Raw genomic sequence first — 72,089 nt, forward strand, 5'->3', positions numbered from 1 at the left:
ATCAGTCTTCTGGTTCCTGACTATCCAGGCAGGGTCAGACATGATTAGTTGTGGTTTTCTCTCATGGTCTGTGTGACCTGAATGAGGATGGCCCACACAGGCCCACATGTTCAAATGATTGGTGACCAGTAGGTGGTACTGTTTGAGAAAGATTAGGGGGTGTGGCCTTGTTGGAGTATGTGTGGCCTTATTAGAATGGGTATGTCACTTGAGGTAGGCTTTGAGCTTTAAAAAAAAAAAACCCAAGCAAGTCCCAGTCTCTCTATCTACCTCCATTTTCTCAAGCAAATGTACTTCTCAGTTACTGCTCCAGTACCATGCCTTGTTTGCCTTCTACCATGATTCTCTCTATGATGATCATGTACTATGTCTCTGAAACTGTAAGCAAGCCCTCAACCAAATGCTTTATTTTATAAGGTGCCTTGGCCATGATGTCTCCTTGTAGCAATAGAATAGTAAATAAGACAATTAGTTCTATTTTTAATTAGTATATCAATCTCCATTCTGTTTTTCACAATAGCTACACCAATATATATTCCCAACAATGGTGTGAAAAAGATTTCTTGGACATCCTGGATCCTCAAGGCCTGGGTTGGTGGGAAGACATCCACAGACCTGCCTCAGGCCACTTAGCTCAGGTGTGTGGAAGCCATCCACAGGCCAGCCTGGGTCCTCAAGGCCAGGGCTGGCTGAAGATACAGGGTTCCATGTAGACAGATTTTTCTTTGGGCTACCAGCTTAAAAAACAATACAGAGACCTATTATTAGTGATGCATGCTTGCCCAATAGCTTAGGCTTGTTTCTGACTAGCTGTTATAACTTAACCCATTTTTACCCATCTACATTTTGTCTGATGGCTTTTTCACCCTTACTCTGTATTGCCCATGCTCTGAGTTCTGGGGTCTTCTCATAACTCTGCCCTTCTTCCCAACATTCTCTTTGGTCAAATATACTGCTTAGCTATTGGCCATTCAACTTTTTGTTAAACAAATGTGAGTGTCAAATCTTCACAGTTTACAAAAAAGATTATTCTACAACAGTCCTACCCAGCGCTGTGGTCTGGAGGGTGTCATTATGATGAGCAAATTTGCGATGGAGAAATGGTAGAGAAAAATAATTGGAATGGTTCATGTACTGTGGAAAGACATGGAGTCCATGTTGGTGTCTGAAGGCCATGCTAACACTGGGGCCATGCTGATATATATAGCCTTTGCTGGACCTGGAGGCCACAGTAACATCTGGACCTGAACTACAGCTAAAGACCATATCTGGGTCTTTGCCCCAGGTAAAGCCAAGGCCTATGTTGATGTTCTTGGCTTGTTAGCATCAAAGGCCATGCAGATTCTTGGTATCTGGGTCACCACCTGGGGTCATGTTGGTGTCTGAGAGCCATGATGCTCCTGGGGCCATGGTAATATGAATGGCCCATGCTGCTACCTGGGGCAATCGTGACATCTAGGCCTGGCTGCTTCCAAGGACCATGTCAGAGTCTGTGTTCCTACTGCAGTCAGGGTTTCTGTTGAAGTTTGAGGCCATGTTGCCACAAAAGGTCATATGGATGCCAAGGGTCTAGGCTACAACCTGTGTTTAAGGGCCATGCTTTCACTGGAGCCAAGCTGATCTAAGTGTTGTCCAAGACCAAGCTGCTGCTGAGGGCCATGTCTGGGTCCATGTCCCTATAGCATCCAGGGTCTCAGTTGACATCTGTGGTTCCTGAAATAAGCAAGTGTAGCTAGAAAGTTTTCTCTCTGGGTCCTGCCAAGCCCTGGCAGTCCAACAGCCCACATATAAAATAAACACACAGATGATTATATTATTTAAACTGTTTGCCTAATGGCTCAGGCTTCTTGTTAATTGTTCTTATCTCTTAAATTAACCCATTTCTATAAATCTATACCTTGCCACGTGGCTTGTGGCTTACTGGCATCTTCACATGCTTCTTGTCATGGCGCCGGCTGGCAGTGTCTCTCTAACTCAGACTTCCACTTCCCAGAATTCTTCTCCTCCTTATCCCGCCTATACTTCCTCCTGTCTGGCTACTGGCCAATCAGTGTTTTTTTTTTTTTTATTAACCAATCAGAGCAACACATTTGACATACAGAACCTCCCATAGCAAGCAAGGACTGTGAGGATGCCTGGGGTCTAGTTAGCCACCTGAGAACATGTTGATGTCCAAGAGTCATGCTGCTGCAGGGGCCATACTGATCTGGATGACCTGTACTGCCAAAGGGGTTATGATGACATCTGGGGCAGAGCTGCTGCCAAGGGCCATATCTGGGTCCATGGTCCTGCTGCAGATGTGGTCTGTGTTGGTATCTGTGGCGTGTGTTACTACATGGGTCCATAAGAACAATACGTGATGAAATCTGAGGTCCAGACTGAGCTGGCCCCATCCTTCTCTGGCCCTGGGATAACTGGCCCTGCCAAACCCAACACTGGACACTGCAACAGGAGAGCAGGCCTGGACCCTCACAAAACAGCTGGCTCCAATGACTTGGGCATGGGAGAGCTGGCACCCTGCACTCAAGAGTGATGATCCCTCCTCTATGACAAGCATGGGAAAACTGGCCCCATTGATATGGGCTCAGGAGAGCTGCCTTGGCCTGTGCATTAGGGGGCAGCCCCAGAAGCCAGATTTGACCAGCTCATCTACCACCCAGGCTCACATCGAGAGCCTTGGATTGGCTTACCCTAATATCTGCCCCATCTATGAACTACTGGTGCATGTGAAGTGATTGATCCTGCAGAACGATGCCTGCAGGATTTCAGTGACGCAGGGCAACAATGGGATATCTGAGATGTGTTTCAGTGAGGATCCAGTGATGATGATGTACTAGAAACCAGAGGATTTGAACAAGACCAATTACTCATTGCAATGAACATTTGCTAGTAAATCTGATTGGAAAAAAAAGGTATATTATACGACACACAGCAGCTCCCAATGTTACCAGGATGAATAAAGAGGTGTTAGAGAGGAAGGAAAGATGGAGGAGGGAAGAGTTGTTTGTTTGGTTTGGTTTGGTTTGGTTTTAATTTTTTTAATTTTCTGTTGGGGGAATACTGCAAGAGTTAAAAGGTGGATATAGAGGGACTGAGAAGTGGACAGAATTGGGGTGTATGGCGTGAAATTCCCAAAGTATCACTAAAGAAATTATGGATAAAAAAGTTTTACTTCCTTCTCATTGGTATCGGTATTTTTTTTTTTGATCCTCAACTTATTAACAAATATAACAGGATTTCACATTATTGTTTTAACGAACCTTTCTCTAAGAATAAGAAATGTTACATACCTTTTCAGATCCCTGGTGTCCATTTGTATGTGTCTTTTTGAGAAATATCTATCCAGGTTCTTTTTACATTGTATAGTCACATTATTTTTCTGCTAATAAGTCACTTGAGGAACTTATATATTTTTATAGTGACTATATTCTCCCTATTGTAAAAATAAGACTGATTACATCAGAACAATGACTTTTAAAGTTCAATATACCTCAAGATCCTTAGATTATGCTTTAATTTTCTCTTTTTATTTTATATGTATATGTGTGTCTGTATTTGAATGTGTGCAACAAATGCATGCCAGTGCCCATGAAAGTAAAAATATGGTATCAGATGCACAGAAAACTTGAGGTTAAAGGAAATATGAGCCACTATGTAGATGTGGGGAATCAAACTTAGATTGTCTGTGAGAATAATGATTGCTTTTAAACATTGAACCATCTCTCTAGCCTCAATTTTATCCTAACAAGTGGATTTTGCATCTCTTGTGTTTTAACATAGAAATCACACATGCTAAATAGCATTTTCAAAAATATTTCTCCTTATGGAAAAGTAGTACATACTCTAGATGCCAAGGAGCTGTATTGCCTGCTGTTGACCCAGATGTAAACTCCATACCTTGACTTCATTTTACATTGAGGGACTAAGGACTGATGAATATGAAGCTACATTTCATAAAATATGCTAAGCATAATGAGGAAGATGCCCTTTCACATTGCCATGAAAAGTCAAGGTTTGGCTCATTAATTAATTGTTTATTCATTAATTTTATTATGACCCTACTATAAACTGCTATTGTTATGGGCCTTTGGAAAGCAAAGACATATGAGACAATGTATGTACCCTCAATTATCTTGGTATAATGAAGAAGTCAGAACTTAAAATGATTGTTTTTTACTGTGATAAAGTCTAGCATTGACATAAATACTAAAATGAGTGAGATTAATACAGAGAAGGCTTTTCCTAGAAAAGATAATAGCAAATTTGAAAGAAGATATATTTTGGAAGATGTTGAGAAAGAATGATATAAGTACAATGAATGTGAATAAAGGAACAGTGAATTGGGGGAAATGTGTTCAATAAGGGTTTTCTCAGTGTTTTGTCAGGACTTGATAATCAATATGTTTATGGGTGTGGGTGCTGCATAACTTAAAATTATGAGTCGGATAATTCAGGAAAGACTGAACCTGACGAATGTTCATGAATTTCCCCTTCTGTCTCCCATTCCTATCATTTCTATCCCTTTCCTTTTCCTGATTAACCAATTATCTTGGCCCTCGCAATGCATGACTTCATCACTAACAACATTACCCATATTTACTAAAGTCACTATCATCTTTCATAACTTCTCACCATATGTTCTAAAATAATGGTACAAGCTCTCAATCCAAAGGATATCTATGTCCTTACTTTTCAAAACTGTCTATAGATAAATGTGTAATAATAAGAAATTCCTATTTCTGACCACTTCTCATAATTCCATAATGGATTCCTTTCCTAAACACACTTAGCTTTATTTATTCTTCCAAATAAATCTTCAGTTCCTCTAAAAAGAGAGCCCTTCCTAGATTCTTTGTTATCTTCTTTCTATTTTATGTTTTCTACACCAGCAATGACCTCCTCTCTGGACAATTCACTTATTGTCTTTGTTAGAGCTTATAGTTTGGTAATAAAGCACCACAACCACAAGAAACTTAGGGAGGAAAGAAAAGTAAGGGCAAGAGCTTAAGGCAAAAACCTGGAGGCAGGAACTGGAACAGAGGCTACAGAGGAAAGAAATGTTGCTTGCTGGATTGCTCTCCATGACTTACTCAGCCTCTTTTCTTATAATACCCAATACTACCATCCCAGAGGTAGCACTGACTACAGTGAGCTGGGACCTCCAGCATCAATCAAGAAAGTGCACTATACTATTGCCTTGTCCATAGGTCAACCTAGTGGAGATATTTTATTAATTAAGGGTCTCTTTTTCCAAATTACTCCAACTTGTATCAAGGTCATGTACAACTAGTCAACACACTTACTTATGTTAACAAAATCACAGGATAGAGAAATATGAGCTCCTCTATATAATAGTCCTGTCAACTATTTTGAACTATGAACATCTCTCATTTTTGAGAATCCCATTTTATTTTAACATTTAATTTTTAATTGCATTTGTTTTTATTTTAATTTTTAGGTCTGCTACAAATAGTTTATCTCACAACTGGATCATTAAAAACCTACATTGACTTCCTTCCTTGATTCTAGTCTCTCATTTTTACTTTATCTACTCAACAGATTATGATTTCTTTAGAACAAATACACATCATACATTAATTTTGAAAACCCTCCCTTGAATAACAACTTCCCAACCAATGTTTAACTATCACTCACTGTTATCAGCCTAAGGTCTTAGCTGCAAGCAATAGATGTGATTCTTTTTGCTTAAGAAGAAAAGTAACTCAGTTCAAATATCTCAACCCTCACCAGCAAGATGACTTTCGCATGGATATCTTCTTTCACTTCCTAATTTAAAATCAAAATCTCACATATGTGATCAACTAACAGGACTTTAAAATATCTCCAGAGAAGCCTAAGAAAATTTGTCCATCATGAAGTTATACTTTGGGGAAGCATATATAGTAAGACTCTCAAAATAATTTGAATGGCCACATACATTAAAATCCACAGTAATAATCCTCCATAGTTGCCAATGTTACTTGAAAAAAATTATACCTATAATTGCAGCCTTTAGAACTAAAGATACGTATGTAACATTCCTGAAGGTATGAAACATACCTTTCCTTCAAGGGGTATAGGAAGGCCTTGATATTTTAAAAAGCTAAAGTAACCACACCTCATTAAAAATTTTAATACCAATACAATCTCTGGACCAATAATAGTCATCTTCCTATGAAAAGGAAAGATCAAGAGCCAATGAGAGGATTCCTAATTAATTGACACTGATGGCACTATATGTAGGTGTGATCTTTTTGGAGTAGATATGGTCTTGTTGAAAGAAGTATGTCACTGGGAGTGGGTTTCGAGGTTTCAGATGCTCAAACCAGGCCCAGTGTCACTCTTTCTTCCTGCTTCCTTCAGATCCAGATGTAGAATTCTCAGCTACCTCTCCAGCACCATATCTATCTGCATGCTGCGATGTTTGCCACCATGATGATAATGAACTAAATCTCTGAAACTCTAAGCCAGCACCAATTAAATGTTTTCCATTATAAGAGTTGTGGTGGTTATGTTGTCTCTTCATAGCAATAGAAAACTAACTAAAGTGTCCTTATAAAAGATGACACAGAGCCCCTTGTCCTTCTGTCATATGGCAATAAGATGCATTTTGTGAAAAGGAGTATCCCCATTGGTTTTATTGCTGTCTTAGTTTTTTGATTCTTTGTCTCCAGGATTGTAACTAGCAAATTCCTAATCATTACAAATATACCCATCTCAGGTGTTTTATGATAGAAACCCAAAAAGTTGAAAACATGTCACTTGCTGAAAAAGGCGGCAATAGATTATATCACAATTGTTACCAATAGCTCTTTACATTTGCTATTGACAGTACTGGGATACTATGAGTGAATGAAAACTGTGAGCAAGAGTGCAAGTCTCTGTGTTATTTAGCTGGAGTCAGTGCTCAGTGAAAATATTAAAAGTACCCATTTATTAATTCAGTTCTATTAATTCTATAGTATAAGAGGAAATAGAGTTAAGTCAGAAAATCTAATTTTAATCTAATGAAGTGCTGAATTCTCATTAACTAAATGGTTATATTTCACCGAAATGTTTAAAGATGGAATAATAAGCTTGTCTTCTGTTTTATTACTGTTCAACTGAAATGGGGGAAAGATAATCAAGGTTACATTAAATGACATCATTTCAGATGTACTATCAATAAAACAAATTACTGGGTGTATTTTCTCTATTCCATTAATCATACTTTTCAATAAAATTTTGTGTTCTTTTTGGGAGAATGTATGTTAAGTAATACTGAACAAAATAGAATTATAAATTTTGGTAGTTAAACCACAAAAATAATGACTCTCAGTGAATTATCGCTTCAAGTGATATTAGCCATTTTACATTTTATTTGCACCAAAGGAGTATGGCTATGTATGTGTTCATGTGCATGTCTATGTTTCTGTGCAGGTGTACATTAGTTCAGAAGTATGAGCATGCTTATAAAAACCAGAGATCATCATTGTTTATCTTCCTCAGCCACTCTACATCTTATTTGTTTGAGGCAGGATCTCTCACTGAACCTGGAGCTCATTGATTCAGCTATGCTGGCTGACTAATGAGCTTCAGGGAACCTTCTGTCTCTGCATCCCCAGGATTATGTTTACAAGTGCATGGCACAACGTACAGTTTTTTACACGAGTTTGGGGGATTAAAAATCGGATTGTTGTATTTTTATGACATGTTACCAACGGAACTATATCCTCAGTCCTGTGATAAGCTATTAGAAAGATGACATATTTGTTACATGTGATAGCTTTTGACTGAACCAAAACATATTTGAAGTGGGCTGGGAGAGCTGGCTCAGTGTTAAAAAAGCATGTGTTATTCCTACAGAGAACCTTGGTTCAATTCCAGTCACCTACATAGTACCTCACAACTGCCTGTAGCTCCTGTCCTAGGTTATCCAACACCATCCTATGACCTCTGCATGTACCAAGCATGCATGTTAGTGCACATACATACATTCAGGAAAATCACCCATACATGTAAAATAACAAAATAATTATTAAATTATATTTGACAGACAGCAGAGTTTGGCCAAATGGAAGCTTAAAGTGTTTTGTGACCAATTTCCTCTTCTCCACAACATTAAGTAATAGTTTATACAGTGTCATTTCTAATAGACTGAGTTTAGAAGTATCATCATGTGATAGCAGACCATTATGCAAGGCTGTGGAGATATTAATGAGGGTGAGGTATACACTTTGTTGCTTAAAGTCACTAACATTTGCGAGAACTTTTCTTCCAGGAGTATGGCTTACTATAATCTAATGCAAATTGTTTCCTGATATTTCTTGATTTCAAATTATTTGAAGCTTTGTGTCAAGAGTCTAAAATATTTGAAACTGATAAAAGTGTGACAATCTGCACCTTTTAAATGAGCAATCTCTCAATTCTAAGTTCTTGAAAGTAAGCTCAATTATCAAAATACTTTCCTAACTTTCCTAACCTAACATCATTCATAGAAAGACTCAAAATACTTGTAGCTCAAATTTTCTTTTTCAGTTCCTTCTTTTGAGTGAGATGATAGAAAAAAAGTGGATTTCTTTCTTCAAAACGTATCCAAGCTTTGAATTTAAAGGATTACATAGTGTCTGGGTTAAACTGTCAGTTTGTACAAACTTGATGAATGAAAAGGAAAAGAGTTGTTCAGTGTCACAAATATTATTGAAATTTGGAGAGAGATACAGGGGAAAGAAACAATAATCTTAAATTTCAACAAAGAAAAAAATACACTCAAGAATTTTTGTAGTGTTTAACAGAAGAATTAGCAAATAGCCTATATTACCATTCGCCAAACCCATATTTTGTGTGTGAGAAGAATGTGAAATGGCAGCAAAATCATTTTCAACAATTTTGGGGCACTAAAGAATGGTAAGGAATATATGATAAGGTACTTTATGTATTTAATAGAGAACAGAATATAACTGTCTGAGGACAATATCACTACACTCATATTAAAAAAGAGTAAAGTAACATATCCATGAACTGTTCTGCAAATACCCTTTTGAGACTTGTTAATAGGTGTTCCACAGGATCTATTATATATAACACTCTTATTGTTATGACTTAAAAATATATCAAAATGCAGGAATATTCTGCAAAACCTATGAAAAGAAAGCTTATGTAGCTTCATGAAACCTAACATTTCCCAAACATTGTTGAAGAATCTGGTACTCTTTTTGAAGAAACCTAAATCAAACAGTCTTTTCTTACTTAGACTGACAATGTTGGGAGTTAGGAAAGGAAAGATGGTGGCCATGGAACTCTTTCTTATCATTTATTAGTCACCTGATGTGTCTTCAAGTGGTGGCTCAAATACCTCTGTTGTGTGTGGTATTTATATATACTAACTAAATTTCTTTGTTGAGGTATTGCAAATTTTGTTCTGGACTCTTCTATTGGGAAGACTACTTCAACAAGAGCAGTTGTATATCCCTACATCTTTTATCTTTCATACTGAAATACTTGTAATACTTTTCCAAAGTTCATGAAGTAAAGATATAGGGAATTTTTCTGTAGTCTTCCAATATGTGTCTTAAAAACCTCTTTTAGCTGTTTTGGTACAGACAACCCTAACAGTACCCTTATACTTAAAAATGTCTAGACCAGTAAGGGATAATGAGGTCTATGTCTTATATTTCAAGAAGTATAGCAAGGACCCTCAAACATGTATCCATCATCCATTTATTTATGGCACAAAATAGGTACAGTAAGACTTCAGGTCTGCACTAGAGCAACAGATACAGAAGAATTTGGGGTATTTTCATTTCTTCTTTTTTATTATTTAAAATTTTATATTATTCTTTGACACTTCCATACATGTATATATGAATTTTAGTCCTTTCACCCCTGCCTTATTTTTCTATTTCTCCTATTGAAAGGTTTTAATTTTCATAACAACTCTCAATCATACTCTAATGTGTGTTTGAGAGAGAGAGAGTGTGTGAGTGTGTGTGCGTGCATGCGTGCATGCGTGTGTGTGTGTGTGTGTGTGTGTGTGTGTGTGTGTGCTCCACTAAGTTTATGTAAGGTTGATTGCATGAATATGGGTCGAAGGTTCTTTATCAGAGCATAGGCAACTTTTCAGTGGCTCCACTACTGTCAAAAGTGATACCCCTTTGCTATTCACTATTAACTGCTAGTAGTCCACCAGGGAGATGCAGCCTTGGTACCCCTTCTGCCTTCCATGATAAAATGTTGACAGGTTCAATTTTGTACATGTTTTGTGCATATAAACATATGAGTTTATTGTCTGGGTCATACCAAAAAAAATACAGTTTCCAAGCACTCTTTCCCAACCTCTAGCTCTTACATGTTTACATTTCTTAGAATCACCTCATCACTGGTGAAAATTGTTATTTTATCTTGAAGCCTTTCTATAACAAATGAGAATATTATTCTAGATCCTCTTTTATTAATAATGTCTCTATGTCTGCATAAGTATGTTTGATCTCATTTTCATTTTTTCATTGTGATCATCAAAACATTAGGATGCCAACTATTCTATTCTAAGAATATGGTAAAATGTACATCATTTCATGAATCAGAAAGATTTAAATTCAAACTTCTCTTTGGCATTCAATAGATGACAGACTTTCCTAATTTATAAAATACAATCTAAATTCAATAACTTTGCAAGTATTAAACTGGTCACCTGTGATATGCACAGTATGTTGGTGGTGACACAGCAGTAACTTAAAAGATTTACCTTCTTTTTCTCTCTTCTCTGCATTTTTAGTTTACATTGCTAATTTATTTGCACTGAAATTCAGAATTCCTTTGACAGGAAAGTTAATAAAGCTTACTCTTCAACACTCATCACTTTTTTGAGTCCTTAAAATTATTCCTTTTCATTATTCACTTTGCATTTTGACATCTTAGCTGTATCAATAGACCCACTGTTGTTGGTTCTTCAGCTAGGGCCCCACTGTCTCTGATCCCAGGGTCAGGAAGTGGGCAGATGCAGAATCAATGGCACAGATTCTGTGAGGTATGCAAGCAATCTCATTAGTTAAACAAAGGGCTGAGGTATTTATGTATGTGGTATTTGGCAGGCTTTGCTTCAGCTGCTGTGGTGTTTCTTGATTTGGCCCTGGGTCTAAATTTGGCAGTAGTCATCTTGGAAATCCAGTTTCAGGTTCCTCTGGGTCAGGATGCTACTGCACATGTCACAATTCTTTGTTTGCTTAAGGTGTGGCCCAGTGCTTTAAGTCTTACCCTCCTCAACCCACAAAATATGATTGTGATTATAATGATATTTAAAGACATTTCTTTAGTCAAGGCTTGACAATCAGGAAAACTAGAAAATATTTCATAATGATATGAAGAAGAAGAAGTAAACAATCACTGTTCATTACACTTGTAATATGTATTGCTCATTGAATCTTTAGTACTAGTGCCTGTTAAAATCTTACAAACACAGTTTTAAAATAAAAACAGATATGTTGGTGAATGTAGTCTAATATTACAACAGAAAAAGACCCAAACTGGAGAAATTCAATTGCAATACTTAGGTTTCCCATTACTTCTAGTTCAGTCAAATATCTTCAGTTAAATGCCCTAATTCATTTTAACACAGTCCCTTAGTCTCCCATCAGGAAAATGTCTGCCATTGTGTTGTCTGAGTGCCAGTTTCAATGTACAGTTTTAACTCCTAGCTTCTGTGAATTTTAAGACTCTGGCATAAAGTGGTTAAATGCTCAAAAATATTGTTAGTGATTTCAAACCCAAAGCAAGCAGAAATAAGTTTCTTTTCTAATATAAATCCAAAATTTAAAGATATTTTATATTAAATAATTATTTTAAATTGGTGCATTATGCCAGGTGATGGTGGAGCATGCCTTTAATCCCGGCACTCAAGAGGCAAAGCCAGGCTGATCTCTGTGAATTCAAGGCCAGCCTGGCCTGCAGAGTGAGATCCAGGACAGGCATCAAAACTACACAGAGAAAACCTGTCTTTGAAAAAAAATTGGTGCATTACACAGGAAAGAAATAAATTGGATGACCATCTAACAGTTGTCTCATATAGGATGGACGATTGAATAGGATTCAATGGCATACACAGGGACAAGAAACATTAATAGGGATAATCAGGTTTCCTTGTTATACTTACAAGATGAAAAACACGGTATATAGACACCTTATCTGGGACATTAAGTTGTCAGAAATTGCTCGTGCACATATATGTGTCTTTTGTTTGCTCAGCTGGTATTAAAACTAACTTCAGTAGTTATGAATAGGTTAGATTCCAATCTAAATGCTATGTGTTTCACAAAACTCAATATGTTATAACCATTCTACCACTTCACCAAGTCCACCCCTCTCAGCAGCAAAAATCCATGATCAATAGAGGGAGTATTTGGAAATGTGTAAATCTATAGACTCTGCAGAGGAAGATAAGTAATTTCCTAGTTAAGGCTAATCCCATGTATCTTGAAGATCTAAATTAAAGGGAATACAGCATTTTTAAAATCATGAGAGAAAGAGTATCTGTTGAAAACTCTGTTTTTTGGGTGCATGGGCACTAGTAGGTTCCATATGCACCAGTGAATGATGTCACACCCCTTAAGATATGGGCATCACTAACTGGACTCAATGGACTAAACTAATTAATTAATAATTATAAAAGGAGGATATTAAGTGGAGATGGGGATGTGATAGGAATTATCCTGGAGGGAGTTAGAAAGGGAAGTGAGGGGTGGGTATACCCAAAATATATTGTATGAAATCCTTAAAGAATGGGGTGGGGAGTCTGAACATGGAGCTTGTGAGATGGCACAGTAGGTAGAAGTTCTTGTCTTGTAGACCAGATGATGTGATTTCAATCCTAGGAACCCACATGAATCCACAACATTTCCCTTTGACCTAAATACTTGTATTGTACATGACATGTGTGGCCCACGTACATGCATGCAATCTTAATAAATAAAATATTTTTAAAGTTTGAACTTTAAATAGTTCAAAATATTAAAAAAAATATTAATGTCCTCTGTGGATAACAGTTAAGGTTCTGTTATAAGAAAACGGTCATATTAGTATCTATAGAGTGATCCTGATATATGGGACCATAAAGGATGTTTAATAAGTACATGGATGAAGAACTAAACATTAAATGAAAACAGATATATCTTTCTCAGTGTACCCAGTACTTCTTGTTGAATAGAAATGATGAGAATAGTGTCTTATTATCAAACCCTATATATATTTATAAACCCCATGTGAATTTGTCTGTTTAGACATCCCTCTTACTCACATACCTGAGTAATAGTAATATCTTAACTAACAATAGAAATGTTCATTAAGATGAATTTTCAAGATGATATAGGTAATACTCTATTTGGAATGATGTCATAACATTTATTCCCATGGACCTGCAATGCACAAAACAAACATGTTTTATATCATGCCTAATAATCTCTTATACTAAGCTGGTAATTATTTTTTGAATGTTCACTAATACTGGTTATTTTATAGGTTAACCATATGTTCTTCAGAGATGTAAGCCACTGTCTATTGAGTCTTCAAACGGAATTATTAATTTAATTAATTATGCTAACACCGTTTGTGGAGTATGTATATAATGTTTAGTAAAGTAAAAGCAGAAGAAGTGGTATCTTGTCTTTCTCTCTTATTTTTATTTTTTACCTAAGATGAACTTAGAGTTATTTTTTCTTTCTGATGTTCTCAGCACTCTGTAAAATAGGTAAAGGCAGAATGGGTAATTAACTGATTGTAGGAGAGTAATAGCCAAATTAATTTTATGGGTCTTCAGCCAAAAATGCTTTTTACACCTCATTCTAATGTGATGACTCAACTAATTCTGACTTGTGCAACCAGACCAATATTTCTAACACAAGAACTTACACTATTGCTGCTATGATTACTTTAGGACTTGAAGAAGGTAGACTCTAAAAATCTATTAGTCTAGCAATGTGAGTTCTCACATGTGAAGACTGAATGCTGAAGTGGTAAAAATGTTCTCCTTAAAAAAAATGAGTGCTATGAAATAGAGCAGTTGTAGAAAAACAAGGAAGGTAATCAGATGTTATTATAAATAGTAATCTTTACTTCTTATACAAAGTATGTGATGTAACATATATGCAAACACATCACTATAACAAAAGATATGCATGCAAATGTGTATTATTAATTTATTATTTTTAACTGACTAAATAACTGAGATTCCATTTCCTTTTTCATAAAAATGTTTTTTTGTTATATTCCATAGTATATAAGATTTATTATACAAATATCCCATCACAGTGTTTGTCATTATGAACATAAACAAAAGTAGATTGTGTTATCATTCTTTTAGTATGTCATTTGTATATGATGATGATGAAATAAAAGTTTTTTGCTATTGCACATATATATGAGATATGTGTATATGTGAGTCAACATGCTTATTTGCATGTATGTTTGCATAGATAGAAGCCAACTTTAAGTATGGATTAAATTCTTTACAATCCCCACACACAATGGAACTGTGTCAGTGTTAAAATTTTACAAGCCTGATAGTTGCGAACACTGAAATGTGAATAGTAGCCTCTAAACAAAGATCCAAATGGACATCCTGGATCCCATCTGGAAGAAAAATCTCAGACAGACATATTGAACACAGTGAAATACTGCTTGGTTTTGTAAAATCCATCATTTCTTTCTTGCTTTGAGAATTACATTAAATATATACTGCAACTAGGTGAGGCATTATCATTTGTTATTCTTTACTGCCCCCTAGAGTCAAAACTCATGCAACACTTAGCTTTCTCTTAAATAATTTTATAGAAATTATTCAAAAATATACATATATGATGTTCTACATTTTGCATTTCGGTCGGAAACACACATAGATCATACACATACTTTATATGTATTATATAGACTAAACATCAGAATTAATGAAAATGAAAATAAATCCTAAATTGAGAGTAGTACAATTTTAAAATACATATTTGAATAGCTTCTTGAATTGTGCACAAACTCATCTACTTGTGATTGCACTCATGCAAAATGATTAATTAAATAGTTAAAATATGGCCTTTAACTTATAAGAAAATAATAATCACTAAAAAAGTGGAATATCATAATAATATGAAAAACAAGGCATGGTATAAAAATCTCTTTTGAACAGTGAATATCTCCTATAACCTGTAAGAGATAAAAGACTGATACAATGTGTGAGAAAAAAGAGGATTTATAACTAAATTTATATAAAAAGTCTTCAATAATTCTAGATTCGAAAATAAAATCATTATGTGACATTTGTTAGAAAGTTGCGTCTTTGAAATACACCCTGGATAGACTCTCAGTGTTGTTTTCAGTGTTAGTTAAATCACTTTGTTTGTTCAATATTTTCAAAAAAACCTGTTTTAAATTATGCTTTGATAAAATGTACATGCAAGTATTGCTTTTAATTATTTTAATAAAGAAGGGAATGTGTTGTCTCCCATAGCATTTCTCCAATGAGTCTTTGTGAATACTCATTAAAGCAAGAGCTCATTCCTGGTCAATTTTTTACTAATGACAGAGTAAGAAACTCAAAGGCTTGTAAATACCCTTAAAGTACTCTACTTTGTAATCATACGAAGTTCATAATATTGGAAGCATAAAAAAAGTTTTAAGTTATATTGTCCTTTTTAATTGTTATATCCTTTAAATCCCCATTCCTCTACAACTCAATGGAGTGTGCCAAAAGCCTGAAAAAATATTTTGTTAGTCACTGGCATAATGACATAGGACAGAGTCACTTTCTAAGGAGTAAAAAAATCAGACAGAGAAAAAAGTGTATGATTGTTCAGTGCACTTGCCTTTCCTGAAACATACTTAGACTGCTGCATCTAAAATAAAGAGACACTCTGCATGAAATATATGTCACATCCTTTGTTACAGTGAGACTTCACAACAAATACTTGACTTTTCACAGAAATAGAGAAGACTTTTTTGGCCAAATTGAAGCAATTGCTCACATGGAAATATGAAAAATGTAAGAAGTGACAAACAAATGACAAAACAAGAAATAAATGAAACACTTCCACTTAGTGAGAAACCCAAACATGCAATCCATGGAAGCAAAGTCATATGTTCAACCATTGAACTATGAATTGACTCATATGAAATAAGCTGACAGTATTATGACTGCTTCAATTCCTTATAATTTTCATCTCTATATCAAATGGGTAAGGATTTACTAATATACTGCCATATTATTTCATGCAAAACTTTTAACAATATAAGGACATTCTCTTTCAGGAAGGTGCTATATCAAGCCACTTTTACAATTATAAAATGTATTTTAGTAGTTGTAACAGAGATTTCATGATCCTTAAGTAAAATTTAATATTTTCTGATTTTCATTCATGAAATTATTTTTTATGTTTTGTTTTGTTTTGCTTTCTGATACAAGTCTCACTATGTAGTTCTGATTATCAGTGCTGCTTGACCTCAGTCTCACGATGAAGATGAAGCTGGGCTGAAGCTCACAGAGATCTGTCTGTCTCTGCCTCCCAAGTGCTGAGATTAAAGGCATTGGCTACCATGCTAAGCTTCAATTATTAAAAAAAAAAAACTTGAAATGAGCATTCTTAAGGTACTTAAAGAGAAAAAGTAATTATATCCATTCAAAATAAAAGGATAGCATCTGTGATTGTGATCCAGTGGTAGAACATGGTTTTATCATGAATGAAGACCTGCTCACAATTTCCACTAAAAAAAAAAGGATTTTTAAGACCTGAGGGACAGATAAAACAGTGTCTTCTGGAGACAACAGAATTGATGCACATATGTACACAGAGACTGTGGCAGCATGCATAAGTTCAAGCCATATGGGGTCTCAGTTTTATGAAGAAGAAGTGAACAAAAGCTACATCCATAATCTATAGCTATCTACAGTTGGTGCCAACTTGAAAAGGAAAAATTAGGGGCTGGATAGATGGCGCAGGGGTTAAGAGCGCTAATTGCTCTTCCAAAGAATCCAGGTTCAATTTCCAGCACCCACATGACAGTTTATACCTATCTATAGCTCCAGTTTCAGGGGACCTGACACCTGTGAAAAGAACACCAGCCCACATAAAATAAAACAAAATATAAAAAAGAAAAGGAAAAATTAGTCTTCCTTATTGGAGTATCACACTCTTAAGGGTAGGTCCCATGCCAAGCAGTAGATGGCTAACACATAATGAACTCAAGTGAGTTTTTGTAGATATTTTTTCTCATAATGTTTGTTTGGGTACTTTCTTGTTTTATTGGTTTTCTGTTTATATATTATAATTTCTGATTTTGTGTTTTTGTGATTTTATGTGTATGTATGTTTCTTGTGTTTTTTCATTCTTTTAAATTATTGTTTGTTTGATTTGTGTATGTCTGTTTGTCTGTTTGTTAGTTTTCCAAATGTGGACAAAAAGTTTGGAGTTTGATGAGTGGGATGGTGGGGAAGACTAAGGAGCAGTTGGGGAAGGGGAGACCATGATCAGAATATATTGTAAGAAATAACTTCATAAAAAAGAAAATTATATTTTCAATTAAAATATATTTTTAAATTTGAAAGTAAAGTAGTCTATTATATTGGACAAACACAAAGAAAGAAAAAGAATGAAAGGGAGAATGTTGTAATAATATTTTAAATTTAAAAATTAAAGCCAGTCATGTTGACACACAGCAGTAATCCCAGTACTAGGGAGGGAATTCTCTGGAAGAGCAGAAAATGCCCTAATTTCTGAGCCATCTTTCCAGCCCCATGGCTAATTTCTAACAATTACTTTGAAGAAAATTAATTAATTAATGAAAAAGCTTGCAATGTGCCTAGTAAAGTTGAAAAATGTATATACTCTATAAGCCAGAGTGTCAAGTTCTAATTGCACCATACTGAAAACTGAACATACAATAAAGCAATCTCACATATTATTTAAAATAGTATTGTTTTCAATAACATAACATTAGAAAATAACAAAGTTTATTAGACATCCCTAAAGTAGATCTGCATAATAAACCAGCCCTAAATTTGGTGGCTTTTCAACAAATATCATTTATTCTTTTTGATATACCCATAAGACTCTAATCATCTCAGCTTCTGAGAGCTGGACAGTTTCAGGCCAAAAGTTAGTTCCAAGAAACTCTACATGCTGTCAATTATCATGGATCAATGGGCTAATTTGAAAATTATTCCCTTTGAAAATATGACAGAAGGTTAATACAGGGAAAAATTATAGAAAACTTTTCAATCCCCTCTCTTGTCTCATGCCTGAAAACTATATTTTTGATTAAAAAAAGTCACATGAAAATGCCTAGCATAGTTGTACAGAATTAAAACATAACTTTTCAACTTTTAATAGAAAAAGGTGAAAAGAGCTTAGATACAAGACAGAACATAAAGCCAAGAACACCAATGCATTATACAGCAAGCTGAAGATAGTATATGTCATATTCTACCTGTTCACTGAAATACTATCTAGATAACAATAAAGAGACACAAGCTCTATATACTAAGGTTATATAAACCCCAAAACTGTTAGGTCTAGGCCCTCTGCATATCGGAGACAGCTGTATAGTTTGGTCTTCTTGTGGGAATTCTAACAGTGGGAGCAGGGGCTGTCTCTAACTCTTTTACTGACTTTTGAGACCCTATGTCCTATACTGGGTAGCCTTGCCCAGCCTTAATACAAGGTGAGATGCTTAGTTTTACTGTAAATTTATATGTCATGTTTTTTTTTTTTATATCCATGGGAGACCTATCCTTTTCTGAATAAAAAAAAGGAAAGAATGGTGAGAGAGGCAGAGGGGAGGTGGGGCGGAAGACTGGGAGAAGAAAAGGGAGGGTAAACTGTGATCTGGATATAAAATAATTTTTTAAAAAAGAAATAGAAAAAAGAGTGGAAAATAAATAAAAAGTATATAAAATATTCCATGTAATATTTGTGTGCATACATATGCACACACACACGCACACACACACACACACACACACACACACACACATATATATATATATATATATATATATATATATATATATATATATATGAAGATGAACTCTGGATATCTTTTATAAATATTAAATCAAGAATAAAGAGTATCTTTTGGTAAGGAAAGGAGGTAATAGAGAAATTTAAGGTATTAAAGCTTTAGTTCCCAACTCAACACTTCTATCAGAAGAAGGATTTTTAATCTGATATGACATTATACTAAGTTCATTTCTTTCAAAGTCCTGGATTTGAAAGTTTCCTATTCTCCACTGGATACTGGAGTTTAAACATAAGCTTCCCACAAGAACCTACAGCTGACACGGAAGATTTCAAGACACTTCCAGACAACTCAAGGATTCAGCAAATCTATTTAGATATGTAGAAATTGTTCAGTGAGTTCTCCGTGGATTCTAGGATTTCCTTTCTCAAGACTGATGAAATGAGTTATGTTACTGGAAGTTTTCCTGTATCCCGCCTGGCCCATAGTCAGGACAAATCTCTGTCACCCTGCCCTGTGTCCCACAGCCTCTCAGATCCAAGTACACACAGAGGCTTATGTTATTTTTAAACTGTGGCCATGGCAGGCTTCTTGCTAGCTGGCTCTTATATCTTAAATTAACCCATTTTAACATATCTATACTTTGCCATGTGGCTCCTGGCTTATTGATACCTTTATATCTTGCTTCTCCTGGAAGCAGCTAGCAGTATCTGCTTTGCCTCTTTTTCTCTTCCTGTCTCTCTGTTTGGATTTCCTGCCTGCCTCTAAGCTGCCTTGCCATAGGCCAGATGGCTTCATTTCTCAACCAATCAAAGCAATATATATTCACAGCATACAGAAAGACATTCCCCATCACTTCACTTTTCTGTCTAAACAAAAGGAAGTTTTTAACTTTAACCTAATAAAATTACATATAACAAAACAGTTATCAAGCAAGAATTACAGTTACCATATCTAGTCTATTTGTAGTTTGTAAACTTAAAGAAAATATTATGCCTATCTTATATTTGTGAGTCTAAGGTTTCATATCTAATTTATCTTTTATCATAACCAAAGAAAACTATAATTGTAAATAGCTAGTCTTCAACTACATCAAAGACCCCAGAAGGATATAATATTACCTGAGTTAGTTTATTTTATTTTTTAGACAAAAAAGGAGAAATGACAGTGATATTTTATTTGTGATTTAATAAATAAAGTTTGCCTGGATATCAGAGCCATTATAAGTAAACAAGGAAGTAAGACAGTGGTAGCACTGTTACTTAATCCTATTACTTAGCAGGCAGAATCTCTGTGTATTCAAGCTCACACTGGAAAGAGAGCCAGGTGTGGTGGCACACACCTTAATTCCTACACTAGTTAACTATGAAGGTCTGGAGGTCTTTACAGACAGAGAGAAAGTGACAGAGCTGTGTAGCAAGAGGAAGTGGTGTACCTGGACAGAGAGCAAACCAGATAGCAGAACAGCAAGGCATATAGGTATACAGGAAGCAACTCTCATTTGGAAGCTGCCAAGTTGGTGAGGTAAGGTATGGTGGTGGTTTTCCCTATTTCCCTGATCTCTCTAAGGCTTTAACCCCTATATTTGGCTCCATGTTTTTAATTTAATAAGACCAACCATTTAGAAATTTGTCTACAGAGTTATATTATTAAAGTTGAAAACAAAGTCAAATTGTAACCTGAGAAATTCTTCAGTCTTTGCATTAGGAACACTGTGAAACCACATAAGGAAATATGGTATACATAGTCATAACAACTAAATAATAATATAATGTTTTTAAATGACAGTTATTTCTTCACACTTCCTGTATCTTTGCCTAGATACCATTTTTCACTAATGAATGAACAAAGTATGGATGGTGGAGGGCAAATTAATCAATCTGACATTTACTATTTTAATAGTTCTAAACATAGTCTTTTTTTCATTTATGTCAGACCATCTTAATCATCACTGACAATTTTAGTATAAAGATTGGAATGCTTGTGATACAATTCCATCCATTATCATTTGAAGAATTCATTTTGAATGGATTTATCATGGAACTACCAAACTCCTTAGTACCTTCATCTCCTAAACTTCATCTTTTCTACAACACACCAATAGCCATATGCTTCTAAGGCCCCCAGCAGAAATATCCATTGGATGAAACAAATGCAAGCAAATCACAATGTTTTTCCCAGTTCTCACAAACCCAGCCTATGACTGCTTATTTATTCCATTTCATTGAGACTATTCTCCCTTATTTACCTCCTAGATACTTATCACTATGATAGATTCTTCTCTCACCATATCATGCCTGGTCCCTATGATATGGTTCCCATCACCAGTACTCTCTCACCTAAACCTTTTATCTCTATTTTACCTAATCTTTTAGCTCTACATTATAATATTTACAATGTCAGTCCTGTACACTTGGTTGTTTCTATGCCATACCTCCTTGCTTTTGAATGCAGGTAGCTCATGGTAACAGAAACAGTTCCACAAACATATATTGCAGTTAACATATATTATCACCACTGTCTGTGAGCACCACATATGATTCATTCGACTTTTCTGGGTGTCGAGAATAGTCGATATGGCTATTCATAACAATTGAAAGAGGACATTAAGTTAGGATGGGGTGAGGACATCAGGAGGAGTTGGAGGGGGTAGTGGTGAATGAATATGATCAAAATACATTGCATGCTTATACTATAAATTCAAAGGAAAAATAAGGATATTTGAAAAGGCCTACAAATGCTTATAATTCATAGAATTCAGGTTATAAATATATGTATATAATTTAATTGAAATATTTGTATTGCTCTGATAATGTTCTCTGCAAGAGTCATAGACTATCTAAAAAAGCAGAATGTCATGTATTTCCATGTTCTGTTGGTTTAGTTTCTCAGAAGACAAATGAACTGTATAGCAGGTAAATAAGATTAAATCTGGTATTCAATAATTGGAAATACATTTTTGCCTCCCACATTCTTCAGTAAAAAAAATCTATCATTTAATATTGGTAAGGCTTTAATTTTTAAATGCCCTAGTATTTTGTCTTTTTAATTTCTAAATTTATTCAAAATCTAGACAATAATAGGATGTGATCTGTAGGGCACTCCTCAATTCCCAGTGACAGTATACTCTCCAAAACATACTGTTCTTTGTGCCCACATCACAAATGACCAAATTCAACCCAATCAATGCCCATTTAACCTTTATCTCTTAATTGCATTCTAAGATAATCTCCTCACCAAATGAATTTGAAAACAGATCAAATATACCTATTAGGAGCTCTTCTAGCACTAGGTACCTCTCCTCTTCCTTCATTAATATGATAGAAATGTTCTATTTAAAGTAATAATCTGGTGGCCTTTACTAATAAAATGCAAGATATAAGAGACCAGGAATAATTCCTATATTTGACTTACAATGTGTCTGAAAATGAACAATGCTTGGCATATTTGTAGTATATGATGAACATATATTTTCTGAGTGCAGGAGGAAATAAAGGAAATCACATCTAACAAAGCTCAATTGGCATTTCCATTTCCCATGACACCAGCATGGGCCATTTTATGTCTCTGAAGATAATACACTACAATTGTTTATGGCTATATTTTATTACCATGCCCTGATTTTTTTTTGAAATCAGGTACTTAATTATACTTACCTCTGAATCTTTATCATCTAGCACATCCTTGTCTCAGAACAGATTAAAATTACACATAAGTTAAATGGAATTATGTGGGGTTTACTAAATAAGAAAAATTATAGTCTTTAAAATTTAAATAAAAGTGAGTATAACAAGTCAATATGTATGAGTATGCACAGAAAAATGCTAGAAATCAGCAAAACTAGTCCTTGAAAACATTTTGATATTTAGAGTTGATGATATATGTCAGGATATATCATAGTAAACAGTCTTTAATATTTAATGAATAACCAATTGAGGTACCTTCTTTAAGTTCAAATGGGCTATTAACACATTTCAAATACTGAAGTTAATCTTAGGTATCCAGAGTTTTCAAACACTGAGAAAATACAAATAAACTTTAATTTACAAAATAAAAATATGAACCTATATGTACATTAAGTGATATCATTGTTCTATAAAGCATAAAAACTATGGAAATAATTTGTGTATCTTATTATTTTAGTTTCAAAACCTCCAGAAAAAAATAATTATCTCCATTTTATAATGATTAGCACTGAGGTATATGATAGTAAGCTGATTTATAATGATACATAAATCAATTTGAGATTCAAGAATTATTATACTATATCATATTTTAAACAAGCTTGACAACCTAAGTTTCAATCCCCAGAATTTAGAGAATAATGTGTAATGTAGTGTCATGCATCTATTAACACACTATTCATACAATGGAACTGGAAGGCAGAGAAAATAGAATTGCCCAGAAGTTTAGGGGCCAGCTATCCTGGAGAACACAGCACAGTAGCAGAAACAAGGGAGATCTGCCTCAACAAGCTCCCTACTGACCATTTACAAAAGAGTAAGAGTCTCAATATTATGTCATTCTGGCTAGGATTTGTGAGGACCTTTCAGTTGTTTCCTGTGGATATATTTGTTCCATTTCATCTGTTCCTAAGAGAGTATACTTGGTATTGACAGTCCCACATTTAATTTCCAAGGATAGTGTTTAGTGCTGTTCAAAATCAACCTGTTTTAATTCAGCAAAATGTGTACATTCACCTATAATTTCATTCACAAGAACCCAGAAAGAAATCTGTATATTTACAGTCAACTGATCTTCCACAACAAAGCTAAAACCTTGCAATGGTAAAAATGCAGATTTTTCAATAAAAGGGGAACTGTATATTCAAATGCAAACGTCTAAAATTGTACCTTTAACTCATACTATGCAAAAAAGCCTTCTGTATGGATTATTATAGATGTAATTTACTACTAAAATAAAACACTGGCGTGAAGCTTCCCAGTGCTTGTCTATGAAATGATAATTTTCATTATAACCCCAAAAGCATAAGCAACAAATGCAACCTACACATATAGAGGTGGTATCAAACCAAAAAAATTATCTGTGTATTATGTGTATTAGAGGAAGCACTCAACACACAGAGGAAACAATCTATGGAAAAATGTTACATTTCATTATGTGGACTGTGCAATATCTGAAGATGTAATGTACAGCTATTTATCTACTTATACATTTAAAGACATATAAAAATTAAAGTAAAAAAGTACATGAAATTGAGAGGGACTGGAAGGATCCACAAGGAGAAAAAGGGGAAGGGAAATTATGTGATTATATTTAATTTTAAAAATAAAAACATATATTAATGTAAAATAAAATATTGCATAACTAAAATATGCTAACAGAATAGATCTTACTCTTTTTGTCACAGAAACAAAGTGGTATCTATGTGAAATGTTATATAAGTACTAATCGCAGCACAATGTACATGTATATCCAAAGTTCTTGTATACATTATATTCATTTAGTTTTTGTTTGCTAATTTATGCCAATAGTGGTAGAAATCCAGGAGAAATATTATCTTGTTTATCATTGAGATACCATATAATGAACAACAAGATGCTTTGCAAACATTAAAGAATAAGACAGGGGATATTGTTATTATGTTATTAAATGCAACCAAAAGTATAAGATAATGTATTCTCTGTTAATTCAGCTATATAAATGCTTTTCAACACATATGCAGCCTCTGTTAAAAAACTGTCACATTCTACCAAAAGTTGTCTTCTTCAGCCAATTACTAGCATGAATGATGATTTATTCAGAAATGTTGGTATATTATTTGGTATGTAGAAAAGCAAATGTAAATATGTACTGGAAAATAAAGCAGAAATTAGAATGTAGAATATAGATAATGTGGACAATATCCTATAGAGCATTGATTTTGTTTTGTTGTAACCTCAAAGTTTTTTCTGTTTTCTTTTTTTTTGGTTTTTCAAGACAGGGTTTCTCTGTGTAGCTTTGCGCTTTCCTGGAACTCACTTAGTAGCCCAGGATGGCTTCGAACTCACAGAGATCCGCCTGGCTCTGCCTCCCAAGTCCTGGGATTAAAGGCGTGGGCCACCACCGCCCGGCTCAAAGTTTTTTCTTAATTGTTCTATTGTATGACAGATATTAGTGTTGTATAACAGTATAAGGCTTGCTCACAGTGAATGCTCAAAATATATCTGCTAAATGAGGTAAGTTAAGGCACTAGTCTTGCAAGTGGTAAAAATTATAAAATTGATAAAATGACCCTGAATGTCTCAAAGAAAAGCATTATAATTTTGAAAAAACTATCAAGTAATTTAAAATGATTTTTGAGAATAAGATCATTGTGTAAGAGAGAACATGGCATATAGTAGTGAAATTTATGAGTCATTAAAGGAAATAGAGTAAATTAATGTGGACAGAACCCTTCTAATATGTGTCTTTTTGTTTATATACTACAGAAGACAAGAAATTACACACAGACAGTGGCTGTAAACATAAAAAAACTGCAAGGTTATATCTTTCAGTTTAAAGTGGCAATGATAACATGTCCAAATCCTACTAGTATTTGGCATTAAAGTGAGATAAGCCCATGAAAATTTATCTTTTAGAGATAAAAGTGACCCAGGATCCTAAATGGAATAAGATTTATTTATTTGGTGGGTTCTCCAGCAAAAACATAAATAAATAGCCTGAAAAGATGTCAGATTCAGACAAAATTGTGTCAGTGGGGTTTATGGTGCTGAGTTATAGGAGACAAGGAACTAGATGTTAACATTTGTGTCATAGAACATCATAATGGTAGACAAAGAAGATGCCATTTAAAATTTTACACATCTGAAACATAACTTCTTAAAATTTTGTTTTATGTTATCTCTATCCACTAACACTAAAGAATATGGAAAACAGTTTGAATGCTTTAATTTTATTAACAACACTTGTGAGTATATATTATTATCAAATAATTTTTCTGCTTCAGAAATAAAAGTAGACTCACTAATGGCTGAAAAATACAGAAAGTAGTGTATTTTTATTTCCTTATATCCTTATCCACAAACTGTAGTAAAAACACGTGAAACAAAATAACTAAAATGTTTCACAGAAATCCCATACATGAGTAAGCCAGTTGTTCAGAGTGGATAAGTCAAATTTTAAATTTAAATTTCCTATTAAGAATTTTAAGGTTCATATTAAGACTTCTTAGAAAGTTTGAAAACAGAAAATACATGTCACTTAGTTTACTAATAGCTAAGTAGTACACAAAATATTTTGTTATTGTATATGAACTTCTTCAATAAAATAAAAGTTACATACTCTCTTATTGGAAAGAAATATTTTAATAGATGTCATAATGTTGATAAAAAAAATGTCAGTACCAGCCGGGCAGTGGTGGCACATGCCTTTAATCCCAGCACTTGGGAGGCAGAGCCAGGCAGATCTCTGAGTTCAAGGCCAGCCTGGTCTACAGAGTGAGATCAAGGACAGTCACCAAAACTACACAGAGAAACCCTGACTCCAAAAAAAAAAAGTAAGTACCTACAGATTCTACCAGCTCCTATTGGATATCGAAGCAAGGGGTGAGTCTGTGTTCTCCAAGCAGATCACACCAGCCTCTCGGCTTTAGGCCCAGGGACACAACCTGCAGGAATCCTACAAGCAGGTCTGAATACAACCCCCCATCAGACCCTGGAATCTACAAGCCCCACTCTACCACCCAAACCTATCCATCCTCTGAGTCCACAACTGCTCACTGAGACACAGACTCTGCCAGCTCCAATTGGACCAAGAGCTCCAATGAGACAAAGAGAGCTGATTGGTCCAAGAGTGACTCCCTGAAACACAGAAACCATTTGCACCAATTGGAGGAAGGGATAGGTAGACACCAGTACAAGAATACATTCAACATCATAAAAAGCAACATGGTACTACCAGAACCTAGTGGTTCTACATCCTCAAGACCTGAACATCCCAAAGTAGAAGAAACAGACAAAATGACCATAAAATGGCTTTAAGAAGATGATAGAGGCCTTTAAAGAGGGAATGAAAAATTCCTTTAAATAAATCAAGGACGAGACAAAAAATAAAATTGAAAGAAATCCGTAACTCCCTTAAAGAAAGGTAAGAAAAGGCATTCAAACAGGTAAGGAAACAGTTCAAGACTTGAAAACTGAAATAGAGAGAATAAAGAACATAAACTGAAGGCATGTTGGAAATGGAAAATCTGAGTAAACCTACAGGAACTATAGGTGCAAGCATAACCAACAGAATGCAAGAGATGGAAGAGAGAATCTCTGGCATTGAAGATACTATAGAGGAAATAGATTCATGAGTCAAAGAAAACATTAAAGCCAAAAAAGCCATAATACAAAACATCCATAAAATCTGGGACACCATGAAAACACCAAACCCAAGAATAATAGAGATAGAAGGAGGAGGAGGAGGAGGAGGAGGAGGAGGAGGAGGAGGAGAAGAAGAAGAAGAAGAAGAAGAAGAAGAAGAAGAAGAAGAAGAAGAAGAATATCAGTTCAAAGGTGCAGAGAATATTTCCAAAAAAATCATAGAAGAAATCTTTACCAATCTAAAGAAGGAAATGCCTATGAAGTTACAAGAAGCTTACAGAACTCCAAATAGACCAGACGCCAAAGATAAGTCCTCTTGCCTCATAATAGTCAAATCATGAAACATATAGAATAAAGAAAAAATATTAAGAGCTGCAAAGTAAAAAGGCCAAGTAGCATATAAAGACAGACCCATCAGAATAACACCTGATTTTTCAATGGAGACTCTGAAAGCCAGAAGGTTGTGGACAGACATTATGTAGAAACTAAGAGACCATGGATGCTAGCCAAGACAATTATACCCAGTAAAACTGTCAATAGCCATATATGGAGTAAAAAAGATATTCCATAATACAATCAGATTTATATAATTCCTATCCACAAATCCAGCCCTACAGAAATCACTAGAAAGAAAAATCACACCTAAAGAATTTAAAACACAAGTAATAGATAATCACATACCAAAAAATCCTAAAGAAGGGGAACACACAACCATACAATCACTTATCACTAATATACCTTAGTATCAATAGATTTGATATGCCAGTAAAAAGACACAGGCCAAACAAAATGGATATGAAAACAGGAACCATACTTCTTCTGCATACAAGAAACATACCTCAACATCAAAGAAAGACACTATTTCATAGTAAAGGGCTGGGAAAAGTCTCTCCACTTATATGGACATAAGAAGCAAGCTTGTGGTAATATATTGTGTCCCCCAATATATTGTACATACTAATAAAGCTTTTCTGAGGATAAGAAGAAAAAGCCAGCCACTATATTAAACATAGAAGTCAGGCAATGGTAGCACATGTCTTTAATCCTAGTATTCAAGAGGTAGAGATCCATCAGGACTCTATGAGTTCAGGCCACACTGGGAACAGAGCCAAGCATGGTGCCACATGCCTTTAATTCTAACACTAGTTAACCATAAAGGTATGGAGTTAGATAAAGACAGACAGGAAATGACAGAGCTGGGAAGAAAGAGGAAGTGATGTAGCTGGGCAGAGAGAGGGAGTGAGATGGTAGGGACAGAAATGGGCATACAGGAAGTAGCTCTCCTTGGAAGCTGAGGCATTGGTGAGGTGAGGTTGGCTGTGGCTTGTCCTATTCCTCTGATCTGTTTTCTAGGTGTACATATCTTCACTTTGGCAAAAATAGCCATTTGAGAAAGAAACTGTTCTTGCCTGGATTGCTTGATCAACTGGACATACAGGACCCATAGGAAGGTGACCATTGAACTTTGCTTGGCAAAGGAAAACTGCCAGGCATTCTATAGGACACAGAGAAAAATGACTGAGAGACTCTAGGCCTGTGGACTAAAGACAGATGCCCCAACTTTAAAAAGGAACATTAGGTGACTGTACAGGCTGCCAGCTGTCTCTGTCTACCCTGCAAGACTCCCAAAAATTGCTTGCATCTTTTTCCCAATTCTCAGGTAATAGTATATCCTTCTGAGGTCTTTGATGTAGTTGAACAATATTGTTATAATTTTCCTAAGTTATGATAAAAGATAAGTTAGATATGAAACTTTAGACTCACTAATATAAGATAGATAAAATATCTTCTTTAATTTTGTCAAATAGACTAGTTATTATAAACAGACTAGATATTATAACTGTAATTCTTGCTTGATAATTGTTTTGTTACCTGTAATTTACTATGTGAAAGTTTAAAACCTTCCTTTTTGAAAAAAAGAAAAGGGAAAGTGCTGTGGAATGTTCTGTATGTCAAATATGTTGTTCTGATTGGTTAATAAATAAAACACTGATTGGACAGTAGCCAGGCAGGAAGTATAGGTGGGGCAAGACAAGAGAATTCTGGGAAGTGGAAGGCTGAGTCAGAGACACTGCCAGTAGCCGCCATGAGAAGATGTTAAGGTACCAGTAAGCCACGAGCCATGTGGCAACTTATAGATTAATAGAAATGGGTTGATTTACGATATGAGAACAGTTAGCAAGAAGCCTGCTACGGCCATACAGTTTATAAGAAATATAAGTCTCCGTGTCTTTACTTGGTTGGGTTTGAACAGTTGCGGGCCTGGTGGGTGAGAGAGATTTGTCTTGACCGTGGGTCAAGCAGGACTGCAGAAAACTCTAGCAACAGATAACACTTCAAAAACATGTACTCCACAAAATTGGAAAATCTAAAAGAAATGGACAATTTTCTAGATAGGTACCACATACCAAAATTAAATCAAGACCACATAAACAATTTAAATAGTACTAAGGAAAGAGAAAGAGTCATTAGACATCTCAAAACAGAAAAAAAAGTCCAGGACCAGATTGTTTCAGTGCAGAATTCTACCATAATTACAAAGAGGAACTAAAATCAATACTCTTCAGGTTGTTTCACACAATAAAATCAGAAGGAATACAATCAAACTCTTTTAATGAGGCTACAGTCACTGTGATATCAAAACCACACAAAGATACAACAAAGATAGGGAATTAAAGACTAATCTTCCACATGAACTTTGATGCAAAAATACTCAATAAAATACTGGCAAACTGAATCCAAGAACACATCCAAAAATTATCCACCATGACCAAGTAGGCTTCATCCCAGAGATAAAAGGATGGTTCAACATATGAAAATCTGTCAATGTAAAACACCATATAAACAAACTGAAAGGGAAAAAAAAGGACTACGTGGTCATCTCATTCGATGCTAAAAAAGCCTTTGACAAAATCCAACACCCCTTCATAATAAGGTCTTGGAGAGATCAGGGATACAAGGAACATACATAAACATAATAAAGGCAATTTACAGCAAGCCAACAGCCAACATCAAATTAAATGGAGAGAAAGAAACTCAAAGTGATTTCACTAAAATCAGGAACGAGACAAGGCTGTCCACTCTCCCCATATCTATTCAATATAGTATTTGAAGTTCTAGCTAAAGAGATAAGACAGCAAAAGGAGATTAAGGAGATAAAAATTGGAAAGGAAGAAGTCAAACTTTCTCTATTTGCAGATGATATAATAGCCTCCATAAGCGACCCAAAATTCTATCAGGGAACTCCTCCAACTGATAAACACCTTCAGTAATGTTGCAGGATAAAAGATTAACTCAAAAAAATCAATAGCCCTCCTACACACAAATGATAGATTGGCCAAGAAAGACATCAGAGAAATGGCCCCTTTACAGTAGCCACAAATCACATAAAATGCCTTGGGGTAACTCTAACCAAACAAGTGAAAAACCTGTATGACAAGAGCATTAAGTCTCTGAAGAAAGAAATTGAAGAAGATATCAGAAAATGATAAGATCTCCCATGCTTATGGATAGGTAGAACAAACACAATGAAAGTGGCCTGCGTAGAACAGTAGAAATCCGAGAAAATTTCAAAACATCCACCTAGTATCTGAGGCCACGTGTTCCTGCTTGAGCCAAGTCAAACCTGGGCTCTGGTGTCCTTAAGCTCTATGCATATAGGGGCCCTGTTTGGCAGGGCAGGCCTGAGTTGTTTGTAGCACCGGCTTTAAGCAAGTAGTCCAGCTGTGTATAATCGCTTGGGACTACAGTCAGTCTGGCCTGAGACCAAGCCAACCTGGGCCCGAGCTAGGGAACCGGGCCACCCAAACCAGAAACCAGACCTGCCTCCAAGCTAAGCCAAGCAGTTTTTGATGGATTCTTGTCACGTTGGGTGCCAAATAAGAAACACAGAACCAATGCAAAGAAGAAAGCCAAGAGCTAAAAACCTTACCTTTCCTTTCCTCTTGCAGTGGTCCTACCTCTCCGAAAGAGAGCTACTTTCTGTTATGCCTTCTCATTGGTTGTAAACCCTACCACATGACCGCCTCATCACTGCCTGTCTGTACAGACCTCCAGGTCTTCTATGGTTGGTATTGAGATTAAAGGCGTGTGTCTCCAATGCTGCCTGTATCCTTGAACACACAGAGATCTACCTAGCTCTGCCTACCAAGTGCTGGGATTAAAGGCATGCACCCATCTTTCCTATGGCTTGCTAATAGTTCTGAGCCCTGGGCAACTTTATTTAGTAACATACAAATAACATTTTAGTACAAATAAAATATCACCATATCCACCTGTTGCAAAAAAGAAGCCTCTCTGATGAGGGATAAGAGTTATACTTATCTGTAATTCTAAGTGTAAAGTTTTAGAATGTCGTTAGAAACTGTTTTAATTTAAGAAAATGGTAGTAGTAATTTCTCATAATCTATGATCTCCTTCTTAAAACATATGCAAACATGATCTCAAGACAGCTATAGTTACCTACACAAGACTTACATGAGAACAAACCAGCCTTAATCCCAGCATAGAGAGGTTAGGTTTTCACCAAGCCCCATGCCTTACTGATGAACTACTAGCAGTGAATAATTTCTGGGAGATGCTCCTTATTGAGGATAAGGCTACTGGTAAGATTTTAGTGGTGGGGGGTGGGGAGATTTACTTTCAATTCTTTTTTCAATACTGAGAAATGAACCTAGAGCCTTTTCCGGATTATTTCAGGTTCCTTCACAGACAGATAGATGGAGGAGAACAATAAGAAAATGTAAATACCAGGTTAATTGAGGAAAAAGGTCATCTAACTTCTTTTACAAAAGAAAAAAGAAAACTAGAAAAACCATAAACAGAAACCGATTCTATAGAACAGTACCAAAGCCAATTTTCTTGACAAAGTGATAAGAAAAGCAAGGTAATGTTTAGAGGACTGAAAAGGACTTAATTAGGAAACAGTGGAAGACTGGGAAAGCAAATACCATTCACAAAACATGATAGAGAATGAAGCATAGTGAATAAATGAAGTGGAAAGGGGCAAAGGAACTGGACAAAACTGTTTTAAGACTGTGTTTAATGAGCAAATAAGTTTAGAGTATAATAGAGAATAACTATACTGCCACAGAGTGTGGTGATTTTCTCTTGTGGTCTCACTGCTTAGATTAGAGTGTCAGTGGAAAGGCAGGGCTCAAAGCAAATGGCTTCACCACTGCATCCATTAATCTTGTAGGCTATAACCTTGACAAAATTTAATGCACTTGGAATCAGCGGTCTTTGTAAACTTTCAGGTGGCCCAAAGCACAGGGTTTCCCCCACAAAGTAGAAGGACTTTCTCCCATCCATTTAGACTTTGTCACAACTTTCTGTTTTTCATTTACTTCTTAGGAAACAGGATGACAGAAAGGACTAAAAATGTGGTACATTTATCACTAAGATACCGAAAGAAAAAAAGTGGATATTTTATAATATCAATTATAAAGGAAAAAGAAAAAGTCACAGAAATGTGCTATTCAGTTTCATGTTCATTTGCCATTTGCAAAAGCTTATTTGGTATAATGAGAGTAAAGTATTTGAGATGCTTTCTTAAATTAATCCATGAAAGGATCAATATTGCAATTCTGTACCTGCCTGGAAACATTTTAGTTTTCATATCATTTCTCCCTTTCTTCTCAATTAAATGATTTATATTTGGAGCAAAGGCATTTCCCATGATTGCTTTTCTCTGTAAATCAGAGAAAATTTCATACATAAAGGCTTTTTTTCCTTTTACTTACTTAAAAATGGATTTTTAGATGCTAGTTCTATATAACCAAGTAATAATGTATGATTTAATGCTATGGAGAAAATAAAGCAAACATACTTGCTTGATTAAATGAACAAAGATCTCAGTGTGTTATAGATGAATTTATAAACAGTCTTATTAAGTAAGAAACACAGAGCCAAATACAGGGGAGCAAACTGGAGAGATAAGAGCAATAGCCACCAACTAACCTTAATTCACCACATTGCCATAGCTTCCAAAGAGAGCTTCTTCCTGTCTAACTTGTGCCTTTATTGCCTTCTTGTTCTGCATTCTCATTGGCTCTAAGCCCAGTCACATCATTTCCTCGTCACTGCCTGTCTATATAGACCTCCAGGTCTCTATGGTTGGTACTGGGATTAAAGGAAAACTTCAGCGACAGTGTATAATGGTTAAGGATTAACATGACTTAGGATTCTTTTACTCAGTTACTTTCTGCAAATAGGACTAAGCCCTAAACTAATCCTTATGATTTCATTACTTCTCAGTTTTTCCATCATAACAACTGCAAGCACAACCTTGTTCTGTCTGTTTTCCTCATAGGCATGTGATCATTAAATTCATGTTCCTGATAAATTTCTGTTTACTAAAGGAAATCAGAACATTAGGACCCAACCTAAGGAATGGCATATACAAACTGCTTCAAACCTTGTTTTGTTCCTGAAATATTAGCTTTGGAATTTTCTACAACCCATTTACCTTCTTTGAAATACATTAGGTGGTGGCCGCCTGTGTACTTTTATTTCACAATATTTAAGTTTCACACTACAATATAACATGCTTTTTAAAATTCTATACATCAGAGATAAACCCTTTCTTGATATCCCTGCTGTCATCACTCATAATAGACATATGTAAGCAATGGGAGGGAAGATCTTCATAAAATCTTTTAAAAATATAATTTCTATGTGTACCAATACTTTAGAACATACTGAGCTTTTATGGTTTGATATTTGAAACATAATCAATATTATTTTGGAAAAAAACAGTTTTCCACAAATTTGGAATCCCTGCTCCTTATAACTAGTTTCATTTTACAAATGTTTAATTAATTGATACTTTATACTTCATTATATGATAGTGTATATTTTGATTCCTTGCTAAGTGACTTTGAGGAAAGTACCTGAAATGTAAAATAAAGCTAGGAAAACAGAACAGCCAGGCCAACACATACCAATCAAGATAGATAAGGAATTTTAATAAAATGTGTAAATTCTCAGGTTTATTGGCAGCAGCAAGAAAACAATAAAAACTTCAAAACCTACCTTGTTTTTCTTAATAACACTTCCATTTGTAGCCCAGTTTGTCTTTTAACTCACAACCTACTCATTTCAGCTTATTGAATGCTTGGATCACATTTATTCAGTGTCAAAGATAGACAAATTGCTACTTATTAAACAAAAATAATAAGCCTAATGGGGTGGCACATGCCTATAATCCCTGTTTACAAGAGGCAGAGGAAGGAGTATCATGCTAAATTTGAATAGTGAGGTCCTGGCTAGCCAAGGCTAAAGAGCAAGACTCTGTCTCAAACCACTGAAAATGAACAGAAAAAAAAGCAGTAAGCAAAGCACCTGGTATAATGTGCACACTTTAATCCCTAGCATTGGGGAGGTAGAGACAGGAAGACAATAAGAAAAAGATAATCCATATATGGAGTGAGATTGATATCAGTCTAAGCTTCATGACATTGTCTCCCACAAAAATTAAAAACAGAAGAAATATTTTTAATTAAGATTTATTTTCTGTCTTATGATTTGAGTGTTCCATCTCCTCCTCCATAAATCATTTATAATACTGAAGTTCCCAATATTCTAGAAGAATTAAAACATAACAGTACATTAAACAATACCTAAAACAAAAATTACTAGAGTTAAAAAGTTAACAAAAGGATACTGTCTTAATTAGGGTTTATGTTGCTGTGATAAAACATGATGACCAAAAACTAAGTTGAGGAGGAGAGGGTTTACTTGGCTTACACTTCCACATTGCTGTTCACCAATAAAGGAAGTCAGGACAGTAACTCAAGAAAGGCAGGAACCTGGAGGCAGGAGTGAATGCAGAGGCCAAGGAGGGGTGGTGTTTACTGGCCTGCTCCTCATGGCTTGTTTAGCCTGATCTCTGATAGAACCCAAGACCAGCAGCCCAGAAATGGCACCACCCACAATGAGTTGTGACCTTCCACATCAACCACTAAGTAATGCCTTACAATTGTATGTTATGGAAGCATCTTTTCAACTGAGATTCCTTCCTTTCAGATAACTATAGTTTGTGTGACATAAGATCAGCCAGCACAGATACTGAATACAGTACTCTAAGAGAAAGAAAATATTTCAGCAAATTCTGCAAGTCTTTAAGGTATTCCTAATTTCTTTAACACCTCTCTTTTCTCCATTAATCCACTGAAGTCCTACCTTAAAGATATTTATGAAATTATTCATTGTTACCTAGGTCTGTGTATCTTATTCATACTCAGTAGAATAGTATGAATAATAACTTGTAACTGGCAACACCACACATGTACATAAATTTGAACTTTGGCTCTGGCTTTGAGAGTTGTGTAAACTCAGGTAGCATAACTAGCATCAAGCACTGTTTTCTCCATGCGTTAAATAGATAACAATGTAAACATAGTCACATGATTTCTATATGCCCATGATATGTTGATAGAAGTTACCATATGTGATGGTTAGTAATGATTGTCAACTCATACAAAATGTAATTACCTAGTAAGAGTTATAATGATGGATTTTCTAGATCAGGGTGGCCTATGGGCATGTCTATATTGGATTATCTTGATTATTTTAACTGATATTTGAAGAACCAGCCTACAAGTGAAAGGCACTTCCTTGGGTTTGGGACATTGACGGCATAAGAGTAATAGAGTGCTAGCTGAACACTCTATTACTGAACTAAGCATGCTTGTGTTTATAGTCTCTTTTCTCTGTCTCTGTCTGCCTCTGTGTCTTTCTGTCTTTCTTTCTGTCTCTCTGTCTCTGTCTTTCTCTGTGTCTCTCTTTGCCTTTCTGTTTTTTCTCTGCCTCTCTCTTTCTCTTTGTCTCTCTGCTCCCCTCTCCCTTTCTCCTTTCCTTCCTCCCACTCCTCCCTCTCCCCCTCTCTCTTTCTCTCTCTTTCCTGTCCCTCTCCCTCTCTTCTTGGAAGTGACACCTTTACTTCCCTATACTGATCCTATATTGATGAACTGGAACCTGCAATGATAAGCCAGATAAACCCTTTTCCTCTTAATTGCTTTTTGTCTACATATTTTATCACATAAACAGAAATGATAAAAGGGCTGAGAAAGAAGTCAGAGAAACATCACCCTTTATAATAGCCAAAAATAATATAAAATACCTTGGGTAACACTAACTAAACAAGTGAAGGACCTTTTTGATAAGAACTTTAAATCTCTTAAGAAAGAAATTGAAGAAGATATCAGAAAATGGAAGGATCTCCCATGCTCATGGATAGGTAAGATGAAAATAGTAAAAAAGGCAATCTTACCAAAAGCAATCTACAGATTCAATGCAATCCCCATTAAAATCCCAACACAATTCTTCACAGACTTGGAAAGAAAAATACGCAACTTCATATGGAAAAACAAAAGACCCAGGATAGCTAAAAGAATCCTATATGATAAAGCAATCTTTGGAGGCATCACCATCCCTGACCACAAACACTACTATAGAGCTATAGTAATAAAAACAGCTTGGTACTGGTATAAAAACCGACATATGGACCAATAGAATTGAATTGAAGACCCTGACATTAATCCATGCACATATGAACACCTGGTTTTTGACAAAGGAGCCAAAACTATACAATGGAAAAAAGAAAGTATCTTCAACAAATGATGCTGGCATAACTGGATGTCAATATATAAAAGATTACAAATAGATCCATATCTGTCACCAAGCACAAAACTCAAGTCCAAGTGGATCAAAGACCTGAACATAAATCCAGTTACACTAAACTTAATAGAAAAGAAAGTAGGAAGCACTCTTGAACGCATTGGCACCAGAGACCATTTCCTAAATAAAACACCAACAGCACAGACCCTGAGCACAACAATTAATAAATAGGACCTCTTGAAATTGAGAAGCTTTTGCAGGGCAAAAGACACAGTCAATAAGACAAAAAGACAGCCAACAGAATGGGAAAAGTTCTTCACCAACCCCACATCTGACAGAGGATTGATCTCCACAGTATATAAAGAACTCAAGAAACTAGACATCAAAATACTGAACAGTCCAATAAAAAAATGGGCTAAAGAGCTAAACAGAGAATTCACAAAACAAGAATCACAAATGACTGAAAGACATTTAAAGAAATGCTCAACATCCTTAATCATCAGAGAAATGCAAATCAAAATGACTCTGAGATACCACCTTACACCTGTCAGAATGGCTACGATCAAAAACATCAATGGCAGTCAATGTTGGAGAGGATGTGGAGCAAAGGGAACACTCCTCCACTGTTGGTGGGAATGTAAACTTGTACTGTGGAAATCAGTATGGCAGTTTCTCAGAAAATTAGGAATCGAACTACCTCAAGACCCAGCCATCCCACTCTTGGGCATATACCCAAGGAATGCTGATTTATACCATAAAGATACATGCTCAGCTATGTTCGTAGCAGCACTATTTGTAATAGACAGAACCTGGAAACAACCTAGATGCCCATCAACAAAAGAATGGATGGAAAAAATGTGGTACATATACACAATGGAGTACTACTCAGCAGAGAAAAACAATGATAGCATGAAATTTGCAGGCAAATGGATGGAACTAGAAAAAATCATCCTGAGTGAGGTAACCCAAACCCAGAAAGACAGTCATGGTATGTACTCACTCATAAGTGTATTCTAGATATAAAATAAAGAACAATCAGACCGCAACCCATAGAACCACAGAAGCTATATATATATAGCATGGAGGTCCCTAGGACGACTATGGCTTATAATAAATTTCGGTTTTACTCAATTATTGAAAAAAAATAGCCAAATGAATGGAAACACATGAACTATGTACCAAAGGCTGAGGGGCCCCCAGCTGGATCAGGCCCTCTGAATAGGTGAGACAGTTGATTGGCTTGATCAGTTTGGGAGGCAACTAGGCAGTGGGACCAAGTCCTGTGCTCATTGCATGAATTGGCTGTTTGAAACCTGGAGCTTATGCAGGGACGCTTGGCTTAGTCTGGGAGAAAGGGACTGGACCTGCCTGGACTAAGTCTACCAGGTTGATCGCAGTCCTCAGGGGAGGATTTGCCCTGGAGGAGGTGGGAATGGGGGTAGCCTGGAGGTAAGGGGAGGGAGAGGGAGGGGGGAGAATAGGGGAACCCGTGGCTGATAGGTAGAACTGAATGGTATTATAAAATAAAATAAAAGAAAAGAAAAAAAAAAGAATAGAAATTGCTACAGATCCGGAATGTATGCTACAGGTGCTTATACCATGAAATAATATAATAACTAAAGTGTAATTGAACGAAATGTTCTAAGATGAGAAAATTTGGTTCACAAAAAGCAAATGAAAACTATTTACATAAATATAATCAACAATTTTTTACTACTTTCTTAATTTCTGTAGCATTGGTAAATGTTTAAAAAATGGCATGGAATAAAGTAGATTAGTGAATTTTCTGCTGTGTTTTCTGTATTTTTTACAATTTTATTTGGAATCACTGGTTTTTAAAATTATCTGTAGTCTAAATAAATCATTGAAAAGTTGCCAGCCACAAACTTTGTCCTTAAAGGTTCTCAGTCTTTCAGAATTATCAGTATTAGAAAGCAAACTTTGAAAATATCTGAAGTGTTCAGTAGAAATTGTTTAGAAACATTTTTAAGCTTAAGTAACAATAAAGCAAAGCATTATAATAAAATACCCTGACAATATACAGAGTATGCTTCGGGTTTCTATAAGAAAAAGTGGGGTTTTTTCTTTGTATCTATTCTTTTCTTATACAATGCATCATGAATGCATTCTCCTTCCTTCCACTCCTCCCAATTCTCATTCCACCTACCCAATCTCCCAGAGCCACTCCTTTCAGAAAAGAGCAGGCCTTCCAGGGATATCAATTAAACACTGAATGACTTGTTTTCCAAGGGACCTGAGTCGGCTTTCTGCAGTACCCTATATGGGCCACAAGAGGGCAGAAGAACAATGTAATAGTTTTTTTTTTTTTTTTTTTTTTTTTTTTTTTTTTTTTTATGACGTCCGAGGAAACCAGGCACCTTAATTTTCACCAAATGTTACTCTTAAATCCTAGCATCACAGTGTATCACTTCTAGTTATTCACATTCTACATATAAATTACACTATTGGTAAAAAATGAAAATGCAAATGACAATGATAAGGGTATTAAAGCTTCATATATGTACACACAAACAGAAACATATACATGTATATATACATATTTATTCATGTATTTTTACTTATGCTATAGAGAGTTCTCATGTTAATACTATCAATATGACTGGATTATTTTGATTTAATTTAATAATTTAGTAGAGTTGACCTTTCCATCTATATCCCCCAGGATGGTGCCATGAAAGAAACAAACTCAACTGGAATGTTTAAAAATTAAAATCTATGACCTATGAGGATGCTTTCAAGAGCTCCTGGTATAAACCACTGATGTTATCTATCAATGAAGAATCTCAAGGCTCTGAAAAAAATATCCCAAACTTGGTATGGTAAGACAGTTGTAAGGATAGGATGCATGTTTTCTGCCACCTACATTAGTGTGGTGATAATCACAAAACACTCATGGTTTTACAAATCATATACAGGTGGTAACAATCTTGGTTTTGCTTTGCCCTGGCATCAGAGACTCAACTCTATGTAGTAACACTCTAAAGTAATGCCTATTATGGGGAACCACAGGGCAGGAGGACTGGGTGTACTGTAAGATCCTATCTCAAACAGACAGAAAGTGAGATGCCAGAGTATGTTTCTTGCTCATTCCACAAAAGGAAACAGAAATCACCAATTAAACACTGGTCAGATATAAACCCTGCAGGTTCCTTAATCTTAAATGTTCATTTTTAGAACTGTAAAAAAATTAAATATTATTTAAAAACCCAGTTTATGCTATTCTGTGAGAGAACCTCACATAAAGGTGAACAACATCCAATTTTTGGTATACCATACATGCAAGGTCCCAATTTACTTTACTTCCTCCTTAGTCCCATTGTGTGGCTAAGATAATTTCCTCTAAGATAAAACACTCCATCTTGTAAGAAATTCAATAAGACTCAGGATGATCTAACCTTAGGATCTAAAAAGGGTGCAACATGCCATCTTGCAGGAAAGCTCATTAAAATTCAAGTGTATACATTTATACATTTTCTAACAATTAATGAATAAAGCAGCTCTGAATTTGAAAGAGAGCAAGAGGGGTATTGAGAAGATTGGGAAGAAAGAGAAGGAGGAAATGATATAATTTTAAAAAATGTAAAACAAGTACTAAGAAACAAAGATGAAAAAACACATAAACAGACAACTGAAAAAAAACAGAATAATAATTTAAAGAGGCCTCAAGAAGTAAACATCTCAAAAGCTTCAGGCTGTTCCTGAAAATGACAAGATTCACTAGGTTCCCCTGTCCCCAAGCTTATATACCTAGTAAGGACTACTAACTGACAGACTCAGACCAGAACAGCTACCTGGAAGAGGTTCACATGAACTGAGCTTCCTAGAGGAGACACTCTACAACCTGTTGAGCTGCCTGCAAATTATACAATGAGTCTTGGCTTCCAGGTTTTAGGAGATGCCATTCATGTTTCATTGTACTTTCATTGATGTAGTTGCCTTTGAGTCATTTCTGCTTCTTTAAGTAACCCCATACCCATACCCATACTCCTGTATGTAACCTCAATAAAACATTTTGGTTCACTAAGTTTGACTTTGGTGGTTGGTATCTTTACTTAAGTCTATCACAGATCCCTTATCTTGGATATGTTGCCATCTTTCCAGGAAGTGGAAATTTCAGAAGCTGGTAATAATTTTATAAGGTAACTCTGTTCCAGAGTAAGGACATCAAATATTGGGAGGAATTGACTTATAAGTTTGGGTAATATCTATGGTGATGTGGTAACAGAAGCATGTGGCTTTGGTGCAGGGTTATTCCTGTCAATGCCCTCTAGTGCTTGAGTTACAGGAGAATGGCACTGTTTTATTGTACTTTAGTCACAACAGAAAAATTACTCTCTTCTGTTATCTTGTAGTGTGATGCTGGTGACTAACACTGAGTGTTTAGATTTCCTTCCTGTTTACTGGTTGTAATTAATCCTTCCTTTGTGTGTGTGTGTGTGTGTGTGTGTGTGTGTGTGTGTGTGTGTGTGTTGTTCAGTCATCTAAGTGAAAAGTGCATACAGACAATGCCTATAAAATATGAAAAATAATAAGACACTAAAATTTAGTCAATTCACCAACTTGCTTAGAACACAGTCTCACAAATATCTAGATTTTTGTGTGCTTCTCTTTCTCATCTCCTTCTGATCTCCAATAGCAACATGATTAATGACAACTTGGCACTTATTAGACTAGAGGATGGCTCACCCAGTCAAGTTCTTGCTGCACAAGCATGAGGACCTGAGTTAAGGTCCCAAGAACCCACCCAAAAAGCATGCACAGTGGCATTCTCCTGTAACTCAAGTACTAGAAGGTGTTGACAGGAATAACATTGCACCAAAACCACATAATGTTTTCATTACCACATCATCATAGATATTACCCAAACCTATAAGTCAATTCCTCCCTGTATTTGATGCCTTTACTCTGGAATACAGTTACCTTATAAAATTATTACTACCTTCTGAAATTTCTCATCATGATATGCTGATTTTGGCAAGAAATTTAAAGAAAATTAAAAAAAAAAAACTTTTATCTTGTCCAGCATCTAGTAATGGTGATGATATGTTCCTCTTCAATTGGCAACTATGGTAAATTAAATGAATTTGTCCCACAAAAATCCTAAAACATTGCTGAAGGAAACTTAGTTTTGTCATTGTAAATTATTCTGTGATTATTTTGTTAATATATCTTGATAATGTCTGATCTATTTTATATGTAGATATTCCATAAAGACCTGTGTACAAAAACCTAAAACTATGTAAGACACTCTTGGATCTTGGTGGAAATTTTAAGAATTGGGTCCTAGTGGAAAATTTTCAGCTCTTTAGCAGTGTTCTTTGGGAGGGGAAGTTAGGTTTCAGTTCTTCCTTTTCCCTCTCTGCTACAGTTGAACAATAAGGAATAATGGTGTACCAGTCTCCATATATCTTATCTAACTGCTTCCTGCCTGTTATGAGGTAAGTAGTTTTCCAGAAGATAATGCTTTGCCACAGTCATATATCCAAAAGACCTAACCTAGTCATTGACTGAATTCTCCAAAACTATGAGGGAAATAAAGATTCTCTCTTTGTAAATTTATTATGTTATGTGTTCAATCCTTACATGGCTTGGATTCTGGAACCCTGAACGGGGTAACTATAAAATGAAGAAAGTACACACACATGTAGAGAAAAGCTGGGATTGAGTTATCTGGGCTCTCAGATGGAGAAGCCAGGGCTCCCTCAAAGATCGCAGTGTTTATTATATGCTGTAGAACAGGGAGACAGGGTTATTGTACACAGATGAACAAGATGGTAGAATTGTCACATGAAGACAAGCAAGTAGCCAGGTTTAGCTACTCTTGAAAGGAGAAGTCTTTGTAGGGAAGCCATCTCAGGCTGTAAAGACTGGGTGGAGAAAACTACTGTAGGTATTTTTTTTTCACACACTGCCAACATTTGCATCTCTCAGACCAGAGGAAAGCTTTAATATCTCTCTGAGCCTCACTGGGGAAGGCTTTGTCACTCCCAGGGCCATGTTCTCGTTAAGCAATATACATTCACTCTGAACTTCATTCACTCCATTCAATTATTTACATTACTTGTTAACAGTGACAGAAGCTAAATAATGTGATGGTTAGTGCCTCTATATTCATTATAACTTTGTCATATGATGTTGATTTTTACACCAATTTTACCCACTGTTGTTTTTAAGTTTGCTGATTTCTGTACACAAATTGATACTTTTAAAAGCTCATTTGTATGAAATTTAAACTTATTCCACAGGACTAAAGAGATGGCTCAGCAGTTAAGAATACTTATTGCTCTTTCAAAAGACTGTGATTAGATTCTAATTAACTCTCTGAAACTCCAGTTACAGAGGATTTGATGCGCTCTTTTGGTCTCTGGGGATACTGCATGCACATGGTGCCTAAACATGTTTGCAGGCAAAAACACCAACACACATCAAATAAAAATACATATTTATTTAAAACTTATTTGTAGCTAGAGTTTTCCTGCCTTGCCCATAGTCAGGACAAATCTTTGTCACCCACCAGTCAGTCCGATAGCCACTCAGAACCAAACAAGTAAACACAGAGACTTATATTGCTTATAAACTGTATGGCTGTGGCAGGCTTCTTGCTAACTGTTCTTATAGCTAAAATTAATCCATTTCCATAAATCTATACCTTGCCATGTGGCTCATAGCTTACCAACATCTTCACATGCTGCTTGTCTTGGTGGTAGCTTACAGTGACTCCTTCTGCCTTCCTATTCTTTCTTTTCTCCTCTCTGTTAGTCCTGCCTATACTTCCTGCCTAGACACTGGCCAATCAGTATTTTATTTATTGACCAATCAGAGCAACACATTTGCCATACAAAACATACCACAGCATTTATTCAATTCATTTTCTAAAGAGGGGATGATAAAACAGAGAATTATGAATATAAAAGAGTTGGGGTAAGACTATATAGCTCGGTTAGTATAACTCTTACTTTGTATATTTGAAGTACTGGGTAATAAATGTGGTGACAAAGCACATATAACTGTTTCTGTATAGTGTTTTCTCTAAAAGAGCAACAGATCTTTAATTACAATGAAGACATTGATTTTTCTACCAGCTCAGAATTCATCCATTATCAATTTATTTGATTATAATAATATTACTTTTCTCATTGCTGTGACAAAATACCTGGGAAAAAGCAATTTAAGAACACAAGTTTTGAGATGAGTGATTCTTCTCCCACTTAGAGAGTCCTACCTCTAAGGACCTAGGACCTAACTCATAACTCACACAACTTGTGCCTGTGAACCCTCACCCATCACTGCCACAGTTGCTAGGCAGCAGGTAAGACACATTTGGGCAGGCTTCCCAACAAAAACCTATGATTGGACCCTGCAATCTACAAGACCCATGCCCTACTCCAAACTCACCCATCCCCCTGAGACATCAACTGCTCACTGAGACACAGAATGCACTAGCTCAGTTTGGACCAAGTGCAGCCCCCTGAGACACAGAATCCCCTAGCTTCAATCAGACTAAGAGCTACAATTGGACCAAGAGTGGCCTCCTGAGATACAGACATAGAAAGCACAGACTGGACCAAGGGTAGCTCTTTCAGACACAGGCACCTGTTATACCTATTAGAGGGAGAGATGGGTAGATGACAGTGTAAAAATAAATACAACATAAAGAGCAATATGGTGCCACCAGAAACTAGAGGTGCTACAACAGCAAGACCTGAACATAACAAAGTAGAAGAAGCAGAAGAAAGTGATCTTAAAAATAAGTTCATGAAGATGATAGGGGTCTTTAAAGGGGAAATGAAAATTTCCCTTAAAGAAATTGAGGAAAACAGGAACAAAAAATAGAATAAATCAATAAAACCCATAGAGAATGCCAAGATGAAGCAATTAAACAGGTGAAGGAAACAGTTCAAGACCTGAAAATTGAAATAGAAGCAATGAAGAAGAAACAAACCAAAGGAATGCTGGAAATAGAAAATCTGAGTAAACAAACAGGAACTACAGATGCAAGCATAACAAACAGAATACAAGAGATGGAAGAGAGAATTTCTGGTGTGGAGGATAAGATAAAGGAAATAGATTCACCAGTCAAAGAAAACACAACCCCCCCCCCAAAAAAAACCATAGCACAAAACATGCAGGAAACCATGAAAAGGCCAAACCTAAGAATAATAGAGATAGAAGAAGAAGAACATCCAACTCAAAGGCATAGAAATTATATTCAACAAAATCACAGAAGAAAACTTTCACAACTTAAAAAAGGAATCACCTGGGAAGATACAGGAGGAATATAAAATACCAAATAGACGAGACCCCCAAAAAATGTCTCCTCATCACATAATAATTAACTAAACATAAAGAATAAAGAATATTAAGAGCACCAAAAGAAAAAGGCCAAGTGACTTATAAAGCCTGACTCATCAGAATAACATCTGACTTCTCAATGGAGACTCTGAAAGCCAGAAGGTCCTGAACAGATGTAATGCAGACACTAAAAAACTATGGATGCCAGCCCAGAATAGTATACCCAGCAAAACTTTCAGTTACCATAATGGAGTGAATAAGACATTCCAAGATAAAAACAGATTTAAACAATATCTATACACAAATCCAGTCCTACAGAAAATAATAGAAACAAAACTACAACATAAAGAAGTTAGGTGCACCCATGAGATCGCAGGTAATAGATAAACCAACAGAAGCAAATACCAAAGCATGGAAACACACATACCCTATCACAAAAATATAACAACAAATAACAATCACTGGTCACTAATATCTCTTAATATCAATGGACTCAATTCACATATGAAAAGACATAGTATAACAGAATGGGTATGAAAACAGGAACCATCTTTCTGCTGCATACAAGAAACACATCTCAACTTCGAAGAAAAATACTATCTCAGAGTAAAAGGCCTACTTCGTATCTAAGAAGATAGACTTCAAACTAAAATCAATCAAAAGAGACTGGGAAGGCCATCACATATTCATCACAGGAAAAATCTACTAAGATGATATATCAACACACCCTCCAAGACTGCAACTATTCCCTGAGACAGAACTTGCCAGTGTTCCATTGAACTAAGAGGTGAGTCTTTGTCTAGGTGTGGCCCAGGGGCACAACCCTGTGTCCCCATACCACCACCCATTGCAGTCCCAATCTCAAGCCAATAGGCAGGCCTCTTGTACACTGGTCAGACTACCACCATCCCCCACCAGATGCCTAAACCCAAAAGCTCAACCTCCCCCAAATCCCACCCACCCTCTGAGACTGTAACTGTTCCCCGAAACAGAGCCCACCAGGACCTGAGTAGACAAAGAGGTGAGTCTTTATCCTCATACCTGAACACCCCAGCCCTTAGGCTTTGGGACCAGGGACACAATCCTGCACCCCCACACCACCACCCACTGGAGTCCCAGTTACAGGCCAGTCAGCAGGCAGACCTCCTGAAGACAGGTCAGACTACCACCATTCCCCACCAGACCCTCTAACCCACAAGCCCCACCACTCCCTACCCAACCAAGATTGCAGTTACTCCATGAGACAGAGCCCATGAGTGGCAATTGGACTAAGAGCTGCTCCCTGAGACAAAGAGTCCATCAACACCAATTAGATCAAGAGCTCCCACTGGACCAAGAGTATCAAACAGACCAAGAGAGGCTCCCTCAGACACAGATACCACTTGCACCACATGGAGTAAGAGATGGATAAATGCCAGTGCAAAAATACAGTCAACAACATAAAAACCAATATGGCTCCATCAGAACCTACATCAGCAAGATCTGAACATCCCAACACAGAAGAAACAGAAGAAATCAACCTTTAAAATGACCTAAAGATGATGTTAGAGATCATTAAAAGAGGAAATGAAAAATTCCCTTCAAGAAATTGAGGAAAAGTCAAACAAAAAAATGGAAGAAATCAGTAACTCCCTTGAAAGCCAAGAGAAAGCAATAAAACAGATGAGGGAAACAGACACTGTTTCGAGATTTGAAAACTGAAATACAGGCAATAAAGAATACACAAACTGAGGTAATGCTGGAAGTGGAAAATCTGAGTAAACAAACAGGAACTATAGATGTAAGCATAACTAACAGAATGCAAGAGATAGAAGAGCAGATCTCTGGCATTGAAGATATGATAGAAGAAATAGATTCATCAGTCAAAGAAAACACTAAAGGCAACAAAGTCATGACCCAAATTGTCCAGGAAATTTGGGACACCATGAAAAGACCAAACCTAAGAATAATAGGTGTAGAAGAATACCAATTCAAAGGCACAGAAAATATATTCAACAAAGCCATAGAAGAAAACTTTCCTAACCTAAAGAAGAAAATGCCTATAAAGATAAAAGAAGGTTACAGAATACCAAATAGACTGGATCCAAAAAAAAAGTTCCCTTGCCACATAATAATCAAACCATAAAGAAAAAATATTAAGAGCTGCAAAGGAAAAAGGCCAAGTAACATATAAAGGCAGAACAATAAGAATAACACCTGACTTCTCAATGGAAACTCTAAAAGCCAGAAGGCCCTGGAGGTTATGCAGACACTAAGAGACCGTGGATGCCCAACCAGACTATTATACCCAGCAAAACTCTCAATCAACATAGATGGAGTAAACAAAATATTCCACTATAAAACCAGATTTAAACAATATCTCTCCACCAATCCAGCCCTACAGAAAACACTAGCAGGAAAAATCCAACCTAAGGAAGTTAGATACACCCATGAAAACACAGGCAATAGATAGTCCCATCCCAACAAGTACCAAAGAAGGGAAACACAACACTACCACCAAAAAATAGCAGGAATTAACAATTACTGATCATTAATATCTATTAATATCAATGGTCTCAATTGACCTATAAAAATACACAGGATAACAGAATGAATTTGAAAACAAGATCCATCCATTTGCTGTATAAAAGAAACACACCTCAACTTCAAAGACAAATACTACCTCAGAATAAAAGGCTGGGAAAAGACTTTCCAATCAAATGGATTTAAGAAGAAAGTTGGTGTGACTATCCAAATATCTAATAAAATTGACTTCAAACTAAAATCAGTCAAAAGACATCAGAAAAGACATTACATATTTATCACAGGGAAAATCTGACAAGATGAAGTCTCAATTTTGAATATTTATGCCCCAAATACAAGGGCACCCACATTTGTAAAAGAAACATTACTAAAACTTAAATCACACATCACACCCCATACACTCGTAGTGGGAGACTTCAACAACCCACTCTCACCAATGGACAGGTCTGCAGAGAGAAACTTAACAGGGAAATAAGGGAACTAACAGACATTATGACTCAAATGAACTTAATGGATATCTACAGAATATTCCACCCAAACAAAAGAGAATATACATTCTTTTCAGCACCTTGTGGAACCTTTTCTAAAATCAACCACATGCTTGGTCACAAATCAAATCTCAACAGATGCAAAAAAATTTGAAATAACCTCCTGTATCTTATCAGACCACCCTGGCTTAGAGTTAGATTTTAACAACAACAAAAATTACAGAAAGCCTACAATCTCATCGAAACAGAATAATGCCCAATTGAATCATTAATGGGTCAAGGAAGAAATAAAGAAAGAAATTAAAGATTTCCTAGAATTTAATGAAAATGAATGTACAACATACCCAAATATACGGTACACTGTGAAAGCAGTACTAAGAGAAAAGGCCATACCATTAAATGCCCACATAAAGAAGATAGAGAAATCACATACCAGTGACTTAACAGCACACCTGAAAGCTCTAGAACAAAAAGAAGCAAATTCACCCAGGAGAAACAGATGCCAGGAAATAATTAATTGAGGGCTGAAATCAATAAAATAGAACCAAAGAGAAAAATACAAAGAATCAATGAAATAAAGAATTGGTTCTTTGTGAAAATCAACAAGATAGACAAGTGCTTATCCAAATTAACCAAAAAGCAGAGAGAGCATCCAAATTAACAAAATCAGAAATGAAAAGGGAGACATAACAACAGACAATGAGGAAATCCAGAGAATAATCAGGTCATACTTTAAAAACCTGTACTCCACAAAATTAGAAAATCTGAAAGAAATGGATGATTTTCTGGATAGGTACCACATACCAAAGTTAAATCAAGACCAGATAAAATATCTAAAATAACCCCTAAGAAAATAGAAATGGTCATTAAAAAGTCTCCCAACCAAAAAAAAAAGCCCAGTCCCAGATAGTTTCAGTGCAGAATTCTACCAGACTTTCAAAAAAACTAATACCAATAATTTTCAAATAGTTACACATAATAGAAAATGAAGGAACATGACTAAACTTTTTATGAGGCTATAGTAACCCTGATACCCAAAACACACAAAGATGAAACAAATAAAGAGAATTACAGACTATTCTCTCTCATGAACACTGATGCAAAAATACTCAATAAAATATTGGCAAGCAGACTCCAGGAACACATCATAAAAATTATCCACCATGACCAAGTAGGCTTCATGCCAGCGATGCAAGGATGGTTCAATATATGAACATCTGTCAATTTAATACACCATATAAATAAACTGAAAGAAAAAAACACATGATCATTTCATTAGATGCTGAAAAAAACCTTTGATGAAATCCAATACCCCATCATTATAAAGGATCTAGAGAAATCAGGAATAAAAGGAACATACCTAAACATAATAAAGGCAGTTAACAGTAAGCCAACAGCCAACATCAAATTAAATGGAGAGAAACTCAAAGCAATTCACTAAAATCAGGAACAAGACAAGGCTGTCCACTCTCCCCATACATATTAAACATAGTACTTGAATTTCTAGCTTGAGTAATAAGACAACAAAAGGAGATAAAGGGGACACAAATTAAAAAGGAAGAAGCCAAACTTTTCCTATTTGCAGACAATATGATTGTATACATAAATGACCCCAAAAATTCTACCAAGCAACTCCTACAGCCCATAAACTCCTTCAGTAAGGTAGCAGAATACAAGATTAACTGAAAATATCAGTAGCCCTCCTATATACAAATGATAAATGGGCTGAGAAAGAAATCAGAGAAACATCACCATTTACAATAGCCACAAATAATATAAAATACCTTGGGGTAACTGTAACTGAGCAAGTGAGGGACCTGTATGATAAAAACGTTAAGTATCTGTAAAAGAAATTGAATACGATATCAGAAAATGGAAAGATCTCCCATGCTCATGGATAGGCAGGATTAACATAGTAAAAAAAGGCAATCTTACCAAAAGCAATGTACAGTTTCAATGCAATCCCCATCAAAATTCCAAAACAATTCTTCACAGACCTGGAAAGAACAATACTCAACTTTATATGGAAAACCAAAAAAAAAAAAAAAAAAAAAAAAAAAAACAAACAAAATACAAGGTAGCTAAAAGAACCTCTGGAAGCATCACAATCCCTGACTTCAAGTTGTACTATAGAGCTACAGTAATAAAAACAGCTTGGTACTGTCATGAATACCAACATGTGGACCAATGAAATCAAATTGAAAACACTGACATTAATCTGTAGACCTATGAATATATGATTTTTGACAACAAAGCCAAAACTATACCGTGGGGAAAAAAGCATCTTCAACAAATGGTACTGGCATGGCTGGATAATAACATGCAGATGATCGTAAATACATCCATATCTGTAGCCATGCACAAAACTCAAGTCCAAGTGGATCAAAGACCTAAATATAAATCCAGCTACACTTGATAGAAGAGAAAGTAGGAAGTAGTCTTGAATGCTTTGGCACAGGAGAACACTTCCTAAATATAACACCAGTAGCACAGACACTGAGAACAGCAATTAATAAATGGAACCTCCTAAAACTGAAAAGCTTTTGTAGAGCAAAGGACATGGTCAATATGACAAACTGACAGCCTACAGAATGGGAAAAGATCTTCACCAACCCCACATCTGGCAGAGAGCTGATCTCAAAAATATATAAAGAACTCAAAAAGCTAGACTTCAAAATAATGAACAATCCAATTAAAAAATGAGCTACAGAGCTTAACAGAGAATTCTCAACAGAAGAAACTCATATGGCTGAAAGATATTTAAGGAATTGCTCAAAATCATTAGTCATCAGAGAAATGCAAATCAAAATGACTCTGAGATATCATTTTCTAAAGTTTACCCCAAAACCTGGTTCCAGATTTGTTTTTATTAATAAGACCTTTTAAGATCCGTGCTAAACTCATAGACAAATGAAGAAATTTGTATCCAAAATGATTCTAAATTTAGCCAACTTGGTTTATTTTTTACACATTATTATCATTACAAATTAAAAACATGGTACATTTATGTCCTTTCCATTAGAAATGTATTATGTGAAGTGAGGTATATAATCTTACTTTTTCTCATGTCACAGGAGTCACATGATTGATCATTACCTTGTGGTTTACAAAATTTGGTTTTATATAAGGAGATTAAGGGGATACAAACCAGAAAGAAAGAAGTCAAGCTTTCCCTATTTGCAGATGACATGATAGTATACATGAGTGACCCCAAAAATTCAACCAAGGAAATGATACAGCTTATAAACACGTTCAGCAACATAGCAGGATACAAGATCAACTCAAAAAAATCAGTAGCCCTCCTATATACAATTGATAAACAGGCTGAGAAGGAAATCAGAGATACATTACCCTTTACAATAGCCAAAAATGACATAAAATACCTTGGGGTAACACTAACCAAGCAAGTGAAGGAACTATATGACAAGAACTTTAAGTCCCTGAAAAAAAGAAATTGAAGAAGATATCAGAAAATGGAAAGATCACCCATGCTCATGGATAGGCAAGATTAAAACAGTAAAAATGGCAATGTTACCAAAAGCAATCTACAGATTCAATGCAATCCCCATGAAAATACCAACACAATTCTTCACAGACCTGGAAAGAATAATACTCAATTTCATATGGAAAAACAAAAATCCCAGGGTAGCCAAAAGAATCCTGTACAATAAAACAACCTCTGAAGGCTCACCATCCCTGACCTCAAGCTCTACTATAGAGCTACAGTAATAAAAGCAGCTTGGTATTGGCATAAAAACCAACATGTGGAACAATGGAATGGAATTGAAGACCCTGACATTAATCTGCACACCTGTGAACATATAATTTTTGACAAAGAAGCCAAAAGGGTACAATGGAAAAAAGAAAGCATCTTCAACAAATGGTGCTGGCATAACTGGATGTCAATGTGTAGAAGGCTGCAAATAGATCCATATCTGTCACCGTGCACAAAACTTAAGTCCAAGTGGATCAAAGACCTCAACATAAATCCAGCTACTCTGAACCTGCTAGAAGAGAAAGTAGGAAGTCGTCTTGAACACTTTGGCAGAGAAGATCACTTTGTAAATATAACACCAGTAGCAGAGACACTGAGAGAAACAATCAATCAGTGGAACCTCTTGAAACTGAGAAGCTTTTGTAGAAAAAAGGACACCCGTCAACAAGACAAAGCAACAGCCTACAGAACAGGAAAAGGTCTTCACCAACCCCACATCTGTCGGAGGACTGATATCCAGAATATATAAAGAACTCAAGAAATTAGACATCAAAATGCCCAACAGTCCAATTAAGAAATGGGCTATAGAACTAAACAGAGAATTCTCAACAGAGGAAGCTCAAATGGCTGAAAGACATTTAAGGAATTGCTCAGCATCCCTAATCATCAGGGAAATGCAAATCAAAACGACCTTGAGATACAACCTTACACCTGTCAGATTGGCTAAGATAAAAAAGCACTGAAGACAGTTTATGCTGGAGAGGATGTGGAGCAAGGGGAACTCTCCTCTACTGATGTTGGGAATGCAAACTTGTACATCCTCTTTCAAAATCAATATGGAGCTTCCTTAGAAAATTGGGAATCAATCTCTCCCAAGACCCAGCTATACCACTCTTGGGCATATACCCAAGGAATGCTCAATTATACCACAAGGGCACCTGCTCAGCTATGTTCATATCAGCATTGTTTGTAATAGCCAGAACCTGGAAACAACATAGATGCCCTTCAACTGAAGAATGGATAAATAAAATGTGGTACATATACACAATGGAGTACTACTCAGCAGAGAAAAACAATGACATCTTTAGGTTTGCAGGCAAATGGATAGATCTAGAAAAAAAATCATCCTGAGTGAGGTAACCCAGACTCAGAAAGACAAACATGGTATGTACTCACTCATAGGAGGATACTAGATGTAAAACAAAGATGACTAGACTGCTACTCACAACTCCAGGGAGGCTACCTAGAAAACAGGACCCTAAGTAAGACACAGGGATTGCACAATGTCAGAGAAATGGATAAGATCTACGTGAACAACATGGACGTGAGTGGGGGTAATGAAGGGCAAGGGTCGAGAGAAACAAAGCTTAGGGGAGCCAGAGATTCTAGCTGGATCAAGAACAGAGAGGGAGAACAAGGAATAAGAGACCATGATAAATGAAGACCACATGGGAATAGGAAGAAGCAAAGTTCTAGAGAGGTCCCCAGAAGTCCACAAAGATACCTCCACAACAGACTACTGGCAATGTTTGAGAGAAAGCCCGAACTGTCCTACTCTGGTGATAGGATGGCCAAACACCCTAACTTTCCTGCTAGAAATCTCATCCAATGACTGAGGGAAGTGGATGCAAAGATCCATAGCCAGGCCCCAGGTGGAGCTCCAGGAGTCCAATTGGCAAGAAAGAGGAGGAACTGTGTGAGTGAGTATTGTTGAGACATAGCTTGCAAAAAGCACAGGGACAAATAGCCAAACTAGTGGAAACACATGAACTATGAACCAACAGATGAGGTTGCCCTCAACTGGATCAGGCCCTCTGGATAAGTGAGACAGTTGATCAACTTGGACTGTTTTGGAGGCACCCAGGCAGTGGGACCGTGACCATGCATGAGCTGGCTGTTTGGAACCTGGGGCTTTTACAGGGACACTTTGTTCAGCCTGGGAGGAGGGGACTGGACCTGCCTGGACTGAATCTACCAGGTTGACCTGAATCCCCAGGGGAGTCTTTGCCCTGGAGGAGATGGGAAAGGGGGGTGGACTGGGGGAAAGTTGGGAGAGCAGGAGGGGGGAATCTGTGACTAATATGTAAAATTAAATTATAAAATAAAAAATTTGGTTTTGAAATTATGCTTAACAGTAACTTAGTACAGATATTGGTAATATCTCCCTGATTGCTTCTGTTTGCTGGTAACTGTTATGATATTAACTTCTCATCTGAGACATAGTTTTTCCTAGAGTGTCAGTTTATCCTAAAAAGCCACATAGGCTAGCCCTCTAAATACACAGGAATGTCCTCCTCACCCTTGAAAATCCCAGTGTGGTTCTAGTTTCATTTTCTTGTGCTTTTGTCAGTACATTTTTTGGTATTATTCAATTTCAGTTTCTAAGAATCTTGCCATTCATATCCAATACTCATAATGAAGTAGTTTTAAAACATTGTACCAATCCCCACCTTTGACTTCTGTTTCTGTTTGGTCTCTGGAAATGCCTCTTATTCTTTCCAATACCAACTGTAAGTTTTAAAAGAAGTTTGGGGGAGGGGGGATCTGTGGGTGGTATGTGGAGTTAGTAGAAAATTTCTTAATAAAGAAAAATGAAAAAAAGAAGTCTGACTCCATTCCTGTTTCTCTTATAATTTAAAATATTTATTTTATATTTTTGTAGAATAGTTGTCAAGTTATTTAAAACATATGCCCAGAAGAAAATTAGTAAGACCTTCTTCAAACTTAGCCTCAGAATATGACAATTTCAATAGGATTAATCAAAAAAATAAAATAGTATTTAAAAGGGAAACTTTTCCCTCACTCTATTTTTATCTCAAATATGTGCCTACTGTCAGGGCTAACAATTCAAGAAATGATTTTCATAAATGCCTTAAATTCAAAAAAGTGAATCATGACATATAAATTAACATAAAAGTGTAAAGAAGCCAGAAAATTCTACCTTCATTTTCCCCTTTTGAGACAAATTTATAATATCCCTGAAGTATCCTCTTTCAATATGCCTCATGCGTGCATTAATCAGGAGATAGTTGTGCTGAATCTCAATATGATACAAAAAGTAAAGTAAGGTAGTTACATCTCTACACTAGTATTTAACTGTCAGGAGCAAAACCCACACAAAGTATTTTTGAGAAATTCTCAGAGTGCTTATGAGGTACATGATGTACTACCTCTAAATCCTGGCCTTTGAAAGAATTAAAGGAACAATATCTGTTTGATCTCTCACCTCCATCTAAGGCATGTCATAAGATGCTCATTTAATACCACCCTTCATATACCCTGATGAAAGGAACATACTTGGTACAGAAGATACCAGAAGACACAGAAGAATCTGAACAAACAACCTCATACCCATCTAGTTTATTTCTGGTTACTCATACTTATTCCCAGCTACTTCTTTCTCCATCCATCTCAGACATAAAAATACACAGAGCTCCCTATTTCTTGAGGTACTCATTTCTGAAGGTTCTCAGGTCACATAAAACAATGAAATTACATGATTTCCTTCTATTAATCATGTGCTTAGTCAGTCATTAGTCATCAAATTAGCATAGGTGAGGATAGAATTTCTTCCTTCCACAATATTTACCATTGTCTTATCATGACCCTTACTTATTGCTGATTATCTACTAAATAGAAATCCATGTATTACTTTCTCTTTCAGAAAGAAAGCCTTCATTACCACAAGCATACATAGTATTTTTATATTAGGTAGAAAAACTACTAGGCACTCCAAATTAATATTATTGGAATCCATTCTGAGGTAACAGTATCAGAAATATGATGATTACTGGTGGGGAGTATCTGCCTTTCAGTTTTCAGTGGCATATAACTGAAATTTAACATGATTTTTCCAAAATAATGAACCCGCTGATGCTTTACTTCTTGGGACAAAATTGAGTTTTCTGTAATTGTCACTATGTTAATATGACACCCTTTGAAACTGATGGGTTTGGTGTCTCTGTTGTCAAAAACTGCAGTGTACAGTATAAATCACCATATAAGGAAATATGGGGCATATTGGGATACAGAGAATATTCATAATTGCTTTTTCCTGCACATAAAACTAATTCCATTTCACACGTTTTTTTTTTTAAAAAAGCCAAAATAATACAAGTGATATACTTCAATTCATAGTATTGTTATCATCATTTTCCTTTACATTTCTTTTGTTGGGTTGAGGATGAAAGCAAAGTCTTGATGATGCTGGTCAAGTGCTGTAGCAGTGAACTGTACATAGCCGCAGGTCACAGTTTCAGTAAGTAGTTTTTCTCTGTTTCTGACTCTTAACTGAGTCTTTTATTCTTTAATAGCTGTTCTCATTTCCACAAAACACTTGATTCAGTGAAGAATTGCGATACATTGCATCAAATTCATTCACTTTACTAACCAGTTGTATTGTTTTAGAAGAGTTTGGGCATGGTTGTTGATGATTTATGACATAACCTCAAGATCTGAAGCTAGGGCTCATAAGACAAGTCATGGGATAATTCAATAATATATATCAAGGTAGATATTCTAGAATAATTTCTATTTATTAGTCAGTATGTATTTGTGAAAACTAAACTTATTCTCTCTCTTTTTTGAGTGACAGTCACTTTTATTTATTTATTTATTATTAATTTATTTATTTATTTTTGGTTTTTCAAGACAGGGTTTCTCTGTGTAGCTTTGCTCCTTTCCTGGAACTCACTTGGTAGCCCAGGCTGGCCTCGAACTCACAGAGATCCGCCTGCCTCTGCCTCCCGAGTGCTGGGATTAAATGCATGCGCCACCACCGCCTGGCTTATTTATTTTTTAATTTATGATTTTTATTTTATAATTTAATTTAATTTTACATTCAGGCACGGAATCCCCTGTCCTCCCACTTCCCCCCGCCCCTGCCCTAACCCCAGCCCACCAAGCTTTCCCGTCTCCTCCAGGGTAAAGACTGCCCTGGGGATTCAGTTCAACCTGGTAGATTCAGTCCAGGCAGGTCCAGTCCCCTCCTCCCAGGCTGAGCGAAATGTCCCTGCATAAGCCCCAGGTTCCAAACAGCCAGCTCATGGCACTAAGGACAGGTCCCAGCCCCACTGCCTGTGTGCCTCCCAAACAGTTCAAGCTAAACTCATTCTCTTAGTTCCTTTAAATTTACATATTAGAACATCACAACTAATTGGCATAACACAACGAATTTTTTTCTCTCAGATCTAAAATTAGATCCCTACAGTAAGAGTGTAAGCAGGGCTACAATCTATTAAGGCTCCAGTAAAGATTTCAGATACTGCTTGCTCCCAGTAATCCATGTTCCTCATCCTGGGGATGTATCACTCCCAATTTTGCTTCTGCTTTCTTATTTAGGCAACTGTGCCCAAGCTTCTTTCTCTTTCCTTGCCAATATCCTTAATCCAAGATAATATCATGTGAGAAATGTTAATTACAAGTGAAAAAATCTTATTTACAAACCAAATCTGGGTAGGCATGCTTTTCTTTTGGGAGGTGAAACAACTATTCAACCCAGTGTACTTTTCAATAAAGGCATTATGTTACTTACTATAGTGATGTCAGCAAACTCTTATTTTTTTTCACTATTATTATAACCCATAGTATATTACCTTCCCTTTGTGTTTTTATTTTCTCATCATATAGTATATACAGATGGACAATCCATACACTATCTCATTGATTTATTATAACAACACTACAGACGGAGAGAGTATATATTAAAATTGCAGCTAATGATCTGGACATATGAAGGTGTTTGCCAACATTTAAAGATGTACAAAGTAGGGGCTTTAATATAATCAATATCAGAAAACAGACTAGTATTATCATCTAGAAGTGTGTTGCAAATAGAGTGGGTTTTCTTACCCTCTGAAGTTCAAGCTTTCTGAATTCATGGGTCTTATCTAATAATTTTTGTCCTCTACTTTCAACCTTATTATTATTTATTCATTAGGCATATGCATTTTGGTACTGACTACTAATAAACACTTTTATTTAATTCTATAAGCATTTGTAAATCCAACCTGTGTATATCACAAAGTAGAGTATGCATTGTTTATTCCTTTATTTATTTATTTTTATACTTATTTATTTATTTATTTTTATTTATTTATTTATTTATGGATATAGGTAGGTGAGTAGAAGTGGAACTGAATTTAATGTCTTTCCTGTCTCTTGAAACTTTTTTCAATATTTATGGTCATTAAAGTGGTTTCTTTAAGAACTGCCTCCAAGAATGAAAAATGATTTTATATTTGATGATGGAAACTACATGATAGAACTAAAATGACAGTATGCATATGCAAACCTGCAATAGATTTGACTATTTATTTATGAAAGCCTGCAGAGTGGGGCCTACAATGAAATTACAGCTAGATTTTTAGCCATAAAATCCATAATGTAGGGTGATGGTACAAGACTAAATGATAAACTGTTAAGGTCAATTTATACTAAATATGTAAACATTCAATACAAAAATGTTTGCCCTATATACACCAACATGTGGTGGTATTGTGTTCTCCAAAATGTTGTGCACCCTAACAAACTTATCTGGGGTCAGAAACAGAACAGCCACTAGATACAAAGGCTAGAAAATGGTGGCACTCACACCTTTAATCCTAGCATTCCAGAGGTAGAAATCCCTCTGGATCTCTGTGAGTTCAAGGCCACATTGGAACCTGCCAGGCATGGTGACACAGGCCTTGAATCCTAGAAAGCAAGCCTTTAATCCCAGGAAGTGGTGGTAGAAAGCAGCAAGGTATATAAGGCATGAGGACCAGAAACTAGAAGCGTTTGGCTGGTTAAGCTTTCAGGCTTCTAGCAGCACAGTTCAGCTGAGAGCCATTCGGATATGAGGACAGAGAGGCTTCCAGTCTGAAGAAATAAGACCAGCTGAGAAGTTGGCCAGTTGAGGTTAGCTGTGGCTTGTTCTGTCTCTCTGACTATGCAGCATTTCACCCCAATAACTGGCCCCGGGTTTGATTTTATTAATAAGACTCTCTAAGATTCCTGCTGCACCAACAGAAATACATAAACATATTATAGATTCAATCTCTTTTTTCTCCCAATGGATAACATTTTTAAAATAAATAATATAAATGTTTTTATAATGAACTTACATTTAATTGTATTTGTTTGGACATAAATGGGTAAATTATAATTTATATGAGAAATACTGAGCATCTATAAATTTGAGCATCATTTGAACTTCTGCAAGTTTCAATAATTTACTAAAACATTTCTTGGGTTTATTACTATAGAGGCAAAGACTCACAAGTTGACAAATATAAGAGGTAGATTGGCAAGTATAGAAACAGGCACCAGGTTTTCATGCTCTACACTGGAAAAAAAAAAAAAAAAAAAAAAAAAAAAAAAAAAACCTTCTGCCATGTACACCAACCTGATGACTTTTCCAAACCGATCCTTTAAAAAATTTTATATACATAATCATAATCAGTATTCCATTAATTTGCTACCTATTTTCTCTCTGATAAATAAAGGATGTATCTGCTCACCTAGCCCACACTTAAGAGGCCAATAAAGCTTATTTGAAGACACTGTTATTACCCAGAAAACTCAGTGGACTAGGAACTTCATGTCAGAAACAAAAGCTAAATCTAGCTTTTTTATTCCTAAGAAAATTATAAAGAACTTAACAATTCATTTTCAAGAAGTTAAAGAAAAATAATTTTTTATTGTTACACTGTTAAATGAGTATGCTTTTAGACTGTTAAGTTATTGATATATGCTGTATAGTTGAGTGCCTATAATTAATTACTATATTGCAGATGTTAAACTTTTAAGAGAGTAGACTTCATGTCTTACCATAAAAATAATCAAGCACACAAACTGAATAAAAGAAGATACAAGGAAATGCAAAGGTTTGAAAATGTCTATTATTTTATTTTGGTGATGGAAGTTTGCAGATGTCCAAAAGTATCAAATTATAAATATGAAAATACATTGTTACTTGTCATTCTAATATGTTGTACTATAGCTGTCATAAAAAAATGAGAATTGGCTTACAATCAAATTTGCTTTAGCCATGTGTTTCATTTCTAACATCAGAAGTTGATATTATCAGTAACTATGTTAAAATATTACTTGAATGATCAAATTTATGTTATTTAAGGTATTGCCATTTTGTAAATATAATACTTTAAAAACCGAACAATTGTTACAGAACTTTTACTAAAAGATTCATATGAAACATTTAGGAAAAGCTGCCTAACTTAAAGTTTCAAGGAATTGGAAGCTATCTCACCAGGAATGTTCCTTGGATACACTATGACTATTCATCTTTCTACACTGACAAGTGGTCAAAACATTAAAAAAAAAAAACTTTGATTTCCATATCTCTTACTTCAACAACCTCCTATGGTGGTAAATATGCTTCTGACAAGTTGTTTACAAAAGGACCCAATTTGTATTTGGAAGCAAAGCAATTTTGTGATAGTGGGATAGTGGGTAATGGTCTCTTTACTCTCTTTAATGTATTGTAAATTTATTCATATTGCCATCTCCAAAAATGTGGAAGGTATTTTGTTTTCTTGTTTTTTAGCAATCCTATGCCATGGGGAGACTGATATTTTCTTAGCAATTTCAATGTTCATTTATGACATATTTCTAGTACCTGCATGTCTTATTGTCACAAGACTTGTTCTTATTTTAAAAAAAAATGATTAAAAGACATGTAACTTTAAAAATAATCTTTCCCTTTTTTTAAAATTCCTTTGAATTACCTATAACTTGATAATAAAATACAATCAGATTTTCTTCCTTTTTTACATGTTTAAATATCGAACATGTGAGCCTGAGAGATGGCTTACAAGTTAAGAACACTGGCTCCTCTTCCAGAGGACTGGGGCTCAAATCCTAGGACTTACCTTAGGGCACACAGCTTCCTGTAATTTCAGTCCTAGGGTATCTGATGCCATCTTCTGATCTCCCAGGCACCATACCCATATGGTGCACATACATTTGCAGGCAAAACACCCATATTCATAAAATAATAAAATAATTTTAAAATACAAATATACATGAATAACTTTGGAACCTTTGTCAAACCATGGTATCTGAATAATACATTTGTTACATGATAGAGAAGCATTTGCTTTACTTTGATTTTGGTGTATTAGATTAGATGTACACTTTGTCATTACTACCATAAAAAAGCGTTTTATTTAATGTCATTTTTACATTTTATTTTGAATATTTCATACATGAGGACTATAAATTACTTTCACTCTTTCCTCTATCCCTATCTCCAACTCCTCCCATGACCACCCAAATAGTTGTTTCTCCCTTAATCATTATTTTATATGTATATACATGTATATAATATACATGTATATACACACACACATATGTATATATACATATGTGTGTGTGCACATATGTACATGTACCCTACTGAGTCCATTTATTACTGCTCATATATACGTGTCTAGTTCTCATATGATTTATGGAGTTGGACATCCTATGTGGTATCTTGTTCCTGAAAATAGTTCATTTGTGCTTTCTTTCTGTCTCTTCCTCTCTGTGTGCCTTTGTCTCTGTGTGTCTCTGTCTCTTTATCTATGACTTTCTGTCTCTCTTTCTTTTAATGAAGACTATTAGGGTGCAGCCCCTCTATAGTCTTCTCCCAGAATTCCAGAAGAGATGCTACCAGTGGCGGATTAATCTTAGGGATATTGAATGAATCTATGTATACAAAACTCTTTAGTCCATTCACTTTATTGTTCTTAGTCAGTTCTCTCTTCACACAGCTTCTTTCCTGCTCTCATACTTAGCTCCTTTTCTGGCTGATATTTCTATATTAATTCTCCCATCTAGTTATATCCCATCTAGTTCTTTCCCACCTCTCTATTTCCTCCCATCTCCTCCCTCATGTTGTTCTTCCTCATCTTCCATCTCATTCTTTTAGTTCTCCAGTATAGTCCTGCTCATGTCTCTGAGATTTACAGTTATATACCCATGCAATAGCAATGCTCTGGCTAAGGCAAGGTCACCAGACTTGAATTCCCTCAGAGTCAAAAGGAGGGGTGATAAGATCCATATAAATGTAGTAATTGTCAACTATCATAGCATCCCAAAAGAGAAGTGGCTAATGGGGAAATGAATCAACTAAATGCTAACTCTGGTTAATAGATCTGAAAAGGGAGATATATGTGCTCAAACTATATTCTTAGAAGTGGTTAGGTAAAATTTTAGGATTCTATAAGTCACTGGGTGAAAATAAAACTGACTTCTGTTCCTGTGGCCCAAAATCTATCTTGGTTATGCTGTTTTCTGGAAGGGCAGGGAAACTATTCAGTTGCTGGGGGATGTCTTTCTGTATGCTGTGAATATATGTTGTTCACATTGGTTAATTGTTGCTAGAGTTTTCCTGCCTTGCCCACAATCAGGACAAATCTTTGTCACACTCCAGTCCCACAGCTGCTCAGACCCAACCAAGTAAACACGGAGACTTATATTGCTTACAAACTGTATGGCCGTGGCAGGCTTCTTGCTAACTGTTCTTATATCTTAAATTAACCCATTTCTATAAATCTATACCTTGCCACGTGGCTGGTGGCTTACCGGCGTCTTTACATGCTGCTTCTCCTGTCGGTGGCTGCAGTGTCTCCCTGCCTCAGCCCTCTGCTTCCCAGAATTCTCCTCTCTCCTTGTCCCACTTACTTCCTGCCTGGCCACTGGCCAATCAGTGTTTTATTTATTGACCAATCAGAGCAATTTGACATATAGACCATCCCACAGCAGTTAATAAGTAAGCTGCTTTGGCCTATAGCAGGAAGCTTAGAGGTAGGTGGGAAATCCAAGGAGAGAGACAGGAAAAAGAAAAGGCAGAGTGGAAGAGATGCCAGACTACCATCCAAGGAACAACATATAATGGGATGCAGGTAAAGGCATGGAACACGTGGTCATACATGGATTAATAATTATAGGTTGAATTAAACTATAAGAGCTAGCTAGAAAGAAGCTTACCACAGGCCATACAGTTTGTAGATAATATTAAGCCTCTGAATGATTATTTTATAAGTGGCTGTGTGACTGTGGGGCTGGGCAGAACCAGAGAAACCTTCCAGATACACTCAGTAGCTAGGTAACCTAAGTCACAGCTTGACATACCTGGTATGTAAATGCCATTTAGTTCTGAGTTAATTACTAAAGGTAAATCTAAAACTAGAGATAGCTCTTTGAAAGGAGAAGGTTAAGCTTAATTAGTACATCTACCAGGCCTTCAATAACAATAAATCTGGATGCTTATCTGTTTGTAGTCAGTTCTTAGAAAGTCTGGGAAGTATCTAAGATAAGATACTTTTGTTCAGAGAAGTTACTGGCTGGATAATGGTAATGACTATAATTACAGAGAGGCCTGAAATTAGGGGTATGGCTATGTGACGGCACACTTGGGAGATGTATATGCAAAGACTTTAATTGTATAGGGGAAATTGTGCCCAATGAATCATCAAGCACACTGTTCTTAGAAAAAGAATTGAATGGAAGAGCTACAATAGCATGAAAAAATTCATTGCAGGAGACAGCTAATATTCAAAAGCCAATAACACAAAGACTTTCTTGAATCTTGGCCTTATTCTCTAGAAATGCCCTTGGCTTCTTCCAGGTATAGCTTTGTCATAGTCAGCTGAATTCCTACTTCACATTTCTGTGGCCTTCAGCACTCTTCTGCCATTGACCACCTGTAGCTCTTCATCTAGGAATAGGATCATGTAGAATTTTCTCTTTTCATGTTGGTGTGCCAAATGGTGATGTCCTTATGCTTGTCTTAGTCATGGAAACACATGCCTAAGGGACACTATCTAGCAACAGATGTCTTGGGTTCTCGCTCTTCAATTTCATAAGAAGCATTTTAATCCTATTTTTGGCAATTCCAACTTCTGGGAATGCCTTTCTATATGCTGTAAATGTGTGTTGCTCTGATTTGATTGATGAATAAAATGCTGACTGGCCAGTAGCCTGGCAGGAAGTATAGTATAGGTGGGACAAAGAGAGAGGAGAATTCTGAAAACAGTAAGGCTCAGTCAGGAGACACTACTAGCCACCACCATGAGAAGCAAGATGTGAAGGTGGAACTGGGAAAAGTACTAAGCCCTGTGGCTAAACATAAAAAAGAATTTTGGGTTAATTTAAATGTAAGAGCTAGTCAGTAATATGCATGAGCTAATGGCCACACAGTTTGTAAATAATACAAGCCTCTGTGTGCTTAATTGGGTCCAAGTGGCTGCAGGACTGGCAGGTAAGAGAGATTTGTCCTGACCACCAGCAGGCTGGGACACAGGAAAACTTCAGCTATAAATGGCGCCAGAATGTAGGGCAAGAATTTCCACCTAAAACCTGAGAAAGCTTAAAAAAGATTCTAAAATGGAGATAAAAATAGCTTCCTAGCGCCAACAATGCCACTTCATATCATGAATGAAAAATGACTGTGGTATAGTATTTGGAGGACAGAAAGACTTACAAGATTTGTTCTCTGTGTAGTACAGCAGATATGAGCACTAGCAATAGCCAAAGATGAGTAGATAAACCTGTTGTCCTTCACTGGGAACATTCATGTGAATAAACAGGTGACCTTTATCATACAGAAAAGGTTTGAGGAAAGTTTGATGCCTGAAGGACAAAATGTCTTAGCTTTTGAAAATGGGAACCTCAACTTTGTTGTTTTCTTGGCTACCCTAGGGGTAGCCACTTAGAAGTGTAATACTGCTTAGCAATGGTTTTCCACAAAATCATCCCCAATAGAGTTGTTAACAGATTTTAAAGTACTACATAAATAATGATATTGGAAATACATGGGACCCTAATATTCTCCATGAGTCTCTGCATATGTAACAGGCAGTATGTATGATCCTTGAAAGCAGTGTAAAAGAAAGAAAGAAAGAAAGAAAGAAAGAAAGAAAGAAAGGAAGGAAGGAAGGAAGGAAGGAAGGAAGGAAGGAAGGAAGGAAGGAAGAAAGAAAGAAAGAAAGAAAGAAAGAAAGAAAGAAAGAAAGAAAGAAAGAAAGAAAGAGAAAGAGAGAAAGAAAGAAAGAGGTCTATGGCTGTAAGGTTGTGGTTTTCCCTGACAACTAGGTACAGTCCAGTTGTCACATATGTAACATATGTTGCTCCTGATGTTGATATTTTACCTAAAGAGATTGTGTTCTTTGTCTTTATGCCTTTAAATTCAGGAATGGATAGGATATCTCTTCCTGTAAGAAGGAAGCAAAATATGCACCTTAAAATTGCATGTTAAAATTACAAGGATTTGGAAAGAATATTCTGGTTTGGACCTAAAGGTTCAGATTAAGGAATATCAGTCTTCTCTAGGGACAAAATCCCTGATAGGCTATCCAATCCCACACCATCTGTTGTATGATATTATGTTTGTGTTCTGACAAATAAAGCTTGCCTGGAGACAGTTGCAGAGCTACCCACTAGTTAACCATAGAGGCTAGGCATTGGTGGCACACACCTTTAATCCCAGCACTAGGGAGGAGGAAGCAGGAATATCAGGAGTTCAAGGCCACTCTGGGCTACACTAAATTGATCCAGTATAAAAGAGAAATAGAACCAGGCAGAGGTGGTTCAAGCCTTTGTTTTCAAGTACTTGGGAGTCTCACACCTTTGATCCCAGCACTTTGGATTTCATACTTTTGATTCCAGCACTTGGGAGGCTCATGCCTTTACTCCCAGCACTAGGAAGGTAGAGACAGGAATATAAGGTGGGTGGAGACAGGATTTCAGTGCCCATTCAGATTGAGGATTTGTAGAGATAAGAAGTTTGTAGTGGCTGGCTGCTCTGCTTCTCTGATCTTTCAGCTTCTATCCTTCATATCTGACTCCAGTTTTTTATTGTTAAGACTAAACAGGATCACACTTCAGTAATCATCTTAAAACACATATATACAGAGGAACACTAAATCAAAGCAGGGCCTCTGTCTCTCTGTATCTGCCTCTCTGTCTCTCTGTCTGTGTGTCTGTTTTTCTCTCTAATGTATATGTGCACATACACCATAATAATTTAAAACCAAGTCTTGAATTTGAGAGGGAGCAAGAAGTAGGGAGGGATAGAAATGATGTAACAAGAGCACACACACAGGAAATTCTAAAAACAATAAAATAAGATTAAAAGTACATTTAGTGGTGCATGCCTTTAATCCCAGCAATTAGTAGGCAGAGGCAGGTGGATCTCAGTGAATTTGAGGGCAGCCTGGTCTACAAAGTGAGTTTCAGGAAAGCCAGAGCTACACAGAGAAATCTTGTCTCAAACAAAACAAAACTAAACAAACTAGCTAGCTAACTAAACGACCTAAATAAATTCTTAATTTTGCAAATGACAATTGTTATTCTACAGTGGCTCCCAACTCCTAATTAACTTAACAGACTAAATTAAAATAAAATTTCACAATAGGTCATATAAATTTAAGATATAGAATAAAAAACATAGTTGAGGCTTTTTCTGCTTAAGGAACTCCAGCACTAGCTTTACAAATCTACAGAATCTTAATCTGACAAGAATCTGAATCCAGCTGCCAATCTAAAGGAGTTCTGGGGCTTTAAGGACTATGGTAAACTATCCCAAGAGTATGAACTAAACAAGCCATCATAAAAGGAACTCTCCATTTTAAAGGACAAAATTCTTCACTACTTTGTGAGGACTTAAAATGACACATTTAATTAAAAAAAGAAATAGAGTTAATTTACAGTGTCTAGGTATCTATGCTTGGTTGTCAAAGATAAAATTAAATTAGAATTGGTTACTGTAAAAATCAATATTCTTGTTACTTTCAAAGGAAAGGGGGGCTATTAGAGAAATGTGAAACATGGAGAGTTTTCTACAGTGGTTGGAATATTCTACTCATGTGAATTAAGATGAAAAGAGTTTTTATTTTACAGCATTTCCTTAAAATAGAAATCGTACAAGTGCAGGCTCAAATAAACAACACCATCATCCCCTGTGAATTTGTTAGAAGTTCAAATTTTCAGAACCCACCCCAGGTTATTTGAATCTGATTCTCTCAGAACGGTGCCCAATGGGCAGCCTTTTAACAAGCCCTACAGGTGTTTCAGATGCAAGCTAAAATTTATGAATCCTATATTAAGTCACATTTGTTCTGTGAGGTTTGCTAGTATTGTGTTTTATTTTACAATAAGAAAGAAAGTAAAGAAAAAATTTCAGAGCCATGTGTTATTTCAAAGGCCCTGTGCCACACTCTATATATGCAGGTATAAGCTTTATGTGTTTATAAGACAAAATCTGAACCAATAAACACAGCACTTTATACTCAGACAGTTAAAATTAGAAAGGAGAACTTAATTTTCAGACCCATTACATTCTTGGATTACTAATTTGAATTGATACTTTTTTTAGTAATTTAAAATAATTTTAAATTTTGAAGTATTTTTTTTTTAATCACAAAAGCTAACCCTTTGACTAAGGGTTTCCAAGATTGGGTTCTTACAAACTCTGGTATGTAGCAGGAATCTTAAAAGTTCTTATTAATAAAATCAAACCCGAGGCCAGTTATTGGGGTGAATACTGGAAGGTCAGAGAGATAGAACAAGCCACAGCTATCTCACCTCACCAGTTCCTCAGCTGGTCCTGTTTCCTCAGACTGGATGCCTCTGAGTCCTCATTCAGTGCCCAACGTTCGTGTTACAAATTCATGAAAATCTGTTTGCCTGTAGCCTTGTGAGCCCCAGCTCAGGCCCAAGCTACACTCAGCCAGTTGTGGTGGCACACGCCAGTAGGATTTGCTGAAGGAGACAGAGGCAGGAGGATCCTGAGTTTGAGGCCGGCCTAGGAGGCTTGGAGAAGCTTTGGCCTGGACTGAGCCACAAACAGTGTTGGGACCATGGAAGCAGTGGCTACTGCTCCATGTTGCCAGCTCCTTCTCACCATGTTGGTGACTTCAGTGATGCTGCTACCTGGGATGAAGGGTGTACTGCTGCTGGTTCAGAGAAGAATTGCCAGGACCATCGTGTTACAAGAAAGTATCAGCAAAGGTCAGTTTGGAAAAGTTTGGAAAGACAAATGGTGGGGAGAAATTGATGTGAAGATTTACTGTTCTAGGGAAGAATGTTCATGGTTCTGAGAGACAGACATTTATCAGACTGTGATTGCTCCAAACCACAAAGGAGGCACAAAAAAAAGTCTGCATGGAACTATGACCACACCTAACAGCAACTTTGAAATCTTCAAAAGGACTATGGTAAAGCCATTAAGCTGATTAACACCATGGAAAGATCTGCTTTGGACTACAAACTGCTTAGGACAATTTTGAGATGGCTAGCTGAGATGATCCAGCCTGACAGACTACTTGAACAAGGACTTGAAACAAGCCCTGAACTTTCCTTTTATGCAGACACTGGACAAATGATACAGGACTTGAAAATCAATCTATTTAAAATAAAACAAACTAAGAGGTATATTTGACTAATATATCTATAGGAGAACAAATTAGCCTGGTCATTGTTAGCAAACTTAGAGGTATTTTCAAGATCAGGCCTAGATTTGTTCAGCTCAGATATATTTAATAGATAATGGTCCTCAAACCTGTCAATGATCTGATAAATATGACATTTAAATTATTTGATTAAAAACTTACTATAGGGATCCTGCCCCCGACTTCCCTTCTGGACCAGAGGTGAGTATCCAGGCCCAACCCGGACCCCATACCTGGGCAACAGCATTCCAGGAAGACCTGCCCAACTTGGCCCCAGGTTCTGGCCACCGGGCAGGTCCCCTTCTAGCCCCACCTGGAGGGATCCCCTTTTCCAAGCCCCCCCCATCCCCGGCAGCCCCTACAATCTCCATGCCCTGCCCCCACGCCCATCTGTCCGAGATCCCAGCCATTTCCTGAGACTTAGAGACCGGCCCCCAGCTCCCATCCTGCCCCCGACTTCCCTTCTGGACCACAGACCAGAGACTTCTGGTCCACATAAGAGCTTGCATCCTGCCCCGGAATTCCCATTTGGACAAGAGAACTCCCATCTGGACAAGAGAGAGAGACTTCTTGAGTCTGTCAGCTCTTTCTGAACCAAGTACACTGATAAGACCAAGAAGGAACCACAAGGAGATGGGCAGACGTCAAGGCAGAGGTACATACAACAAAATGAAGAGCAATACAGCATCACCAGAACCTAGCCCGCCTCCAAGGTCTACACCTGAACATCAAAAATTGGAAGAAGCAGAAGAAAGTAGCCTTATGAGTAACATCATGAAGAAGGTAGAGGCTTGTGCAGATGAAAAGACAAGAAAATTGGAAGAACACTATAAACAACTAGAGGAAAGGGCAAACAAACTAGAATAAAACAATAAAGTCCTGCAACAAAACAATAAAGTCCTGGAAGAAAACAATAAAGTCCTGAAAGAAAATCATGAAAAAGCAATGAAACAAATAAAGGAAACAGTCCAAGACCTGAAAAGGGAAATTGAAAAAAATAAAGAAGACACAAACAGAGGGAACAGTGGAAATAGAAGACCTGAGTAAAATATCGGGAACTTCAGATGCAAGTATAACCAAGAGAATGCAAGAGATGGAAGAGAGGATCTCTGGCATTGAAGATACAGTAGAAGAAATAGTTTCATCAGTCAAAGGAAACACTAAAGCCAACAAAGTCATGAACCAAAATGTCCAAGAAATTTGGGACACCATGAAAAGACCAAACCTACAAATTATAGGGATAGAAGAAGGTGAAGAATACCAACTCAAAGGCACAGAAAATATATTCAACAAAATTATAGAAAACTTCCCCAACTTAAAGAAGGAAATGCCAATGAAAATACAAGAAGCCTATAGAACACCAAACAGACTAGACTCCCCCAAAAAAGTCCCCTCGACACATAATAATTAAACAACTAAATGTACAGAATAAATAAAGAATATTAAGAGCAGCAAAGGAAAAAGGCCAAGTGACCTATAAAGGTAAACCCATCAAAATAACACCCGGTTTCTCAATGGAGACTTTGAAAGCCAGAAGAACCTGGACAGATGCAATGCAGACACTAAGAGACCATGGATGTCAGCCCAGACTAATATACCCAGCAAAACTTTCAATCATCATAGATAGAAGGAACAAGACATTCGAAGACAAAGCCAGATTTAAACAATACCTATCCACAAATCCAGCCCTACAGAAAGCACTAGAAGGAAAATTCCAACCGAAGGAAGTCAGATACACACTCGAAAACACAGGCAATAGATAAAACCACAACAGTAAACCCCAAAGAATAGAAGTACACACACACTACCACCAAAAGTAACAGAGATGAACAATCACTGGTCGTTAATATCCCTTAATATCAACGGACTTAATTCACCTAAAAAAGACATAGGCTTAGAGAATGGATAAAGGAAAGCAGGACCCATCTTTCTGCTGAATACAAGAAACACATCTCAAATTCAAAGACAGACACTACCTAAGAATAAAAGGCTGGGAAAAGACTTTCCAATCAAATTGTCTTAAGAAACAAGCGGGTATAGCCATCCTGATATCCAACAAAGTAGATTTCAAACTAAAATCAATCAAAAGAGATCAAGAAGGGCATTACACCATCATCACAGGAATGAGCAACCAAGATGAAGTTTCAATTCTGAACACTTATGCCCCAAACACAAGGGCACCCACATATGTAAAAGAAACATTACTAAAGCTTAAACCACATATAAAACCCCACACATTAATAGTGGGAGATCTCAACATCCCACTTTCACCACTGGACAGATCTCCCAAATCGAAACTTAACATAGAAATAAAGGACTTAACTGATGTCATGACCCAATTGGACCTAATAGAAATCTACAGAACATTCCATCGTAACAAGACAGAATATACCTTCTTCTCAGCACCCCATGGAACTTTCTCTAAAATCGACCACATACTTGGCCACAATGCAAATCTCAACAGATACAAAACAATTGGAATAACCTCCTGTGTTCTATCAGACCACCATGGTTTAAAGTTACATTTCAACAACAACAAAAACTACAGAAAACCTACAATCTCATGGAAACTGAATAATGCTCAACTGAATCACAAATGGGTTAAGGAAGAAATAAAGAAAAACATTAAAGACTTCCTAGAGATCAATGAAAATGAAGACACCACATACCCAAACTTATGGGACACTATGAAAGCAGTGCTAAGAGTGAAATTCATAGCACTAAATGCCCACATAAAGAAGTTGGAGAAATCCCACATTGGTGACCTAAGAACACACCTGAAAGCTCTAGAACAAGAAGAAGCAAGGTCTCCCAGGAAGAATAGACACCAGGAAATTATCAAAGTGAGAGGTGAAATTAATAAATTAGAAACTAAGAGAATAATACAAAAAAATTAATGAAACAAAGAGTTGGTTCTTTGAGAAAATCAACAAGATAGACAAGCCCTTATCCAAACTAACCAAAAGACAGAGAAAGAGAATCCAAATCAACAAAATCAGAAATGAAAAGGGGGACCTAACAACAGACATTGAGGAAATCCAGAGAATTATAAGGTCATATTTCAAAAACTCTACTCCACAAAACTGGAAAACCTAAAAGAAATGGACATTTTTCTGGATAGTTACCACATACCTAAGTTAAATCAAGACCAGATAAACTATTTAAATAGTCCAATAACCCCTAAGGAAATAGAAACTGTCATTAAAAGTCTCCCAAACAAAAAAAGCCCAGGTCCAGATAGTTTCAGCATAGAATTCTACCAGATCTTCAAAGAAGAGTTAATACCAATACTCTCTAAATTGTTCCACATAATAGAAACAGAAGGAACATTACCAAACTCCTTCTATGAGGCTACAATTACCCTGATTCCTAAACCAAACAAGGATGCAACAAAGAAAGAGAACTACAGACCGACCTCCCTCATGAACATTGATGCAAATTACTCAATAAAATACTGGCAAACAGACTCCAAGAACACATCAGAACAATTATCCACCATGATCAAGTAGGCTTCATCCCAGGGATGCAAGGGTGGTTCAACATATGAAAGTCCATCAATGTAATACACCATATAAACAAATTCATAGAAAAAAAACACACGATCATCTCACTAGATGCAGAAAAGGCATTTGACAAAATCCAACACCCCTTCATGATAAAGGTTTTGGAGCGATCAGGAATAAAGGGAACATACCTAAACATAATAAAGGCAATTTACAGC

The sequence above is a fragment of the Peromyscus leucopus genome, chromosome X (assembly GCF_004664715.2).
Source record: "Peromyscus leucopus breed LL Stock chromosome X, UCI_PerLeu_2.1, whole genome shotgun sequence".
NCBI lineage: Eukaryota > Metazoa > Chordata > Mammalia > Rodentia > Cricetidae > Peromyscus > Peromyscus leucopus.